At 43.7% G+C, this 71,745-nt stretch overlaps 3 protein-coding genes and 1 pseudogene across 6 annotated transcripts; 2 read left to right on the forward strand and 2 right to left on the reverse strand.

Annotated features, from left to right (window-relative positions):
• Positions 1 to 3,587: 3,587 nt before the first annotated feature.
• LOC120684390 (L-type lectin-domain containing receptor kinase IX.1-like) lies at positions 3,588 to 6,556 on the reverse strand. The gene is made up of 3 exons (XM_039966259.1): positions 6,317 to 6,556; positions 5,066 to 5,934; positions 3,588 to 4,962 (listed from the first exon to the last, which is right to left on the reverse strand). The coding sequence occupies exons 2-3, from the start codon at positions 5,865 to 5,867 to the stop codon at positions 3,746 to 3,748; spliced, it is 2,019 nt and encodes a 672-aa protein (XP_039822193.1). The 5' UTR covers positions 5,868 to 5,934; positions 6,317 to 6,556; the 3' UTR covers positions 3,588 to 3,745.
• Positions 6,557 to 9,551: 2,995 nt separating this feature from the next.
• On the forward strand, positions 9,552 to 12,509 carry LOC120686819. Of its 3 annotated transcripts, none has more exons than XR_005680389.1 (4): positions 9,552 to 9,873; positions 10,717 to 10,852; positions 11,582 to 11,671; positions 12,261 to 12,293. XR_005680389.1 is itself a non-coding variant. In XM_039969026.1 (4 exons), exons 1-4 carry the CDS (start codon positions 9,695 to 9,697, stop codon positions 12,473 to 12,475), a joined length of 567 nt encoding a protein of 188 aa, XP_039824960.1. In that variant the 5' UTR covers positions 9,552 to 9,694; the 3' UTR covers positions 12,476 to 12,509. The 3 variants fall into 3 exon arrangements, 2 of the variants coding, with proteins under 2 accessions (XP_039824960.1, XP_039824961.1); XM_039969026.1 differs by having other exon boundaries at positions 10,770 to 10,852; positions 12,261 to 12,509; XM_039969027.1 differs by lacking the exon at positions 12,261 to 12,293 and adding an exon at positions 11,787 to 12,029 and having other exon boundaries at positions 10,770 to 10,852.
• An 8,568-nt stretch (positions 12,510 to 21,077) lies between these two features.
• LOC120684720 lies at positions 21,078 to 44,937 on the forward strand (annotated as a pseudogene).
• An 8,838-nt stretch (positions 44,938 to 53,775) lies between these two features.
• Positions 53,776 to 59,646, reverse strand: LOC120685709 (F-box/WD-40 repeat-containing protein At3g52030-like). Of its 2 annotated transcripts, none has more exons than XM_039967782.1 (9): positions 59,331 to 59,646; positions 58,287 to 58,472; positions 58,024 to 58,078; positions 57,522 to 57,620; positions 56,871 to 56,974; positions 56,545 to 56,634; positions 56,123 to 56,265; positions 55,320 to 55,404; positions 53,776 to 54,479 (listed from the first exon to the last, which is right to left on the reverse strand). In XM_039967782.1, exons 1-9 carry the CDS (start codon positions 59,519 to 59,521, stop codon positions 54,107 to 54,109), a joined length of 1,326 nt encoding a protein of 441 aa, XP_039823716.1. In that variant the 5' UTR covers positions 59,522 to 59,646; the 3' UTR covers positions 53,776 to 54,106. The 2 variants fall into 2 exon arrangements, with proteins under 2 accessions (XP_039823716.1, XP_039823717.1); XM_039967783.1 differs by having other exon boundaries at positions 56,165 to 56,265; positions 59,331 to 59,600.
• Positions 59,647 to 71,745: the final 12,099 nt, after the last annotated feature.

Below are 71,745 nucleotides of genomic sequence, written 5' to 3' on the forward strand. Positions count from 1 at the left end.
GGGGCCGTTGGCCTGGTGAGGGAAAAAGCCTGGCCTGTGGGGCCTGGCTACTCCGTCTCTCCCGCGCAGCTACGGATAACTACGCGGGTCCTGCTTCCCTGCAGTAAGAGTGGGTATCCCTGCTGCAGGGTACCGACAAACTACAATACTATGACATAAAATACAGGCCTTGCAAGGCAAAAGCCATTTAAGTATACTGCTAGAGATGAGATGTGGAATTAGAGGAAATGCTGAATCAAATTAAGCTAGAACTAAGAATCGATATCATCGCCTTTCTGCCGCCACTCTTCACATGTACTCACTCCGTCTTGAAATGTAAGGCATTTTGCTTTGTTTTAAGTCAAAATAGTTTAAGTTTGACAAACTTTATAGAGAAGAGTATTATCATCTAGCACATCAAATAAGTAAATTATGAAAATATATTTCATAATAGATCTAAATTATTCTCATTTGACATTCAAAATATTATCTCTTTTTTATAAATTTGGTCAAACTTATAACAGTTTGACTTGATAAACTAAAATGCTTTCCATTTCAGGAGGGAGTAGAATGCTAAAACTCACTATAAGGAGGAGAGGAAAAAAAAAGCTAAGCACATCATTAAGTGTGCTGAATGACTGTTGTAATTCATATAATCGATATAGATGATGGCTTACCACGAGTCAGTTGTTACGGGCTTGGTTATCTCCATGTAAATCCTACATTTGCCAGGCGATGTGGTACTATTTTTTTGTTTCATTTTTTTTGGCACAGAGGGGAAGGCGTCGTATACTTTAAACAGGCTCGTGGGCCAACAGTGTTGGAATTGTCCCACGGCTTGCTTTAGGCCCAGATTTAAATATTCCGATCTCCTGCAATTTTGTGATCACGAACTGAATTCATGCCAATCACTCGGGTAATTTTTATTTTCCTCGTTGATCTTCTTTAAGGGTAATATTCTGAAAATATTAGGAGTTATACGTGTAACCACTACACCAAACTGGAATTACCTTGGCGGCCACAAATTTTCTTGGCGGCCGAAATTGAACCGCCAAGAAAAATATAGTTTCCTTGGCGGTGCTAGTTAACAGCCAAGGATTCTATATTTCTTGGCAGCTGATGATGTCCGCCAAGAAAAATAAGCACTTCCTTGGTGGATTGTCTGGCCCGCCAAGGAAATGTTGCATTTTCTTGGCGGCTAACAGCCAAGGAAATGCTTGTTATGGGCATGTTATGTTTTTTTCATTTAAATATATATAACACATATGACAATCAAAGTATACAAGGCATGAAAAACATCGTTATGACATACCAAAAAGGTTTCAACATGAAAATCGACTAATGGATTGTTTCATTTGATATTCATTTCAGAGCACTTGTATGGTGTCTGAACTCTCTCCTGTCTAACTAGATTCAAGGCGATTAGTAGCAAATTTTATCATTTTTGCATTTAAATTTCATACAAGCTAGATTAGTATTTTTTTTTGATGAAAATATTTTAATGCAAGTTTTATGCAATGATAAACCTTTTGAAGATTTAAGTCTATTTATGGCTAATTATTTAAAACATTTCACGTATCAACCACATGTGGTGTAAAAATAACGTTTAAATTACCAATAAAAATAGTTGCTAGGGTACTCATATATTTCAGTACCACATGACAATTTCTAAACAAAAAACTTAACTATTTGTACACTTTACACTATAGTTTTCTTACTCAATTAATAGTTTCTAAAATTTAATAATTCCTTATTTTCTTAGAAAATCATAAAATTTGGCTTGGGGCCAAATTACATCCTTCTAACATCCATAGAAAAATTCCACCAAGAAATTAAAATTGAGGTAAAAGTTTTCTTCATTTGGTGTTCATTTCAAAGCAAATATTTATAGTCAACCCTCTACTATTTAGTAAGATTCAACATGTTCAATAGTTAACTTTCTCTTTTAAACAAAATTTAATGTAAACTTGATTTATTATATTTTTTCATGAAAATAAATTTATTATTATTCAATAATATACATTTTTGAGAAATTTAAATGTAAATTTAGCTATTTAATCGAATTAATTTGCATCTCACTATCCTGAGAAAATCTTCCAAATTGGGCTGAATGTTTGGCAGAGCCCATTACAGCTCCCCTGCATGCACCTGCAGGAAATTTGATTGCTCTGCTCATGCAGCAGAGACCCAGAAGAGCATGGGTTGGAGTGTGGGAGCATGCAGGGCTGCAGAGATTAGATTAGATTAGATTACCCGTGCGACGACGGACTCGAGCGCGGCCTCGAGCCTGGTCTGCATGGACTGCACGCAGGTGGCGGCGAGCTCCTGCAGGTGCCGGCACCCCCTGAAATTAAAAAAGGCCCTCAAGGATTTTGTGGAGCGGAGGCTCGTCGGCATGCTCTGATGGTGCTAGAGAGATAGGATGTGCTGGGCCCGCGGTAATGGATTTAAGGGTGCATATTTGGTAAGGAACAGACTACGCATATTTCTCCCAATTTTTCTATTGTTTAGAAAACCTATTTTGCTATTTTTCCGGTGCACTTCAAGTGCTTGGCCTATTCTTCTAGCACTATTCAATTCTGTTCGACCACCACATCAACTTAAATTTTCACCGCAAAAATATTCAATATTTTATTATACAATTTCAAATTCAAAATTAATTGTTCTTCTAATTAAATGCAATTTTTACAAAACGTGACAACAAGAATATTAAGACGCTCTTTTACAAAAGAAGCCCTCCCTTTCTCTTTTTCTGGAAACTAATCCTCCCACCATACAGAAGTAATTTCAAAATATACCCCTGCCCTTTCTAGAGTGACCCAACTATTTCAAAAAATTACAACCAAGTCCCTTCCTATATAACAGAATTTACAAAAAGGCCCTCAAGGATTTTGTGGAGCGGAGGCTCGTCGGCATCGCTCTGATGGTCCTAGAGAGATAGGACATGCTGGGCCCGCGGCGGGTACGCGTACAAGGACGGCGGCAGTGGGCAGTTGGTGGTCACGGCGGGCGCCGTGGGCGGCGGGAGGCACAAATAGGAGGAGCAGGAGCAGCGTGGAGGAGATGAGGGCGGCGAGGAGCCTGCTGCTGCTGCGCACGGCCGTCGCCATGAAGGAATCGATCTGCAAGGGCTGGGCGGCGGTTGCTGCGTGGCCTATATGAATTGTTGTGATTGAAATGATGAAATCTGATGAATGGAAGTATGGAACTACATGCTTTTTCTCTTTCCATGCCCAAGTGATCAGCTCTCTCACTCATGTGTCTAACTACGCTTTGACAGTGTTGTTCGTCATTTGGCTCCACACCAAATACATCCCTCCCTGTCTAATATTGATTTAAATGTTGTCATAATGGTGAGAAATTGAGCAAAATTTTGCAGCTGCTGATTTTCCACAAACTTAGAAATATTGCATGAAGTCCCCAGTGAAGATGAGAGATATATGAATTCTTGAGGTAGCATTGCTTATGATGGGAAATATTCATATCCAACCATACAACCCAGAATATATAGGAGTTTTACACATATTTGGTGATTTTAGGGTCGACAAATTTCCCTTCCCATTAATTGCATATTTGCATGTTGATACACTGCACATCGAGAAAAGAAATAAACGAAAGAGATCATTCTGCAATACAAGACAGTCCATCTATTCTATCATCCAAGTTGTTAGCTGCATGCGAGCTCAAAGATGGCGCAGCAACGCTGCGCCCAGGTTTTCTAGTTCACATCAAAGTGCTGTCGTCCTCGTGCTGGACGGAGCTGGAATTAATGCTCGATATCGAGTGATGCCGCCGTGGTTGGCGTCTGGACGCCGCCGCCGCCTAGCCCTTGGGTCGTCGTCCTCCCCGCTTCAGTAGACGACGTCGTTGAGCTTGAGCCAGCCGGCGGGGGCCCATCCGTTGCGACGGGCATCTTGGCGGGCAGCCTCGGCGGCGGCGCCTCGAAGCGCAGCGCGTTGAAGGCCTGCCTGATGTTGGGCCGGCGGCTGCGGTCCGGGTGCGCGCACCAGAGCCCGACGATCATCGCGCAGGCCATCTCCCGGCCGTCGAACTCCCCTCCCAGCCGCGTGTCGGCCGCGTCAAGGATGCTCCCGCCGCCGTACGAGTCCCACACCCACTGCACCAGGTGGACGTGGACCAAGTGCCCGTCTTCCTCCTCCCCCACGAGCACTGCCGGCCGCCGACCACAGGCGACCTCGAGGAGGAGGACGCCGAAGCTGTACACGTCCGACTCCACGCTGGCCTTCCCGGCGAGCACGCACTTCGGGTCCATGTACCCGAACGTGCCGGCGACGCCCGTGGTGTGCGACCGCCGGCCGTCGCCGATGAGCCGCGCGAGCCCGAAGTCGCCAAGCTTGGCGTTGAACGACGCGTCCAGCATGACGTTGCTGGGCTTCACGTCCCGGTGCACTACGCGCTGCTCGGCGGCGTCCTCGTGCAGGTACAGCAGCGCGGCGCCGACGCCGAGCGCGACGCGGTACCTGACCGGCCATGTCAGCACTCTGTCCGGACTGTGGAGGTGGCAGTCGAGGCTGCCGTTGGGCATCATCTCGTAGACGAGGAGGAGCTCATCATCGCCACTACCGTGGCACCAGCCGATGAGCTGCACCAGGTTGCGGTGCCTCAGCCGGCTGATGATCCTCACCTCCGAGGCGTACTCCTTCCTCCCCTGCTTGGAACCCTTGGACACCCTCTTGATGGCGACGTGAAGGTCCATCTCCTTGAGGTAGCCTCTGTACACTGACCCGAACCCTCCCTCTCCCAGCTTCTGCTGGTCCGAGAAGTTGTTGGTGGCGACGGCGAGCTCGCCGTAGCGAAACCGCTTTGGCCCTGTGCCTTTCTCGAATTCGTCAAGGATTTTAGCCGGTATCCTCCGTCGCCGGAGACTATGGATCCATATCAGGGAGGCCAGGACGATCAGAGACGCAGCAGCTCCAACAGACAAGCCGATCACGAGCGCTTTCTTGGAAGACGATGAAGATCCTGTAAAGTCGCAAAAAATTCCGCACGTTGCCGCACAGCTTGCACTACATATTCAATATAGGAGCATATCCAGTAAGGTGCCGGTGCCGCAAGAAATACTTACCTGGAGGTGGAGGTGCCGGCATGGTAGACGAGGTTGCAGCTGGTAGACGAGGTATGGGCGGCAGGGTGATGTTGATCGGAAAGCCCACCTGGTAGACGAGGTTGCAGCTGGACCCCTTGATGCAGCCGCCGGTGTTGTTGGGGAACGTTGACCCCAGCTGGGCGATGTAGATGTTGACGCAGCGCGTGCACTCGGTGGGGTTGAGATCCCTCGTGCACTGCGCCAGCCCGTACATCTCCTGCGTGCTCGAGTACGGCGTGGTGTCGTTGGCGATCAGCAGGGGCGAGAGCGCGACGCCGGCGACGAGGTAGCTCATCAGGGGCACCCAGGCCGCGAGCACGGCGTCCGAGGTGACGGGCATCCCGGTGACGCTCACGACTAACGCGGCGTCGAGGTCCGCGGTGGCCGGGATCGGCGCGGCAGAGTACCGGAGCACGCACGCCTCGTACGCCGTGGTCACGTTCCGGCTGCCCGGGCACAGCGTCCTGATCCAAGCGGGCGCGTCGGCGAGGCAGTCGCTGCACTCCGTCGCGCTGCGGTCAGCGAAGCACATGATGAGGCCGAACACCTCGTCGGCGCCCGTCCCGGCGCTGCTCCTGTAGAACCAGCCGTTGTCGCCGGCCGCCGCGGGGAGGGCGGCGAGGAGGCTGTCCAGGTTCTTCTTGTACTGGCTGCTGTCGGTGTAGTTGTCCGTCGTCGAGCAAGATAGCGTACAGAGCTGAGAGATGTTGTCGGACTGCCCAGATGCCATGACGGAGAGCATGGTGACGGCGGCGGCGAGGAGGAGGTGGCCGGAACCCATAGCCGGCAGCTCTCTCTCAGTGGCGCGCCCTGGGACGCCGTTATTCAAACATGCCTTAAGTAAATATCTGCAAAGATTATAAGGTTAAGATTAAGATTCTTAGGAAATCAAATATATGTAAAATTTGACAAACAATTTAATTAGCGGTAAAACTTGGTAATTTATAAGTGTAAATAGGTTTGGTTTTGGTTATTTAATATGTTTCATAATAGTATATGTTTGTAATTTAGACGTCGGTTCTGATGATAATAAATTTGCGCAATCTAAATATAAATTAGAGAGGTTATTTTATATTACCTATCATCATGAGTAACTACTCAAATAAAAAAGTTACAAACACAAATCTAGGAAAGTTCCTTTGAACTCCCAAGCCCGTACCCATTCGATTAGTCGGACGAACTGAGACATATTACAGCACAAGCAGATCTTGATAGATCAGAGATGCATACCTCTCCAAGAATTAAGCAGCCACCAGCGCACGGCCGCCGCGGCTACCAGCAGCTAGAAGAACAGCTAGCTAGCCGACGGCGCGCGGCGGAAAGGATAGATGCGGAAACTGACTGACGAGGGATGTTCACCGAGAGCGAGAGAGGCAGCGGATCTGGTATTCTGGTAGATTATCTACTAACCTCCATAATCACCATAAGTGCACCGCACTGGTGCTTCCTCCTATATTTATACCCGGCTACGGGCCAAGGAAAAATTTTTCGGACGGAAAACACCGGTTTCCGGTAAAATTTTCCGTTTCCGGTTGGCTCCGGAAAACGTTTTCCGGTCAAATTTCGGATTTTCCGTTTTCAAAATTTGAAATTTAAAAAAAATTATAAAAAATATGATAAAAAACTAGAGATTTTTATGAGTTATTTGCACCAGTTGTCATTGAAATCTAACATCAAATAACTCACGAAAAAATTAATAAACGCCTGACCCATTAGTTAATGAGTAAACCCGTTAAGCCTGTTAAGATTTTGGGTCACCCGTTAACCCGTTAAGAGTTTTTAACCCCCACCCATTCCCCCACCGGTCTGGACACGCCGTCGCCGTCTTATCCACTCACACCGAGCACTCTCAGCTCCTCCCCCCACGCAGCTCACCTTGGAAGGTCTTCGCGCAGGAGATTTCGGCCTGTTTGCGCCGGAATCCGGTCAGCACACGCCGAGTTCCGACCGGGAGGAGCAGATTCCGCCTCCCCACGCGCGCCAAGGCTGCGGCCCGTGCGGATTCCGGTGTTTTCCACCCAGTTTCCGGAGCTTTTCGAGCGCGAAACTGTGTTTCCCGAGTGGAAGCCGCTGCTGCGGGCCGACCGGAACTGTGGGTTTGGTGAGTTGATTTTGTGTTTAGATGATTGTTCTTGTGGATCCAAGTAGTTAATGACCTGTAGTGTTTATTTGATACGTACTCAGTTCATATTTGTTCATAGTTTATGAGATATATTATTTTTCCCATGTATTTGGTATGAGTGGAAACATGCATAGGTAAATCTCATGTGCCGAATGCTTCTGACAATACCACCTTGGAAAAAGGAAGACCAAAATTCCTCCAAGTCGGTCTAAAGGAAAAAAAAACAAAGAAGGGGTGATGATGAGGAGGAAATTCTTGGGAGTGAGGATAGCACACCAGAGCCTAGTGATGATACACATGGTGGTGGTGATGATGATGATGACGACGACGACGACGATGGCAATGATGGTGGTGATGACAATGATGATGACGATGATGGTGGTGGAGGTGCTGTTGGGGGTGGGGGTGCTTCTAGTAGTGGTGCTGCTACCGGTGGTATGAGATTTACGGGAGAGACTGACTTCACCCATGCCACACAAGATCGAGATCATGGAGCACCCTCCTCACAACGACGTCCATTAGGTCCATACGATGCTGAGGATGATGGTAGCTCTACCTCTGTCAATTCCACCTACAGCTACCCGTCGGCACCATCGTATGTGTGGCCACTACAACCACATCCGAAGGCTGTCCCTCCGCGTCCTCTATATGGATATCCCCATATGTACTATGAAGGATATATCCCATATGGATCTCCTCACATGTACTATCAGCAATATCCCCCAGGACAAGATCACATCGATGAGGAATGACTACTCATGTATGTGAAATAGAAATGTAAACCCTTAATAAGCCTTTTATTTTATCCAATGTTTATGCTAAAGGGTTCATGCTACTTAGATTTAATTAGTTGTATTTATGTTGTGTTTATTTAGCAAAAGATGTCCTATATATGATCAGTTTGTGCATGCCAATATCGTTGCTATCAATATTTGAATATTAATTTTAGAGTATAGTTTGTGTTAAAGATTTGAGACTTGTATTATTTACATTGAACCTATATTTTATTGCATTTGGATTGTGTTTTGTATTGACATACATATGTTTTATGTCAATTCTATTAATATTTGGTGTGTAAAATATTCATTATGCATTGTGAACTATTATATATAGAGAATTAGATAAAATGTTCTCAAAATATTCAACTATCCTTAACATAATTTGTATTTTCCAAACATTATCATTATTTCCCGGTTGCTTTTCATCATTTTCCGGTCGGAAAGCACCGGTTTCCGGTCGGAAAACACCGAAATCCGGTCGGAAAACATCGAAAAATCAAAATTTGAATTTGAAATCATTTTTCGGTCGGAAAATCCGGAAAAAACCGGAAAACCGGAAATTTTCCGTTTCCGGGAAGGTCCGGAAAACCAGTTTCCGTCGGAAATGTAAACCCTGCTACGGGCTACCGCTTACTTACACCGGTCCTTTTCTGGGTCATTGCTAGTGCCCGCTGGGTCGTTGGCTTATTCGCTTGACTCGAGATGTTAAAGTTGCAGAGGTCTTTGGTTTGGTCTGACTCAATCCACGCGTGGAAACAGGTGTGTGATTTCATAAGTATAAGGCCCTGTTTAATTTTCACCCCCATAAACCCCGTAAAGACAAAATCGCGAGACGAATTTAATGAGCCTACTTAATCTATGATTTGCAACAGTGATGCTACAGCAACTATCCGCTAATTATAAATTAATCATAGATTAATTAGTATCATTAAATTTGTCTCGCGATTTACAACTCATCTGTGCAAAAAGTTTTGTAAACAGACTTCATTTAGTACTTCAAATTAGCAAGATTTTTTCGTAAAAAAATTTTGCGTTTCAACTAAACAGGGCCGCACAAAGTACTCCGTATTTATCTTTATCTACGTTTCTATATACCACATTGAATCCCTCGCGTGGCCACGCCATCGCTTATTCCAGGCCGCACGATCTGCATCATGTAGCCACAATCATTACGTCAAAACGGCTCATTAGTGACGCAGAAACTAACAGCGTCACTAATCAAAAATTTAGTGACACTATGTATTCAGCCGCGTCACAGCCGATTCTTCACGGGTCCGGGGGCGCAGATATTAGTGATGCGTCTTGTTGACACGCGTCACAACTGGTACTCTGTGACGGCTCCTTTCTATGCGCGTCACAAAGGTAATTGCACTAGCGACGGCTCCTCATAAACCGTGTCGCTGGCATAGATTTACATTAGTGACACTGTTTGTCTATGCGCGTCACTAGTACCAGGAACTGTAGATCAGTGACGTGTCTACTCTATCTACATCACTAATGAGTGAGTGGCTTCTATTAGTTCAGAGGCTCCGCTTAGTGACGTGCATGCAGTAAACGCGTCACTGACCCGAAATATTTCTCAAATCCGGTGGAAACCAGTGGCTCGCGTCCGCGCCCCTCCGTCCCTTCTCTTCTTTGCACCCGTCTATGTCCCGAGGTTTCTCAGATCCGGCAGCGTAGATCTCCGATGAAGCTACGAGACGCAGTATGCAGTCGCCGGGCGACGGACACCAGGTGACCAAGTCAATGGCTCCCTTCCTCCCTAGTTCGTGGGACTCGCTCGGGCACCCCTCCCACCCAAATTGCCGTCCCAATCTCTCTCAGATCCTGTCTCCTCTGTCTCAATCTCTCTCAGATCCGGTCGCTCCCAGGGGCCGCAAATCCAGGTGTGTCTTCACCTCCTCACCTCTCCTTCCCTTCCTCCGGTTCTCTTTGCTGGGTCCCCTTCTTCCCGTGGATGGATGCATCTCTCCACCATCCTGCCCCTTCCCCTCCATGGATCTGCTAGCTGATTGAACCAACCATTCAAGATGGTTTTGGATCTTGATTCCTTCATATTCGATGTGCTGCGCCCTAGTTTCATATGCCGGGAGCTGTACTCGGAGGCCAACTTGGACTTGTCCGCGCCCACGAGATTAATTAGGCTGCTATGCTATTATTTGTTCGTTGGGAACATCCTAGAAATCCATCGTTATTGGTTGTGTGGTAAAAAGCCAGTGAAAAGAACAGAATCGCTGAGCTGCTCATATATACTAGTAAACTAAACTAATTAATCATAGTTCTTTGTGTAATTGACTAATTAAACTAATGTTGTCTTACTTTCTTTAATTTTTCCTCTCTGCCTACACGAATTCCATGTGATTAGTAGTTGTTAAATACTAGTGCTCATAGCCTTGTACTAAATAATTTTACCTTGCCATGAATAGTTAGTAAATCAGTCCTTGTAGTATCTATAGGTTGCAAGGTGTATGATGTTGACCGGAGTATACTAGGTCTCTCGCAGGGCCTGTCAACAGAATGTCTAGAACAATATGCAATTTGTTTGTGCATGTTGGCCATTAGTTCATTACTATATACAATATGAGAAAATAATTAACGTTTGGAGAAAATTCATCTTTTTCTTTGCCATTGAGCAGGTCTGTATTTGTTTTGTATAACTTGGCTATGCCGACTTCCTATTGATTGCTGAGAGTGAAAGCTCCTGAAACTGAAACATAATTTTATTTTAGGTGATTGGTGCTTTAGACCCGGTAATAAGCACTAGTGTGTTCCACGGTCACAGGTTTGGAGTTATGCGTCGCCACACCAGTTCTGGCTCTTTCTGTTCATTTGCTGGATGGAAAGAGCAGTTGCGATTCTGTCAAGGTGAGATGTCCAAGGAGATCATTTCTGCTTTTCTTTTCTAATGATTTACCTCATGGATCAGCTAGGACCTAATGAAGTGCTATTAATTGCCTTATGTGATCTTTAGTGTAGAACCTGATTATGGAGTTGGTAGTCTTCACCATGTTGCAGCCAATTGATGAATATAATATTATATTGTTTTTGTCCTCTGTCCTAAGTATGGAGTCTTTGGGTTCACCCTGCAACTCTCCTATAGTATCCTCTACATGAAAAAATTTGCAAGACAGCTTTATATATTTTCTTCCCTAATAAATTTTCCAAGGCTCACAGCCAAGCTTAAAAATCCTCCTGAATAAAAAAAAACGAGCCCCGCGGGGAACAGCCCCCGGGTTTTCATTAAGAGGAAGAACCACATTACGGGGCTCGGAAAACCCCCCCGAACCCTAGCAAAGCTAGCGAGGGGGATTTTTATTTTAATTCGTCCCAACGAGGGATCGAACTCGCGACCTCTTGGTGCCAAAGAGACTTGCCTTCCATTGGACTACAAGCTCCTTGGCTAAATCCTCCTGAATACCTGAACTATTACATTGGATAGCTGCATCTGGTTGTGAAATAACTAGATTTTAATAATCAGTTTGCAATAGATAATGCACATTCTCTAAACTGTTGAATCAGAAAGGTTCTTCTTCAATGTACGAACCATAAAGATATAGACCTGCTCTGATGATCCATTTGTTTCTTGATTTTCAGGGCAATGGTGTAGAACTGTACATAATAACAGAGCATGGCTATTGATGTTATTGATATTTGGCATGATATACGATCAAATTGCTAACCAAGGTCTTGTTGCCCTTCTTTTCTTTGCGAATCTTAGATTTTGGAGATTTTATACAGTCCATATGCTAGATTTCTCATTTTTCAGATGGTTGACTCTGGTTTATCTCTGTTTTTATAGTAGTCTTAAACTACAGGTTGTAGAAATAGTTTCATTCACGTTTAAATGTGAAGTGTGTTTTCAAATACTTTCACACCCTCACATAATTTTTTAGGAAAATTAAGTTGTTCCTTGTTCTAATGAGCATCACACTGCCAATGTATATGGTCTCTCTAATGAGCATCACGCAAATATTGGCTTAGAACAAAGAACAAGTGCATGATTTGTTTTTCATAGCTATAATTAAGTACATGAAAACATATACCATGTTGATATGAATCGGGTTCAATTTTGAGTTGCCATTATGTATATCCCTTGAAATATTAAATTTGGTTATTTATCTTGTATTTTGTTTTACAAGATTAAGTTGCGCTGAATTTCACTTCACTTCTCAGTAGATTGTACACAGTCCATATGTTAGATTTATATTTTCTTATAAGGTTGACTCTGATTCATATTTATAATCAATATACTTATTGTTTCCTTCCCTTGCAGGTTTGAAGTTTGGGGGTCTATATAATCAATATGTAGTAAAAAACCATGCGTGCTTGTTACGACAAGTTCTGTGCAGTTGTCTTAGAACTATAGTTGGTCACATTTCAAAAACCATAGTTGAAGGTAGCACTTCTGTGTGTGTAGTCTTAGAAAAGTTGATGTTAAATGGATCTGAGAGCTACTTTGATGATTCAGATGTAAACCTGTATCTATAATTGATCAGACGTGTATGTGTAATTGTTATGTTTACAAAATCTGTGTAAACCTCCCACTTGAAGCACGAGTCGTCGATAGCCGCCGCCATTGCTCTCTCTCTCTCTCTCTCTCTAACACTACTTCTGATCAATGGATCAATGCCTGCAATTTATAGTGGCTCCGGGCACTGTGCCGAGCGATGATTCAGGAGTGATTGGAGGGGATGGATTGGACCAGAAACGGAGATGGTCGTCAGTCAGGTAGTGGCGGGTTATCCGAACTTTTTCTAGTGCGGTGGTCACGCCAGCGTAGAGATCGGGCGGCACCGCACCGGCCGGCGGTTTGGCACCGAGCGCGGCCACAGAGTGGCAGAGGTTTTTTTTATTTTTATATTTTTTATTTTCGTTTTTTACAAAAATATATTTTCGATTTGAAAATTTACATGAATATACCCTGGCCGCCCCGCTGCCGGGCGGCTGGGACCTGGCCGCCCGGCAGCCGGGCGGCAGGGGCTTATCTATAAAAAAAATAGACAAAAATTTGTGCCGAGGTCCCTGGAGGACCGGCCGCCCGGCAGCGGGGCGGCCAGCCCTCCAAGCCGCCCGGCGGCGGGCCCTGGCCGCCCGCCTGCGGGGCGACCGGCCCCCCAACCCTATATAAGGTGTTGGCTGCCCCTCACCCCCTCATTTGCCTCACTAAAAATCCAGAAAAAAAGAAAAGAGAGGGAGGGAGGGAGAGAAGGGGTGAGGGAGAGGCAAAGCGGCGAAGTCCTGCCGGATTTTCAAGCCGGCGACTGTAGGTAATTAAAATTTTCTACATTTTATAAATAGATTATGTTGTAATTATTTTTTTGAAACAGTAGATTAGCAATCAGTTTAATTATTGTTAAGAGTGATTAGTGGTACATTTAGGTGCAGTTACTTATAGTGATTAGCGTTGATATAGTACATTTAGTGTTAGATTTAGTATTAGAAAATACTAGAAAATTGTTAGAGAAGTATTAGAAAATCAAAAAAATTGCAAGATAATATTAGAAAATTATAGAAAATGTTAGAAAATTATAGAAAATGTTAGAAAATTGTAGAGAATGTTAGAAAATTGTAGAAAATGTTAGAAAATTGTAGAAAATTATAGAAACTATTTTGTTGAAACAGTAGATTAGCAATAAGTTTAATTATTATTAGAACTGATTAGTGGTACATTTAGGTGTAGTTAGTTATAGTGATTAGCGTTGATATAGTACATTGGCAATCTAATTAATTAATCTTAAAAATTGCAAGATAATATTAGAAAATTTATAAAATGTTAGAAAATATTATAAATTATTATAAATCGTTAGAAAATCTTAGAAATTATTTAGGAAATATAAGGAACTATTAGAAATATTTAGATGTGTGTGATTGTATTGTATTGTTTTGATCTTACGTGGTAGGTATGGCCGGGGTTACTCCTGCGTTGATGGACCCAACAATAGACTCGGGTCACCGGTCCTTCCTTGCGAAGATTCAGCACCAAGAACTAAACGTGCTGCGTCGACGTCCACCTGCAGAGTTGGTTGCTGTAGACCCACGATGGGTGCCCAGGTGATATGTCGTCTATTTTCTGTTTTTATCCGTTATACATTTCGTTATATAATATATTAACATTTGTGCACTGTATGATGCAGGCTGAGTGAGGCAGGTCTTCTCATTGTGGCTCGTCTTGCTGAGAGTGCTTTGGTGAAGCTAGACAGGTCTCTACTTTCAGCTCTCGTTGACAGATGGAGACCTGAGACACACACGTTACACCTCCCTTGTGGGGAGGTGGCACCGACCCTGCAGGATGTTGCGATGCTGCTTGGTCTTTCTATCACCGGAGACGTTGTCGGGCTCCGTGTGGTACCTTCTACGTGGCTGGATGATCTTGTGGAACGTTTTGCAGGTGTTGCCACCACGATTGATCCTGAAGATTTCAATGAGCACCCACAGTCGAAAGGCCCTTCCAAGTCATGGCTCCTACAGTTTCAGGTACAATTTCGTACAAAACGATGTGTTGATGTATTTTATGGCTTTGAAATAACTCATGTGTTTCTTATTCTCAATGTTCGTACTTTATTACAGCCGGATCTGTTGGCAGCCGATGCTGATGAGTACAGCGTGACTAGATCACTCGAGGCATACCTGTTGTGGTTGTTTGGGTACATCATGTTCAACAACTCACACGGCCACTGTGTGGATAGGGTGCTTCTGCCCTACGCACAGGAGATCGCCGATGCAGATGAGGATGCCATACCCTTATATAGTTGGGGTTCATCGGTTCTTGCATGCACATATCGTGGACTCTGCAAGGCATCACGGCAGAATGATAGGAATGCTGTCCTAATGGGGTGCCCAATTCTGCTACAACTTTGGTCTTACGAGAGGATTGCTATCGGTCGTCCCATGATTGACCAGTCACCGTACACGCCGGATATGTACGGTGACACGGAGGATGACAGACCCACCATAGGGACTCTTTGGTACTCTCGACAGGTATGGACCCGATAAAATTTATATTCTATGCATACTATGGTCATACATTATTCCCTCAATATTTTTCTTATAGACACATAATTTTTATTATTGCAGAAAACATGGGCACATGTACAGATCTGGCAGTCTTATCCTGAGTTTGTTGCCGAATTTGATCGATTGACCCCAGAAGACATTGTGTGGGAGCCATACTGTCCTTCGGCTATAGCCGCACGTGCACTGCTTGGGATATCTTCGGTGTGCACACAGGACCAGGGCCTATGGATGACTACTGCAGTTTTGGTGTACGACATTACACTTGAGGCCCACTGCCCGGATAGAGTCATGAGGCAGTTCGGTCGACGCCAGTCTTTCCCTGTGTCTTCAGCGTTGGATCGTGTTCAGCGCCACAATCATAGGTAACAAAAATGTATGAGCACCCATGTACTAAAAACGTGAAACTAATTTCTATTTAACGTGCAGTTTATCAAGGGCCGGACATCCTTTCTCGACAATGTGGGTCACTAGATTACAACCATTAGTGGCTGCGCAGGATGATGCAAGCGAGCAGTTGGCTGAGGATACCGGTCCACACACTGAGCCTTCGTTTCGGGCGTACATAACCTGGTACGAACCGAAGACTCGTTGTCGTTTGACGTATGTTGAAATGCATCCACAGCCGCATGTTGCGACTTAGCAGGATCGCTATGCACGACACAGGGATGAGGCATTAGCTAGGGCGGTGAGTAAATGTTGACGGCATTTTCGATCTTTTAAGATTTCTATACCCAGTTTACCTCTATGCCACATGCTGGAGGGACTTTAGGTAAATATGTGGTGCATAATTTTATTTGCTTATGTTTTATGGTCGAAGGCTCATACGTTATTATTTATACTCAGGATCACAACAGTTCACCGGAGCGGGGCCGTCTTCGTATCACCCTATGCCGCCACTAGGAGGATATGAAGGAGTTTCTTCCTATCCACCACCACCACCTCCAACACAGGGTACGTACAATAATTTGTACGGAATTGCATTCACCTATTGAATACTGCTTAATTTTTTTTTGTGATCTGTAGGGTGGTCTGAAGACAACGACGCGGCCTCCTTGGACGACTTTACACGGTTGTTTTCTATGCCTGCCCAGGACGATGATCCCAGCTTGCATACACCTGTGGCTCTGTTACGCCGTCCTGCCAGAGACGTGAGGCCACGGGAACGTCATAGCTACCCTACAGATCACGTACACGCACAACGTAAGAGAGGTCGGAATGGTAGGGGTGGTTAGTTGTTGGCACTTATTTCTCTAATGTTATTATGGACTGTTTCGACTGTTCGGATTATGCTTGTTTATGATTGTGGTAGTTTACTTGTCATTTGTTTCTATAGATATTATTGATGTGAACTTGTTATGTTTGTGGGTTCCATAATGCTCGTGAAATAAGAGAAGTTCTTGCGAATTTTTTCCGTGATTTAATGAAGGACAAGTTAGGTGCGGGAGGAGTTAGCGGCCGAGATCCCCCTGACGATGATGACGACTACCGCATACAGAGTAAACTTCGTGACACGCTCGTATAGCTCAAAATAGGGACCATAGTGTATCTAGCTACGAGTACGAGATCACAGGTTGCCACTGCTCAGCACGGCGATCACGGGTTTCCCATATGTCGCATTGTTTGCCCAGACAAACGTGACAAAAGACGACAGCCCAATAGCAATGCCCTTTCACCATTTCAAAAAGATGTGACAACACGGCAACCACACCAGCTCACCTTCAAAGCAGTCTCTCGGGCGAGGACGACGGAACTGTCATTCTACAGCGAAGGTCTGTGGCGTGTAGTGGGGAAGGCGGCATCTAGGCACGATCGACCGAGCGGCAGCGATGCAGTGCTGTGAGTCTGCATGCACTCCGGGTATCAGACCTTTGTGCGCCTATAAATACTCCGAAGTTTGTGAACTCCCAGCAGCACTCAAACACCAAAGCTCAATGTATACCCAATATCTGGAGGTGGGTCTAGCGGGAAGAATTACTACGGTTTTGGGAAAGGAAAAGGGGGAAGAAAGGGAGACCCCATAATAAGGGAGGGGCCTCTTGGACCTGATTACTTTCCGGAACCAGTGTTTGAGTTTCCGCCACAGCACAAGAGTGAATTTACCAATGAAACTCCTCTTCGACAATACGATAACCGTAGAGAACCGTGGCCAAAATACAGACATGGTGAGGACTGCTTAGTGCTGATGTGCACCGACGGGATGGATGTCAGTCGGCGTTTCTTCAAATGCCCACACGCATGGGTAATACTCGGTTATTTTATTTCTTTATCTTCATTGAGACACCTTGCATGAAATTTATTTTGTAGTCTTCAGATGCTCCAGAAAACTGTGGTTTTACCAGGTGGGTCGATCCTGCACCAATTGATTCAGTTCAGGAGTTCATCGAGTACCTCCAGATAAAGATCTTTGATCTGGAATGCAAGGTGAACCATTACGAGGAAGTGAACGAGAGTAACAAAGACGACGAAGATAATGATACCAGCAATGCTACCGCTTCACAGGATGAACCATGCACTATTCCTTACTGCAACTGCCCTTGTCACAAGAAGAAGGGCCTTGCCCCTACGGCACCACCGCCTGCACCACCTGCAATGGGTGGATACTGCGGAGAAGGCTCAACGCAGTTTGCTACGTGGGGGTACGGCTACTAGGACTACCTAGTGCTAGTGACATGCTGCATCGTTGTGTTTGTTATATTTTTTTAAATTACCAAGGCATGTTAGCTTAGTTCAGAATCTGTTTACCGTAGTTGCAACGGGTTCTGCAATGCCACTGCATGTCTGATGTGTATTTCATTAACGTTGTATTATGATGTAATTCCTATGATTTACATTGTGTAATGCAGTTTTTAGTTCTTAATTCTTACCGTTATATTTGATGTGTGGTTCACAGTATTCTAGTCTCCTGAAAAGGTCTGAAAATATTAAAGGCAAGTTCGAAGATACACTAGATTGCTTGTGCGTGCGTGGCACCTCGGCGCCGTGATTTGTGGCGCCAAGACGGGATATCTCGGCGCCGACCCTCAGGGTCTATTTCTGCAAAAAAATATAAAAAAGGCACATACGTGAAATTCTTTCGCGAAAAAGGCTAAATTTCAAAAATTATGGCCGGCCGGCCCCCAGAGACCTGCGCGCAATTTTCTCCGCAAAATTTTTTTCAGAAATACCCCTGCCGCCCGGCTGCCGGGCGGCCGGGGTATATTCCTGTAAATTTGCAAATCGAAAATATATTTTTGTAAAAAACGAAAATAAAAAATAAAAAAATAAAAAAACCGCCCGAGTGGCAGGCTAGCTGAATTTCTGGGCGTCCACGTTCTGCTTCACTTGGTGCCCCGGCGCCGGACATTCGGACAAGGCTTGATTTTTCAGCGGCAGGTCGACACGTTCGGTTAGGCCGGGGATTGGGGCGGCGGCGGCGTGCGTTGACGAACTGATGAAAGGTGCCAGGCGGGCACGTCGAAGTGGAGTGCTCTTAGTGCAAGGGCGATTGGTCGCTGGATTCGGTAGTGGGGGTGGCGTTTGTTCACACTTGACGCTGGTGTGTGGCTGCGGCTTTGTTCGTCGCCGGTTATTGGCTGGTGTACGTGGTGAGAAGGGGTTTTTTCTGAACGTTTCTTAGACTATGTCGAGGTCGGAAACCACTTGTCTGCGTGACGACAGGTGTAAATCTGTTATTGTGCGAATGGGCACGTTTATGATCCAGAATGAATGTCGAAGGAAGAAAAAAAAAATACAAACTTAGTTTGACGTGTAGTTATCGATTTACTCTTCCTGCACTTGGATAAAAACTCAAAATTTGATTTTTTTTTTCTATACAATTATTCTAATTAAATCCTATTATTTACTTGTTTGCGACAAATGTCCAAATGGACCACAAAAATGGCTTCATTTCATTTTTTCAAATTTGAAATTTGGAAAGCCACATTTTTGTTTCCTTTGAAATACGATGACACAAATAAATAAAGTTAGTACCTTGTATCGCGCGTATGTAGGAATGCAAGTTAGATAATTTTTAGGTCATTGGGTCGATCCAAAAAAATTAATAAAATGAACTAGAATGGCATTATGTATAAATAATTTGAGAGGAGAAATGAACTAGAGTGTCATACCATTATAATTAATTAACTAATCCAAAGTATCATTGGTTACCCACTTGCATCCTTAATCGTATGTATTTCTTAGAACAACTAGGAAAGTAGCAAGGATTAGCAATAGAAAAATATTTTTTTGAAAGAACAATAGAAAAATATTCACTGGAATAAACACATACAAACTTAATAAGAAATGCAACAATGAAGAAGAGCACCTAAATCTACTCCCTTTCTTTTCATAACAGAATCTTGGGATATGGTCGTATGTCAAAAACAAAGGCTGCACACATCATATAGTGTGCGCTCGAATTCAATCATAATCATTCGTCCTTTTGGATGATTGCTTACCAGCTTCCTTGTGGTGAGCCAAGCATCAGGATGGTTGCATATCCCCACACAAATCCTAGCTTTGCCAAGCGGTGTGGTACTAATTAATCAAATGAACGCCCAGGCTCGGGGCCCAACAGGCAAGAACTGTTCCACGGGTTATAGTAGGCCTAACGGCCCAAAGCTAACTAAACCCGTATCTTGATCCGTCTAAGGGCCTGTTGGCTTTAGCTGCAGTTTTTGAGTTTTTGTGACAGGGAACATGTCCAGTGGAAACCACAATTTTTATGAAAAATTCGTGCAAATCACGATAAAAAAATTGTCTAAATTCACCAAAAAAATCACACATATAGATGATATGATGATACACAACCTTGTAAAATATCTTGTCCAAACTCGACTTCGTTGTTAGAAATTTGTTATTTTTATATCTCACAAATGAATTCAAGTTTGGACAAGATATTTAACAAAATTGTGTATTATCATATCATCTACATATGTGATTTTTTTGATGAATTTAAATGACTTTTTTGCCGTGGTTTGTACGGGTTTTCACAAAGGGTGCGGTTTCCACAAGATATGTTCCCTTTCTGACAAGCTGTTGCTGCTGCCTTTTTGTTATGAAAATCTACTACTAACTTTTAAAAGATGTGTTTTGCTTTCTGGGTTCAAAAATCTAAAAAATTGAGCTTTCCAGCTTTCCATATAAATTCAGTTTTTCTTGACTTCCAGCTTTGCAGAGCTGCATGAGACATTCACAGTTTGTTTCAGCTTCTGGCTTTTCACGCTGAGAAGTTTGTAGGAACCTGAAACAAACCGGATCTAAATATACTGACATGATGTTTATAGTCATTTTCATACTAAGCCAAATAATTTTGAGATGATTCAAGAGACAACTCTTATAGTGTATTAAGATATTATTCAAAGTGTCCCGACTTTTCTAGATTATATCCAAACCATTGGCTAGCAAATTGACACCATTATTCATTTGCCAAATTAATTTTGCAAATGGGGAATAGTGTCAAATTGAAGCACAGTGCATCCCTGCCGAATTGCAGGAAACACCCTAGTGTTGATAGCTAAAATTGGCACCAACCGGTCTGACCGAGCGGTCTGACCGGTCGAGGCACTGTGGCCTGTCCCGTAGGGACCGACCGGTCTGACCGATAAGTCCGACCAGTCTGACCGGTCTAGGAGGAGTCCGAGTCAATTAAGGATTTTGGTAGATCTAGATCTGTAATGGGGATTTCTTGCGGGATAAATCCACCCCACCCTATAAATATAAAGGGTCACGGCCGATTGAGGTTATCTAATTGAACAAAATCAATACAAACTCTACTTTTGATCTTTTTTCCAAACTCTAGCTTTTCCAACCTCCGTTTGTTGTTCTTCCTTCGTCTTCATGACGTCTGAAGGCGTTCTAGTTGGCCTGCCGATCTTAGAACAATCTTACGTGCGCCTACCCTGACGGGGTCCCTCCCGGGTTAGCGTTCGTCGGCCGTCGCCGATTCTCACCGGTGACCGGTCTGACCAGTCCCCTAGACCGGTCTGACCGCTCCACGCAGGAAGAGCTGCATCGAGCTCTTTCTCACGCCGCACGATCTAGTGCGTTTGTGTGTTTATCCTGGTTAGCAAAACCGATCTAATCTACTCCGAATAAGATGAGCTCTAATGCCGAGATTGACAAGGACAACATCATCCCGGCGACATACGAGCATCTTGTTGAAGATGTCCGCCTGGTGCTGGAGGAGCTCAAGAAGAAGCGTGATGAAGAAGATCTACTAGCGGCGCTTGCAAGCATCAATGTCGATCGACGCGGCAAAGTCACCAAGATCAAGGAGATCGACTTCGCTTCTACCTCCACATATGCATCTACTGAGGTAACACCTGCTGCAACTGCTCCACCTTCTGGTGTTACTATAGAACAAATTCAGAAATTGCTAGCTGAGGGTGATGTTTATTGTGTTAATTGGCTTAGCTCTAAGGAAAGAGAATCGACTGGTAAGAAACCAGAGACAGCCGATGAACCTTCATCTGTTTCTACTTCTGAATTTTATGTTCCTCAACTATCGGCAGCATCTCCTACGAGTCAACCTCAATATGGGATGCCGATGAATTATTTCAGTGGTCAAACTGTGACACCTACGTACACTGATCCCATTATGAGTATTTCTGGTTTGGCCAACATTAGCCGAACAAACGAAATTGTTTCATACATACCACTAGAACTTCTCAGGAACTCAGTGCCACACATCGGTCCTATCTCCGATGAGATGTTCGACCGATATGTGCAGCGTTGGCAAAACCGCCAGAGACTAGTCAGACCGGTTTACCAGTCCGGTCAGACCGGTTCCCCCCCACCGGTTCGACCCGTCGTACCGACCAGTCCATCCGGTCAGTTTGTCCCCAACCAGTGTGAAGTATCTACATCCGCGCAGCCAAATTCCTCTAGTAATTTTGACAAAGCGCTTGCTGATTATAAGAATGATTTGGCTAATTTACTTAGAGACAGTTTTGGAGTGGATGTTAGAAGCAAAACTCGCACATATCAAAAGCCGTATCCTACTTCGTTTGACTCGGTTGCATATCTCGCTGGTTTTAGGTTGCATGAATTTGTTAAATTCAGTGGAGAAGATACTAGGAGTACTTTTGAGCATATTAGTCAGTATCTTGCCCAATTAGGAGAAGCTGGTTCAATAAACGAGTTAAAAGTGCGCTTGTTAAAAGTGCACTTTTTCTGTGGGCATGATGAGCTTAAATTGTCTCACTTGACATCGGTTAGACAATCGCGTGATGAATCTGTCAATGATTACATAAGACGATTTCACGATACAAAAAACTGATGCTTTAGTGTGTATATTGCAGAAAAAGATCTAGCTGATTTGGCTTTTAATAGGCCTGCTAATGGGGTTGAACCCACCCCAAATCCGCCCCTATCCATATTTCAAGAGCACTAACTACCACCCGCCCCGACCCACCCCGTCGGCCCAAAGCCCCAACCCGCCCCAACCCGAAGTCACGATGGAAGATGATATGCGACTTACGTGCCGATCTACTACCATAGCGCCCCAACCCGTCCCAACCCGTCTATGTCGTCAACCCAACCCGCCCCAACCCATTTCATAGTGTCACCCGTTTCCACCCATCCAATAGTACCCGTATTAAAACCCACCCAAAAAACCCATCAAACCCCGCCCCATTAGCAGGAGTAGCTTTTAATGGCTTGCACTCTCATATTAAAGAAAGATTAGAGGGCTATGATTTCTTTACTGTTACTCAGGTGCATCAAAGAGCTTTGGCTATAGAAAGCCGAAGCAAAGAATCTCAAGAATCACATAGGCATCATCGTTCTAGTGTACATGCTTTAGATTGTACTTCAGATTATTCGGACGATGAGTCTAATGATGTATATGCTGTTGAGTTTGTTTGGCCATCTCAAGCCAAACCGTTTACTTGTTCTGTTCTTAAGCCGATTCACAAAAATCGGCAAGACGAAAAATTTACTTTTGATGTAGCCAAGTGCGAAAGAATATTTGATGAATTATAGAGGCTAGATGTCACAAACTGTACCGCCGCTTGAAGAGTTGAAGCGGTGAGCATATTGCAAGCTCCATAATACTTTTTCACATGCTACTAATGATTGCAATGTGTTACGTAGACAAATTCAATCGGCCATTAATGAAGAACGATTGGTTATTCCTAATATGCAAGTTGATCAGAATTCTTTTCCAGTGCATATGTTGGAATTGAATAATCCTAAAGTGCTAGTTCGGCCGAGTCAAGCCGAATCAACCAAGGAGAAAAATGTAGTCATTGGTGATGAAAGACCTGAAAAGAAGCTGGCATTGAAAACCCTTCAAGACGCAAAAACACTCGGGGGGCAAGACAAGAAGAAGAAGGCCGACAACAAGTCGACCGATCTGACCGGCCACAACGACGGTCTGACCGGTTTGACTGGTCTGACCGGACATGGGACCGGTCTGACCGGTGCGTCCAGTAAATCTGGGAACTCCTCCAAAATCAAGACAAGGACGAGTTTTAAGGAACTCTTGGCCAAATATGAGAAGGAATGGAGTGCTCAGAGACAGAAGGGGCGATCAAACGAAGTCAAGGGTACATAATCATCGTCAAAACATCAAAAGCAATCGAGTCAAGGTAACTATACTTCATCTAGTAGACCGATTGCTCCATGGTATTGCTGGTATCCTTACTTTTACACACCCATGGATTATAGTAGGATGCATATGCATTCATATTATATTCAATATCCTCCTATGTATCCAAATCATGCATTACTACAAAGACCGATTGTTGCTAGCAATAATCTGGTCAAGCAAAATGTTGATTGCAGCAAGGAGGATGAGAAGAGCAAGAAGCAAGATTCAAAGTATTTACAAGGAGGATGAGAAGAGCAAGAAGCAAGATTCACAGTATTTACAGTCGAGGTGCTGTCCCTCAGGTTTGTCTTATACTCAGAAGCGAAGGCTGCAACGTATGCGCAAGAAGGAGGCAATGGAACAACAGGTGGAAGCCGTGCCAAAGATGTCACAACAATGAAGATGGTGTGGCGGCCCAAACAAGTTGTTTCAACATCGACTTGATTAGAGTAAGTTATAGCCGATAATTACTTATCGCCCTTAGCACAAATAATGACCGATATAATGATAATCATCGCCCTTAGACAATTTTAACTCAGAAGAATGTTTTTTGGCAAGCAAGCTTTACCAAAAAACAGTGGTGCATATGTTGGCAGCCAAAATTGGCACCAACCGGTCTGACCGATCGAGGCACTGTAGCCTGTCTGGCAGGGACCGACCGATCTGACCGGTCTAGGAGGAGTCCGAGTCAATTATGGATTTTTATAGATCTAGATCTATAATAGGGATTCCTTGCGGGATAAGTCCACTCCACCCTATAAATATAAAGGGTCACGACCGATTGAGGATATCCAATCGAACAAAATCAAAACAAACTCTACTTTTTACCTTTTCTCCAAACTCTAGCTTTTCCAACCTCCATCTGCTGTTCTTCTTTTGTTTCCGCGACGTCTGAAGGCGTTCTAGGTGGCCTGCCGATCCTAGAACAACCCTACGTGCGCCTACCCTGACGGGGTCCCTCCCGGGTTAGCGTTCGTCGGCCGTCGCCGATTCTCATCGGTGACCGGTCTGACTGATCCCCTAGACTGGTATGACCGCTCCACACAGCAAGAGCTACATCGAGCTCTTTCTCGCGCCGCATGATCTAGTGCGTTCGTGTATTGATCCGTAAAAGACGTCAACACCTATCTAGTACAAAAGATTTCTACGCTGGCACCCATGGATGCTCCCATTCACCATCTTCATTGCTGGCAACTCCACTCATCATCAGTCGCCGGAGCCCGGTTGAATCCACCTTGCCTCGCCAAGGCACCTTAGATTATGTCGAAGGAACATCGATGTCCTATTGATGGGGAAGGGAGAAGAAGAATTCATCCATCGCCACACAGCCAACATGTTGTCTCCTCCCCTCCAAAGCCGATGAGGCTGCCGAAGTGGAGAAATTGCAGAGTCAAAGCCGTTCTATATGCCATATCAACATTTTTGATGACTTGACATGATCATTATGAGGAGAGAGGAAAGAGAGTTTCATGAGATGAGAGGAGACCCTCCAAAGCCGATGAGGCTACCGAAGTGGAGAAATTGCAGAGTCAAAACCGTTCAATATGCCATATCAACATTTTTGATGACTTGACATGATCATTATGAGGAGAGAGGAAAGAGAGTTTCATGAGATGAGATGAGAGTTTCATCCCAAAAAAACCCATGTTTTTGAAAACTGGTCTAAGGTAAGGAAAAAAAAGCTAAGCACATCATTTAGTGTGCTCCATGACCATCGTAATCATATAATCAATATTGATGATTGCTTACCACAGTTACCTCGTGGTGAGTCAGCTGTTACGGCCTTGCTTATGTCCATATAAATCCTACCTTTGCCGGGCGATTTGGTACTATCGTTTTTGTTCCATTTTTTTTTGGTACAAAGGAAACGGCGTCGTTTATACTAAACTAAGCAGGCTCGTGGCCCAACAGTGCAGCATATTGTCCCACGGCCTGTTGTAGGCCAGGTTTAAATAATCCAATTTCATGATCCATTAACTTGTTATATACGTGTACTAAAGTGCCAAGATTTGGGGAGTTCCAGTGAGTTGTGGCCCCACGTGGGACCCACGCACTGTTTATGCGGGTCCCATGTGCTATTTAGGCGGGCCCACGTACTATTTAGGCGGGACCCACATGGGACTCAAGTACTATTTAGGCAGGACCCACGTGGGACCCACGTACTATTCAGGTGGGATCCACCTAGGACCCACGTACTATTAAGGTGGGATCTGCGCACATTGTTTGGTGGAGCCTACGATTCTATTAAGTGGGTCTATCTTTCAAAAAAAATATCTTCTTTCCATTATTTGACAATATAAAATATATTTAACTATTTTCTACATATAAAAATAATAATTAGACTTCGTATACTACTTTATATGTGACAGTCCTACTATTTTTTGGGTTTCGCTTTCACTTCGTAGTGGGACCCACGTGCTGTTTATGCAGGTCCCACATACTATACAAGTGGGACCCATGTACTATTTAGGCGGGACCCACGAGGACCATGTACTATTCAAGTGGGACTTGCGCACATTGTTTGGTGGAGCCTACGGTTCTATTAAGTATTATTTGACAATATAAAATATATTTAACTATTTTCTACATATAAAAATAATAACTAGACTTTGTATACTACATTCATATGTGACAGTCCTATTTTTGGGTTTCACTTTCACTTCGTAAACTCACAAAATATAATTGAACTATTCATTCATTAGTAATCTTACTTTTTTCCCTACAAAAAATAATAATTAATATAACCCAATCCATCAACTATACCTATTAATGCAAAAAAACAATTTCTAAGGAAAAAATATCTGTACCTCTACATTAAAATGCTTGAGATTAGCGCGCTCTCAGACTCTGAGCTACTATATCGCTTCACTAAAACTTATAAATTTGATTTAATACATCGATGGTACTATACATATACTAAAGCTCCAAGATTTGGAGCAACCGCATGAGCCGTGGCCCCACGCGGGACCCACAAACTGTTCATGTGGGACCCATGTGGGATCCACACACTATTCATGTGGGGACCATGTACTATTCATATGGGACCTGCGCACATTGGTTGGTGGGACCCACAATTCTATTAAGTGGGCCCCTTATCCTTTTTAAAAAATATTGTGCTTCTTCCATTATTTTAAAATACAAAATATATTTAATTATTCTTTGTATATGAAAATAATAACTAGATTTTGTATACCACATTCACATGTGGTAGACCTACTATTTTATACTTTGTTTTCACTTCTCAAACTCACAAAATATAATTGAAATGTTCATTCATTGCTAATCTATAAACTACACTAAAAAAGTAGTAAATTTCTAAAAAAAATTATATGTACTTCTGTACTAAAAGTTTGGAATTGGAGCGCTCTCAGACTCTAAACTACTATATCTATTTATTGTAACTTTTAGATTTGATTCAATAGATCAATGTGATGTTGCTTTGAAGGAATAGTAATTTCCTGTTATTACTTTAGATCAAAATTTTTTTAGTATAGACACGCATAGGGCGCCAGTTTTCTCAATTTTGTGGCCACGAACTGAAATCCTGCCTGTCACTCGGGTGAGTTTTTATTTTCCTAGTCAATCGATTATTTTATTTATCTATCTGGGCCATGCACGCTTGCCACCCAAGCCCAGCAGGGGAGAGACTGCTGCCGGCCTGCACGAATAAAAAGCCTGGCGGGCTAGACGTGGATGTGGGCCATTAGCGTGATAGATACGCCCCATAACAGAGAGGGTAAGTGGTATGGTTTGGGAAAAAAAAATTATTCCCTCACCGGTCGGTCCGGTCAAGCTCCCATTCTCTAGCGGTTTCGCATTTCGAAAAGAAACTACTATTTCAAAGCCGTGGCGGAGAGAGACCCGTGGCAACGCGGCAGCGGTCGGTGCGGCGGACCCGCAGTGGAGGAGCGGTGGCGCGGCGGATGCACGGAAGAGGGGCGGCGGGCATATCGAAGTGGATCGGAGTGCTCTTTGTGTCAGGGTGATTGGTCACTGACGCGTGAGGCTGCGGCTTCGTCGCCGGTTATTGGCTGATGGTGTACGGGGTGAAAAGGGGATTTTTCCTGAACGTTTCATGGATCGTGTCGATGTTGAAAACCACTTGTGTGCAGTAACGAAAGGTGTAAATGTGTGATTGTGCGAATGGGCTCGTTTATGGTGCAGAATGAGTGTCAAAAGGGGGAAAAATGTAAACATAGTTTATTTGACGTGTAGCTATCGATTTACTTTGCCTATTCTTCAAGGAAAAACTCAACTTTTGATTTTTTTTCTTATATACAGTTATTCTAATTAACTCCTATTATTTACTTGGTTACGACAAAGGTCCGAATGGACCAAAGAATGGCTTCATTTGATTTTCCAATTTGGAATCTCGAAAGCTACATTTTTGTTTGCTTAGCGTATAAATAGAAAAGTATGATGTCACAAATAAATCAAATAAAGCTACTGCATGCCACGAACTTTGTACTGTATGTATCCTTAGAACATCTAGGAAAGTAGCTAGGATTAGCAAGAATAGAAAAATATTCACTGGAATAGACACATACAAACTTAATAAAAAAAATGCAAAAATGAAGAAAGGGCAACTAATCTACTCTGTCTTCTGTATACTAGAATCTTGGGACATGAATAAGTATGTCGCTATACGTGTGAAAATTGACATGATACTTGTGGGGAAAAAAGGCTAAACACATTAGAATTTCAAGTATAATCATTAATCCTTTAAGGTGATTGCTTACCACAGCTTCCTTTGCCAAACGGTGTGGTACTAAACTAATCAAATATGAACGCCCAGGCTCGTGGCACAACAGGCAATAACTGTTCCACGGGTTACAGTAGGCCCAACAACCCAGCATCATTATATCCGAATTCTGCACCAAAAGATGACCAGCGAGTGTGATGTGGCAGGCCATTTCTGGCCGTCAGATCAGTCGGGCGGATAGCATAAATCATGTGAATTTCAAATATTTGAAAAAATATTATATTTATTGAAAAATGAACCAATCTAGTGAAGTTTCACAATCCACAGCCCCCCCCCCCCCTCCCCTCCGAGCTTAACTGAAAGCAACATGCAGTCTGAGACAGTTTTTTTGTAGAACCTCCTCAAATTTTGCTGAAATTAACCTGTAGTCCATCTTCGGCCACTTCACAAAGAAACCTCAAATTTTCATAAAATGAACCCACAAACCAACCCTTCTCTATGTCAACTTACATAATAGACCTCATTTGCTCACGAAATTAATCTCCAGCCTATTTTTGTTCGTTGCTTCACAAAAGGAACCTTATTTGCCCATAAAATTACTCCACGCTCCACCCATACCCAATGACACGTTATTCTGAAAAAAGAACCTCCACATTTTATACAACTAGCCCACACAATCTGAGACCCTATCTTTTAAAGAAAAAACATGCGAACCTAATACACCATTTCTACTACTTTATAAATGAAGTAACACCGCAACATAAGATCCTATTTTGCTAAACAAATCATATCTTACGACTCTTTTTCTATAGCCTCTCATGGTACCTCCATATATAACAACATGTCGTTCTATATAACCCCTACTTCTTTAAAGAAAATATCATCCTATCTATTAATTGGCAAATATCATATCTCAAAACCGAATTCTCCTCCTTTTGAAATTGCATTAAGTTATCGGCGAATTATGCTCCGTCTTTCCTAATAAATAACTTTACACTTTTTCCACCATAATAAATATAACAAAACAATGTCATAGTTCCATTTCGATATCTAAAAGAGTACATTACTTAATCAATAGCGTGGGCACAGTAGGGTGCCCAAAATATATACCAAATGCAACAATAGACCGCAGATCATGATACCTATGTGGAAATGGCGAAGCGACACATTTGTCTTGACTATGTTGCTACAAAAGTTGTACATTTGCTATATACAAAAACTGTTACTCTACGCATGAACTGAAGTCTATATCAACTGCAATACTATGACATAAAATACAGGCCTTGCGCGGCAAAAGCCATTTAAGTATACTGCTAGAGATGAGATGTGGAATTAGAGGAAATGCTGAATCAAATTAAGCTAGAACTAAGAATCGATATCATCGCCTTTCTGCCGCCACTCTTCACATGTACTCACTCCGTCTTGAAATGTAAAGCATTTTGCTTTGTTTTAAGTCAAAATAGTTTAAGTTTGACAAACTTTATAGAGAAGAGTATTAGCATCTAGCACATCAAATAAGTAAATTATAAAAATATATTTCATATTAGATCTAAATTATTCTCATTTGACATTCAAAATATTATCTCTTTTTTATAAATTTGGTCAAACTTATAACAGTTTGACTTGATAAACTAAAATGCTTTCCATTTCAGGAGGAGGGAGTAGCGTGCTAAAGCTCACAGTAAGGAGAAGAGGAAAAAAAGCTAAGCACATCATTAATCATTAAGTGTGCTGAATGATCGTTGTAATTCATATAATCAATATAGATGATGGCTTACCACGGTTACCTCGTGGTGAGTCAGTTGTTACGGGCTTGGTTATCTCCATGTAAATCCTACATTTGCCAGGCGATGTGGTACTATTTTTTGTTTCATTTTTTCTTTTTTCTTTCTTTTTTCTGGTACAGAGGGAAAAGGCGTCGTATACTTTAAATAGGCTCGTGGGCCAACAGTGTAGGAATTGTCCCACGGCTTGCTTTAGGCCCAGATTTAAATATTCCGATCTCCTGCAATTTTGTGGTCACGAATGAATTCGTGCCAATCACTTGGGTAATTTTTATTTTCCTCGTTAATCTTTTTAAGGGTATTATTCCACGTTTAAAAAGTGTTTCACACAAAAAACATCCAAGTATGATTTTGTTTTGAAGATTTAATTGCAAGTAACACAGTGGTGTAGTCGGATTTTGATTTGGACATACGATTTTTGAAAATATAAGTGGGTGACACCTTGACTGCTAGTCACACGTGTAACTCCTAATAGACCACCAAGAATCTAGTGCTGCACCTTGCCTGAGGGTTGAGGCTAGACGTAATCATCCATCAGTCGGATCGGGTCAAAAAAATCCGATGATTTTTCCTTCGGCCTGTGCCGGACCTGACCATCGGGCTAAACTTTTTAGCCCGAGCCTGACCTTGGACGTGGTCGGGTCGGGTAAAATCCAATTTATCATGTATAATTGTAGGTTTGGGTCGGATTTTTTTTATTTCAGATTAAAAATTTCAGCCCATATCGAGCCTGACTTTTATGGTGGGTTAAAATTTTCGGCCCGAGCCCAGCCTATACATTCATTAGGTCAGATCGGGTTTTTTCGGATGAGTTGGGTTGGGTTTGTCGGGTTAGACGGCCCATGATCATGTCTAGTTGAAGTGTGCTTCGATGGAGCTGCAGTGAGCTTGCTCTTCATCAGCGGCGGAAAAGCGACGGTGTCGCCGATTGATGGGAGCTACCGTATTATCCATAAGTTATCTTGTGTTTGGTTTTTTTTTGACAAGCATACCGAGCTTTATTAGTTCAGAATCGATATATCGTTTATTACAGACTCACGAATGAAACTAGGGGGCTCATCGTCCCAGATACAATTTGTCTTTTATTGCAGAGCTCTTTTTGCCAGCTAATGTGCAACGCCATTTGAATCTCTACAGCAATGCTCTATAGAAATCTCCTGAAACCAGCACCAGAGAGTAATACATTCATCATAGATGGATGATAATTCTATTACCTCGGATGCTCTGTGCCAACAAGAGACCTTCAATGCATATGCTTCAGCCATAGGCGCATCTATCACATGGGAAATAAAGCTATGTGCAACAGCGATCACTCCCCCCGAGTGATCTCGAATTACAACCCTTGTGCTTCCATACCCCACATCATCATCAAAAGATGCATCAACATTTACCTTAATTATGCCTTCTGGAGGTTTTTGCCATCCCGTTCGCACCTTTGCTTCCTTCTTGGATGCTAGCTTATAGTTTCTGGTTAGTGCAGCAATTGAGAGGGCCGATCTAGAGGGTCTCTGAATATTTTCACCATGAACAAATTGCCGTCGCTCCCACCAGATGTACCAGGCCCCACTTAAGATGATTTCTGGTAGGCCAACATCCATCAAACAGACTTGCTCACCTTTCCGAATTATCTCCTCTAGGACGACCGAACCCGATCTGTCGACGTCAATAGACTGGGCAACCAAATCCAGACGCCCAAAGCCTTCCAAACCTCCCTTGCTTTGTCACACGTAAAGAGTATATGTTTGATATCTTCAGCTCCATTGGGGCATAAAGGGCAGCCCCCTGTGTTTCCTATATGTCGGTTTGCAAGGATAGCCCGGCCTGGGATCATTCCATGAAGAGCTCGCCATCCAAAAATCTTAATCTTCCCCGGAATCTACAGCTTCCATAGTTTCTTCCACACCTGGTTTCTCCCCAGACCGCCAGCTTGCAGGGCATGGTGTCTCTGCCCAAAATTTTCCTCCCATTGACAGTGATATGCTGATCGGACTGAAAATAATCCATTCCGGTTGTGATGCCACGCTACAACATCCTCTCTCCCACTAGTTATAGGGATTTGTAAAATCCGTGATGCATCAACTGACCAGAAAATGGATCTCACCAAATCTTCATCCCACGTCATGTTTACTGGATTTATAAGCTCATCAACAGTTCTGATAATATTATTCCCTCTCGGTGTTAAAACCTTTAAGTTGTGTCTCCCTGGTATCCAATGATCATTCCAAATATTTATCTGGGTGCCATCTCCTACTCTCCATATATAACCTTTCTTGAAACATTGGAGCCCAGCCATCACACTTTTCCATGTATATGAACTTCCATTTTTGAGCTGTGCATTAAGCAATTTTCCGTCAGGATAATATCTTACTCTAAGTACTCTTGCACACAAGGAATCTGGTTCACTGAGTAATCTCCAAACCTTCTTTGCAAGCATTGCCAGGTTGAAAGAATGCAAATCCCTGAAACCCATACCTCCTTTCCCCTTCGTCATACATAATTTCCACCACTCCTGCCAATGAATCCTTCGTCGTTCATCGTCATCACCCCACCAGTATTGGGATATGGCCGTTGTTATTCCTTTACAAATTTCCTTAGGAATTTTAAAGACCATCATCACATACACTGGTACAGCTTGAGCAATGGACTTTATTAAGATCTCCTTTCCTCCCATGCTTAGTAGCTTTTATTTCCACCCATTAATTCTGGAAATCACTCTATCAATTAGGTGCTGAAAGCAATCACTTCGATCTGCCCCTACTAAAGTTGGCAGTCCCAAATACTTATCATTCAAAGCTTTTGTCATGATATTAAGGCTTTCACATACCTCCCTCTTTTCATTAATATCTGTATTCCCAGACAAAAAGATGCTAGATTTTGCCTCACTAACTTTCTGCCCTGAGCTGTCACAATATCTAGCCAATATATCTGCTAAGCAGTCTGCATTCTTCTTGTCTGCTTTCATGAGTATTAATGAATCATCTGCAAATAATAGATGTGACACCATAGGAGCCTCTCGACCAACTTTTACTCCCTCCAAATCCCCTCTCTCCTCAGCTCGCATTAATATACAGGACAAGCCTTATGCAACAATTAAAAACAGATATGGAGACAATGGGTCTCCCTGCCTAAGACCCCTTGTAGGAGTAAAAGCATCAGTCTCCATGGAATTAAATCTGACATTATAACGAACTGAGGTAACACATGCCATGATTAGCTTTATCCACCTATTATCAAAGCCAAACTTCGCCATAAATTTTTCCAAGAAACCCCACTCCACCCTGTCATAAGCTTTGTGCATATCAAGCTTCACCGCACATAAACCTTTCTTCCCCTTCTTCTTGTCTAAAGTATGAATACACTCATAAGCAAGCAAAATGTTGTCTGTAATTAGTCTACCGGGAACAAAAGCACTTTGATGGTCGCTAATTATTTCCAGTAGAATTATTTTCAGTCTACTAGCCAACATCTTGGATATTACCTTATAAACCACATTGCACAAAGAAATAGGTCGAAATTGAGCTACCTTATCAGGGTTATCAACCTTTGGGATCATGACAATAGTAGTATCGTTCCACCCACGTGGGATAGTAGCATTGTTCACTGCATCCAGGACCTCCTGCACCAAATCATCTCGCAACATGTTCCAGAAACGCTTGAAGAAAATAGCGTGTAGGCCATCAGGTCCTGGCGCTTTCAGATCCCCAATACTAAAAAGAGCCTTCTGCACTTCTTCTCTCAAAAAAGGAGCGTTGAGAAGCAATTCATAGCTGGTGTGACTTTCCTTCTTACATCTCCTAAAACTGCCTCATCAATAACAGGTATGTCTGATGTGAATAGTAAAATAATCCTTCACCATTTGATTCATAATACCTTGATCCTCATGCCTGATCCCTTGGTCATCCACAAGACCTCGAATCATATTTTTTCTCTTTCGGTTGGAAGCAAAGTGATGGAAAAAATTAGTATTCGATCACCGTGCTTTAGCCAGTTTGCTCTCGCTCTTTGGACCTAGAATATCTCCTCCTGTTCCAGCATTAACTCAAGTCTAAGGAGCACCTCCTTGCAGCAATAAACTCATCCGTCATCGGTCCTCTCCTCAGTTTTTCAAGCTCCCATTTCAGATTTTTAATTCGGTGAACTAGCTGCTTAAGAACATCATGATCCCACTTATGCAAGTATTCGTGGACTTTGTTTGCCTTCATCATAAAATTGGGTGCTTGTCCTTGCGCACGAGCTCGTGCCCATGCTGTCTGCACCACTGAAAGCATCTAGGCCCCTAATTCGAGTTTTGGTAATTAATGACAACGGTTTGTGGATTAACGATTTCAGTTGAGATAATGAGTATAGGTTGATCCACGGATGAAAGAGATTTGATTGTGAGCGTATGGAGTTTTGGAGATGATGAGCAAAGCTCAGGCTCAAGGCAAAGGTATAAAATAGGGCTTTTGTATTTTACCGGTCACAAGGCGTTTAGTGGATGAAAAGTGACCGAATTTGTTGGATAGATAGCCGTACTATCAAGAGGGGTTGTGTACTCATGCTTGACGGGTCTTTAGTGTCATTTTGCTCAAAATGTCTAGTTGCATGCATGAGGGCTAACGGCGTTTTGAAAAGATTTGAAAAAGACTAGTTTGAAAGGTGACTGAGTAACGGCGGACAGTCCGCACCAGAGGGGCGGACAGTCCGCGACCATTCCAGAGAGCTTGCAGAGTCTCTGGTGGGCTCGCGGACGGTCCGGCCCAGGTGGGCTGACGGTCCGCCACTGTTTTTCAAATGTGTACCAGAAAGGGTGTCTGTCTGGTGTGAGCTTCAAAGTTGAACGGCGGACAGTCCACCCATGGGGCGCGGACGGTCCGCCGGCTAATCTCAGGTTTGTACCAGAGAGGATGTTTCTCTGGTTTGGGCTCAAAAGTTAAACTGCGGACGGTCCGCTCCTGAGGCGCGGACGGTCCGCAGGCTAATCTCAAAATTGTTCTAGAGACGATGTTAGTCTCTGGGGGGTTGGAACTCTTAACTGGGGACGGTCCGCCACTGGGGCGCGGATGGTCCGCCAGGGCTTAACGGCTAGTTCTGACATGCATTTATTGCACTCTGACTCACTGGTTTATAACTGCGGACAGTCCGGTTTTTGAAATGCGGACGGTCCGCGACTTCGCAGAAAAGAGTGTAACGGCTAGTTTTTTGAGGGGTGTCTATATATACGCAATGCCCGGCCATTGGGAGGCGCTCTTGGCCATTTGGACAGCATTCTTGACACATTAGAGCTAAGGCATCCCTCTCTCACACACACTTGCTTAGAGATTGCATTCTTGAGAGTGTGAGAGCTTCCTAGTACATTGCATCAAGAGTTTGAGCTTTGTGGCATTAGGGAAACTTCAAGCAAGCGTCATCAACTTGTTACTCTTGGGAGTTGCCGCTCCCTAGACGGCTTGGAGAAGAGGATTTCGTGGAGCACCTCCAAGGAGATTGTTGAGGAGCCCCGATTTCGGTTGTGAGAGGTTTTGTGCTCACCTCACCGGAGTGGTGAAGAGCAACTCTAGTGGAATCGAGGTGTGGAGCGGTTTCTTGATTCAAGCCGGCTCAAGATCAAGAGGTTCTTGATAGAGGAGCGGTTGATTCTTGGAATCCACCTCAACGTGGATTAGGGGTGACCGGCAAGTCATCGACACCACGGGATAATTTCTTGTGTCAAGCTTGGTTACTTCTCTTGCTCACTTTAATACTTGCTTTTACTTTGAGCAATTTACTTTACTAGAGCTTGACTTGTCTCTTGTCACCTTAGATTGCAAACCCATCTAGAGATAGTAATAGCATGACATAGGGCTTTTCCTTTGTTTCTATTAAATTTCTCTAGTGTTGTTGGATTTAGATTTTAAACCGCCTATTCACCCTCCCCTCTAGTCGGTGTTCTTGATCCTACAACCACCTCTTCCACTGTTTCCTCTTTCAGCCACCTTGCTTCAAATCTCCTCGGTCCATGATAACCTGGCCTCGAATAATCCTTCAGATACTCTGTACTCATAACAATCGGTCGATGATCCGATTTTATAGTTTCAGCTTTCACCAATTTGGCATTTGGGAATTTGATGCTCCATTGAACATTTGCTATGCCTTGATCAAGACGTTCTATAATCCTCCCTCTTTGCCAAGTAAATAAGTCACCAATATAGCCAATGTCTGCCAAGCCGCACTCCTCTAAACAATCATGGAATGCTTGCAACTGCCGCTGTGTTTTTGTTCTAGGTGATATGAGGTTGAACAGGCTTTAGAAAAAATGCAAAAAAGGGTACATAAGGGTGGAATAAAAACAAAAAGATGACCCCCGACCCCCTTCTTTTTCATAGTGAAAAAGAATTTTATTAAAATCACCCAATGCCAGCCAAGGAAGAGACTCCCCATTATGTAGTGATCGGAGAGCTTTCCATGTTCTCTCCTTTCGATCCCAATTTGGTTCCCCATAAATCCCCGTCAATCTCCACTCCTCCACATCTTGAATCACAACATCAATATAGTATTGTGATATACCTTTGCATTGGATTGCTACCTCCTTTTTCCACATCAAAATCAACCCTCCACTGCGGCCATCACTTTCATGAATCAGGTAATGGTCGCACCCCAAGCGCTTCTTTAATTTTTCTGCCTTTGCTTTTGCCGAATGTGTTTCAGACAGAAACAACACATTTGTTTTTCCCACTTCTGGACTTCCAGGAGCAAGCGAACTGCCCGGGAACTTGCCAGCCCCCGATAGTTCCATGCCAAGATTTTCACTGTGCCCGGTCGCTCTCCTTGAAGGAAAGTGCCGATCTTGCATTATGGATTGTCTTCTCATTATTATCTCCACCACTCCTCCGAGGCCTGTTCTTTTCCTGTTCCTTCAGAGGACTTATGATTTCCCCATTAGTTGATAGATTTTCTAGTAGGTTTACTCGTGCTGCCACCTGTCCACGAGTATCATCCTCAACCCGCACATCCTCCTTGTCCGCCTCCTCTATCATTGCCACATCCATCTCATCCACCTCCCCAAAACTTCTTCCTCCTCTCCCAGCTCCTCTCCCACGCCCTCTATTACTTCCTCTTCCTCTACCTCCACGATCCTCTCTTCCAGTTGAGACTATCGTTGAGAAAGAGATTTTCAACCAGTCACCCCAACCACAGCTTTCCTTTGCATGAACGCCATCACCACACTCTGTTACATCATGCCCCATGCATCCACAGAAAAAACAGAAACTTGGAAGCTTTTCATATTGCACAAGATATTTCATTTTCTCTTTTAGTGTGATTGGAACCACACGCACTAGGGGCTTCCCCAGATCAAGCATCACCCTAGCCCACAGATATGGCGTAGGGTTAATCTTCCCTTCATTCACCACCACCGTGATTAAATCCCCAACTTTCCATGCTACTTTTTTCGCTAACTCCTTCATCAGCCCCACCGAGACCCCTTGAATTCTTGTCTATACTGGGATTTTGTCTAATTTATAAGATGTCACATTTGAGAAACCATCATATTCTTCCATGACAATCGCTGCGCCTCTGAATAACCATGACCTTCCTTCCATTACCCTCGACCAATCTCCTAGGCAGTTGAGTTGAACCAGAAACAGGTTCGGCTCCAAGACCTTGAAAGTTACCTCTTTTGCTAGAGCCCATGTGTTTCTCAGCGCGCTAAAAAAGCGCAGCGTGGCTGAACGGCTTAGTAGTGTGAACCCTAAAACCATTGGATCTCCTTCACAAGCTCCTCAAATTCCCCAGAAAAATCAAGGTCCTCCTCCTCTTCCCCTTGCAGTTTCATGTTCTCCTAAAACGTCTCCAGATTCTCCATGCTTCCCTCTTCCTCTCTTGCTATCCCCTTGCCCTTCTCCTCGCCGCTCCGGCTTGCCATCCTCAAATCTTCTAAAAACGAAGGTATTATTAGACTCCGGCAAAATTGGCACCGGAGGAAATCAGAACCCTCAATTGCGTTAGGGGAAGGAAACCCCAAACCCACAATTAACGTGTGGGATGAAAGAACGGAACTCAAACCCTAAGAGGCGCAGTCCCCTAATGGGAAGAGAGATTGGTCGATGGCACTGAAGCGGCTAACCGTCTATATGCGGTGTCCACCGCCGACTGGGAGTTGGTGGGCGGGGCGTGAGCGCCGGGATCGGAGTGATCATCGGTGTTGCAGGTCCCGGGTTGCCGGAGTGGCAGCCTAGGATGGACACGGGATCACGATCGCCATGATCGCCTTGCTAATGCCAGACCAGCGCCAAAACCTTGACTTGTCCTATTATCTTGTGTCTGTTTGTTGCCATGGCTCCAGACACTGACGGAACGCCAAAACAATCTCTTCACATGTTCTCCCTCCGTCCGGTAGTGTAGGGCGTTCTAGTATTTTGTGCACAGACTAAGGAGATAGTCAAATGACTAGAATTACCCTAAGTATTGCCTGTTGGGTTGATTAATTCCTCGCAAGCTGTTGAGCACCCGCACCAAAATCAAAGGAGATTTGCATGCCTTTTATTACTTCCTCATCCCACAGAAAACAATATTGGAACTAAAGTAGAATATATTATCTCACATGCGTAACAATTATAGTAAAATAATAATAGAAAATAACCGGGTTTCCTAACTAAATTATTACCTTATGCTTAATAATTTATATAATAATATCAACTAAATCATGTCGTACCTACATCTAAAAAAATTTATCACATGTATGTATAGCAAATAATATAACAACTATATATAAACTAAATGGGTTATTTGGATTGGTACCATTACAAATTTCACAAGTTGGAAATATACTGCTACAATTCATCAAATTGGAGATATACCTGTAGGATACCTCTTTCCCCTCTTTAGTCCCACCCGCAGCGTATTTATTGCATGTATTTTCCCGTATAGTATTTTCCCGTATAGACATTTGTACCCCTCTCTCAATCCACCGAACCCTCTCCCAAGGCAGGGGCGCAGGCTGCCCTCTCTGCTGCCGCCGTCGCCCGACTCCCTGCCGACCGCCGCCGCCCAAATTCCCTGCCGACTCCCTGCCGAGCGCTTTCACAAAGGATGGCTTGCGCCGTGTTTGGTTGAAAAAACCAAAATTCCAAAAAAAAATTCCGGCACCTGTATAGAGACTTAAATCTAGACGAAATAAAAAACACATTGTGACTATTGTCTGTAAATGGCGAGACGAATCTAATGAACCTAATTAGGCTGTAATTATATTTTTTGTTATCGAACACCACAACATTTCTGCATAGCCAAACAGGCCAACACAAGACTGCCGCTCCCAGAAGTACTAGTGGCTTATATTCTTTAGGAATTCCATTGAGCCAGCTCCCAAACATTCTTTGCATATTACAAGGTTTTGGTATACCCCAGGCCGCATAGACCGTAGCCCATACCATTCTCGCGAAACGAAAGTAAAAAAACAGATATTGTATCATTTCATTTTCATGATAGAAACAATACTGTTGGTTCCTCTACCAATTATGTTTTGCAAGATTATCCTTTGTAAAAATAACGTCTCGTCTAAGATACTAGAGGAAAATTTTTATCTTGAGTGGGGCTTTTAATTTCTATATTCTCTTATTGAGGTTAGAAATGTTTTGATTGATTAAACCCAGATAATGTGATTTTACCGAAAAAACACATGTCTGGTCCAAATTCCATTTAAAGTCATCTCTTTCTTGGCTGAGAACGATAGTTGATAGCCGTGAGACAAGATTGTTCCACATCACCAGCTTATTGCCAATTAGATCTCTACGCCAGGAGACGTTAGGTATCTGTGTACTTAGTACATCAGCCACCGTATCAAACGTTGATCACTACTCCATGTGCTCGCCGGGTTCATCTGTGACTCGGCATACCAGGTCACCTACATCGTGCGCGGCAGTCATCGGTGTCCACGACACGCGCGTGCTCCAGACCCACGCCGAGGGAGGGTGCCTCTTGGTCGTGCCCAGGTTCTTCATCGTCTCCAAGATCGCCGAGACCGGAATGGAGTGGTTCTCCATCCTTAAGTCAGTCTCAGTGGGAGTTTTATGGGCACAATTATTTAGACTAGGAATTAGGTAACTGTGCCAGATGGGTTTCATGGTGATGAAACTCTCCTCACATCCCATAAAACACCATCTTTCTCTCTCCTTGACATGTTAGTAAAATTGATGATATTTAATGCATGGTATGAAACTCTCCATAAAACTCCTATTAAAACTGACCTTAGTCATCAAGAACGTGGAACGGGGGTGTGTTATGAACGATGATGGGAGAGAGTGCTGAGGGAAGCGGCGGCGGCGCTACAGTACCCGCGGCGCTACAGTACCGCGGTACTGTTCACGAGATGGCGGCTGCGAGGCGGGAGCAGCGGCTAGGGTTTTGGGTGTTGGGAACGCCGGCCGCGGGGCTTCGCCCACGGCCGGCAAGAGGGAAGGGGTTTCCTTCTAATCTCTTGTTTGATTAGATTGATACATCTCATCTCCTTATATAGAGAGGTTTACTTAACCCCTAATGGGCTAAGGCCCAATAGGCCCTTGACACCTCTAACACTACACCCCAGCTGGACATGCAGCTTGTCCTCAAGCTGCAATCTAACGATGACGCTAACAATGACTCTAGACGCAAACCGAACTCCTAAGAACAAGCCTATTACATCTCGGCTTATTTTAAATAGACTGTGACTCTTTATTTTTGACGACTCCTGAAGATACGGCGAACACCGTCCGCGTGCTGGATCTATACGTATGTCGCCGCCTGGATCCCATGGAGACCATCGGAACGAGAGAGGAGGACAGGTATCGCCACTGGAAATTAGTCGCAACAGCGACCAGCGGAGACGTCCTCGTGGCGGTCGGTGACAGAACGTGATGGCGCTAGGCGATGTGCCTCCACCGATGACAAGGAGGAAAGCGCCTCCCCTATCACTGCGGTAGAATTGGAGTTCGCTACCCAGCGCGCGCTTGAAGACAATGGCGAGTTGGCGCGAGTGCTAGCGGCCTTCCGACGGGACAAGGTCGCGCCCCCATTTGCCGAGGTCGCCCCCCCCCCCATTGCCGAGGTCGATCACTGTCAAAGCCGCCTCTTGCATCTCCAAGCGCATCTTCTGCAGCCGTCGCCGTGCTAGAAGGCCGCGAGCTGCAGCCTGCAGCCGCACCGCCGCCTGGATGAATGAAGCCGCTTGGTCATGTTGCTCCTTGCGCATCACGTGGACGAGCCGTCGCGCCAAGAACTTGCGCGTTGCCGCTTGTAGGTGCACGACCGCCTCTCTCTTTCGCTCAAGTTGTATCATCTCCTGGAGAGCGGCTTGTATCTGGACTATTGTAATCCTTACATCGGCGCACAGATCCTTGGTGCTCGGCAGGGTCGGCGAAGACGTTGGGGGTGCCGTGGACAGCGTGGCGGCGGTCGTCGATGAAGAACTCGCCAGGGTTGTAGATCCGTACCCTGGCATCCCATAGGCCATGGACGCCGCAGGGGCCGACGTCGGCGGCGGTTGAAGGCGCGACTCCATAGCGGTGATGCGTGCCTCCATGCGCGTCTCCATGACGCCCAGCTTCGCCTCCATGTGCGTCTCCATGTCTCTCATGCTGCTCAGCAGCTTGGTCATCTGGGCGGCCAGACCCTCCATGGTTGGCGGCGGCGGTGGTGGCTCGGACTTCGTCGCCTGGCATAGCTGATACCAGATTGTTATGAACGCTGATGGGATCGAGAGGAGAGAGTGCTGAGGGAAGCGGCGGAGGCGCTACAGTACCCGTGGCGCTACAGTGCCGCTGGTACTGTTCACGAGATGGCGGCTGTGAGGGCAGGTGCGGCGGCTAGGGTTTTGGGCGCTGGGAACGCCGGCCGCGGGGCTTCGCCCACGGCCGGCAAGAGGGAAGGGATTTCCTTCTAATCTCTTGCTTGATTAGATTGATACATTTCCTCTCCTTATATAGAAAGGTTTACTTAACTCCTAATGGACTAAGGCCCAATAGGCCCTTGACACCTCTAACAGGGTGCGTTCCACGTTCCTAGAATGTTGTTCCAAGGACAGGAACGGAAATATTTTTGTTCTCGCAGTGTAAAAATCCATCACAAATGCCGTTCTTCCTCGTCTCTCGTTCCTCGATCCGTTGTTTCGGAAACTTCCATGACTATGTCTCCATCATTACAGCTCCCAAGTAATTTTTTGCTTCTTCCTTAATTATCTAGTGCAGGTTCGGTGAAAAGGGCATTGTGGATTGAAATAATCTCTAGACCTTGTCTTGTATGCAGCCCGATCTTTAGCCACTCGGCGGGGAGGACTTCGGTGTGGAAGGCGATCTCGCAGGCGGCGCTGGAGGCGTCGTTCAACACCACGCCGGAGATGGAGAAGCTGTTCCGCTCCAAGAGGCTCGACTCGGAGATCTTCTTTGCTCCCCCCACAAAGTGATGAAGCAGCAGGACGTGCTCTGCTGATAGCAAGGCTGCCCATCCATCTCCAAGAGTAGTACGTGCTCCCTCTTCCATGACTTTATGTCATTTGATTAAGAACGACATTAGATCCTTTAGTTTGTTGGGGTGTGCGTTGATGATAATATATTCAGTGAAGAGAAATATAATGATCAAGAAGACGATAAATTGGCACTCATTTGCTACTTCACTTAGGATATAGGGTTATATTGATCCATGGTTACAAAAACGTTTTTTGTAAACTATACCCGAGCATTTTCTTTGCCCTCTACACCAGAATTTTTACAACCGGAACAGGATCCTTAAAATTTCTAGGCTAAATATCTAGGCCCTTTACCGCAGCTAGATATCAAGTATACAACAAAATAAAGGGAATGACTCAAAGTCAAAGCACAAAAGTGAGACTAGTCATGATCAATCACCGATATACCGGTGAACACGAAGACTAGTCACGATGGACGACTTTTTTTTAGATCAATCACCGATTTACCGGTGAACACGAAGACTAGTCACGATGGACGTTTTTTTTAAAAAAAAAGAGTAAATTGCAGCCATCATACAACAACTTGGCAGATGGGTGTAAATTGGTCCAACAACTTGTAAAGTGCTCAATTTAGTACAATAACTTGATAGCTAGGTGCGGATTGACCCAACAACTTAAAAAAATATTTAATTTAGTGCAATAACTTAGTAAATTGGTACATTCACAGTCCAAATATTACACGATAATATATTTGCCAACATCAAGTCCCAATAAAAAGTATATTCACGTCGGAACGTATTATTGGACCGTAGATTTTTGTGTCGCAATAGACACTAATAATTTTATTGTTAGAATAAATTGTTATATTAAAAATAATATATTATTTAACCACCATTACAACAGCAACATATTAAACAAAGTAGATGACCATCAATAATTCTTAAATTTAATAAATGGAAATTATTGATGGTGATCCGGAAGTTCCTTTTCAACTATGTACAATTTCTATTAGTTCAAATGCAAACAAATTTTAGAATTACACCATTAGCATCACTCAAATACTGAAGTCGATAAGAGAGACCCTGAAACCTTAGGTTTCTTCTGCGCTTCTGCTCATGTATTCAACAATGCTCATGTTTGTTTCTATTTATTTAGCTCATTTTTCCTTTCTAACGAATATATGAGGCTTTAAAAATATATGTTCCATGCTCCTAAAAGGTACCAATAGTTTGTATCAACGTATTGGTTTTTTAGTTCAACAGTGCATATAATCAAACATATCGGAAATAGTGTTGATGATTTTTTTAATATTGAATATCAAATTAAATAGTTTTAATTAAATCACTATAAAAATAATTAATGTAAAGACATAACATTAATTTCTAAATAGTGAGAGTTTTTATCCTGGCCAAATACATTGCCACGCAGGCGCAACACAAAAATAAATGGTCAAATAATATTTAATAATTCGTCCTAACATGAATATACTCTTTATTGAGACTTTGCGTTAGTTACATTGCTGTGTAATGTTTGTACTGTGAATGCACCTATTTGCCAAGTTATTGCATTAAGTTGGAAATTTTACAAGTTGTTGGACCGATCTGCACACATCTGTCAAGTTATTGCACTAAATTGAGCATTTTACAAGTTGTTGGACTAATTTACACCCACTTGATAAATTGTTGTATGGTGAGTGCAATTTACTCTTAAAAAAAAGGCTTAGGGCACATCATGTAGTGTGCTCGGAGGTAGGAATTCCTACAACTAGTAGAACGAGTGAACGACACTAGTGTGTTTGTAGGAAGACCAAATTTTCATAATCGTTGCGATGATTGTTGATTGCTAAACCACGGTTGCCTCGCGGTGACACCACCACCCAGGTGAAAGCTTATGAACCTGCGACCGTCGGCTTCGGATTGCGATGTGGCATTAAAAAAAAGTCTAAAACGAAGCGTGTTGCCTTGACTTGACTAGGCCCAACTGAAAATGTTACTATAGCGCCCCAGGTCTTGGCAGCCTAGTCATGGGCCCCAACACCTCGCCACGGTGTTGGTTGGGGTGTGTATTTGGCAAAGGCCGGAACTGAAAAAGGTATTGTGGATCGAAACTCTAGATCGTGTCTTGTGCAGCCTGATCTTTAGCCACTTGGCAGGGAGGACTTTGGTGTGGAAGGCGATCTCGCCGGCGGTGCTGGAGGCGACGTTCAACACCACGCCGGAGATGGAGAAGCTGTTCCGCTCCAAGAGGCTCGACTCGGAGATCTTCTTTGCTCCCCCCACCAAGTGATGAATCGAAGCAGCAGTGCTCTGCTGATAGCAAGGCCGCCCATCCATCTCCGGCACCCTGATTTAGACGATGATTAGAGGATTTAGAGTCTTTTTGCGTCAGGTTATTAATTAGATCCTTCATATGCTGATCGAGGTATAATTAGTGTTCCCATATATTTCAATTTAATTTGCTGCTCGATGCAATAAAAAGCTTGAGATGGAGGAAGTTTCTGAAGTTATAATGGTTGGTGTCTTGGATGCCTCTTGCTCCTGATTGTTCATCAAAGACACACCATCCACATTAATTTACTTGCCTTCTAACACCAATTAAAGTACAGACAAAGTGTTTTCCTTTCGGATCAAGGAGCCTGTTGTGCCTGACAGTGCATAGCTCCTCTTAATATCTGCATAGTAACTTATAGCCATTCGATCGATGATTGAGTTGTGTGAAGCATGCAAACTAATTGTTTCTAATCTCATGATAAAACTTGCATATTATTAGTAATAAAGGTATGTTTTGAGAAAAGAAACTAATATTGTAGGTCAAACAATGCAGTGCTTACTGAGGTTTGAATGTTTGGTTGAGTCAACATATCTAGTTATGCATGTAAAAAAACCAAAACGCTTTGAAAAATGGTTTCGAAGTTTTTGCTGCAGCCTATTCAGCTGATATCCTTCTTAAAATTTTCTTATGAGTAGGTTTCTATAAATAAACAAACAAACAAAAATTAAAATCAGCATCAAATTGATTCTGCGAACTTTTAAGTTGTTTGGTTAAGGGCCATTCTCCATGCAAGTGTCGTATAAGTTCAATTGCATTAAATGATATGCCACATGGGCAAAAGTGATGACATGACATTTAATTTAATAAGAATAGAGTTTTATGGTGATGAAATTTGATGTACATAGTACCAAGAGCCATGAAACAAACTAGAATGAAACTATAATGCTCGCTTCACAATTCAATTCAGCTCTTAATCATTCTTAGTCCAAAAAGTATATAAATATGAGCTCGGTCCTTTTAGAACCGGATCTTTAAATTTTCAATTTTCTAGACTAAATATTTACACCCTTCACCGTGGCTAGATACCAAGTATATAACAAAATAAAGGGAATTAAAATTTGTAGACTAAATATTTACACCCTTCACCGCAGCTAGATATCAAGTTATATAACAAAATAATAAAGGGAATGACTCGAAGCACAAAAGTGAGATTAGTCAAGATCAATCACCGGTGAACAGACTGCAGATGATTCAAAAATAATAAAAAATAGCTTAGGGCACATCATGTAGTGTGCTAAGGATGTAGGAACACCCTACAACTAGTAGAACGAGTGAACGGCACTAGTATGTAGGAAGACCAAATTTTCAGAATCGCTGATTGTTGATTGCTAACCACGGTTGCCTCGTGGCGAAACCACCTCCCCGGTGAAACTGAAAGCTTATGAACCTGCGACCGTCGGGTTTGGATTGCTCGCTGGGCCTGCACCTGCGGCACGCCGCTGCTCGCTGGGCCTACGCCGGCGCCGCGCGGTGGCTGCTGGCGCTTTGCCGGCGGCGGCGGCGTGGGGTTCCGGCTCCCCTGGCGGCGCTGGCGCGTTGGACTTCATCGGGCACGCGTCGGGGCGGCCGCCCTTGCCGTGCCTCGCTCTGGTGGGTGTGCGGCTGGCTTTGGTGGCTGCTTGCCTCCGGCGGCTCTTGCAGCCATTGCCGGTGGTCCCTCCGCTACCACCGCCGCCCGACCCGGGGCTGGCCGTCGCCTCGCACGTGCCTTCCTGTCTGCTGCTCCTGGTGGCCGTGGGCGGACTCCCCTATGTTGTGGCGGCGTTGTTCAGCCCTCGGCTTTGGAGAGGGTTTGAGGTGGAGGCGAAAGCCTCACTGTTGGAGAAAGGCTTATTAGTGCCGGTCACAGGACGTGTTAGTGCCGGTCTCTGTGACCGGCACTAAATGGCCGGCACTAACGTGACAACACGTTAGTGCCGGCTACTTTGACCGGCACCAACGTGCGCGGCCACGAGCGGTCTCAGGCATCCACTTTAGTGCTGGCTGGTATTACTGGCCGGCACTAAATGTTTTTCTCTTTTTTTGTTTTGTTTTTATACATATTGCTATGCGTATTTGTATCATATTAGGACCGTATTGTAGACTAATACTAGGACCGTATTAGTACAGTATTGCACAATAATATTAGAACCGTATTATTAACTTATTGCACACTAATATTAGGATCGCATCACACTAATATAATATTACATATATATATAATATATGTACATACATATAGACTTCATATATGGAACACTTAGAAGTTCAAAAGTACTTGAAATATTACAAATTATTAAGCATCAACTGTAGTAACGTATCAGCTTCCTCGTCGTCGGATCTTCTTTGGCGACTCTTGTACGGAGATCGCCATGAAATTCCCCCTTAGGATTTATGACTTCATCGAGCAGAAATCCGCACATAGCTTCTTGAATTGCCTTGACCCGAGCCATTTCAATGAGTTCTTCTTTCATCCTCCAACACTGTCATATTTTCAGATAAAAACATTAGAATAAAAAATAATGAATTAAAATAATGAGCAGATATGATTGTGCTCACGTACATTGAATGACTCCTGTGTCATTTGCCCTTTTTCACTCGCATAGGTGTTGATCCACTCGCATACGTAGTATCCACATAAGTTGTTTCCTAGCTCCTGTCTCCAACACTATGGGCAAATGTGGGTTACAATATAAAATTTTCCTGATGTTTATTACGAATGACACTAGTAGCGAGAATATATTCATACCGAAAAATCGGTCAGCCAACGAAGAGGCTCGATTTCACCTTTCAAGCCTATGTGTTTACGGAGGTAGCGACTCCATGCAGTATTTATCACCTCGATGAGATCTTGGTACTTTGATTTATCTTGCCTTAACGAGTCGTACACCTAGATCTTGGTACCTGTGAGAAGAATGCATCTATTTTTTACACTTTCATTTGCCTATCGACTTATTTTAGGAGCTTAAGCTATCACCAGTATATACTTTAGCAATCCTTGTCTTCAAAATGCAAGCTTTAGGTAGTGTTTAATCTTTAGATAAAATATATCCAGAAAATGTCATAAAGTATAGCAAATATTTATTTAAAAAGAAATAAATTAGGTGAGAGATATTAACATCCTATATTGCACTTCTATCATAAAGTATAACTCAAAACCTTAAGAAGGGTTAAGTGTGAGTGTACTCAAAACAGGATATTAACATCCTATATTGCACTTCTATCAAGTTAATACATAAATGGGAATGTCTGCATAAGTAGCTATATTGGTATGGCAGTGGTAATACTAATTCGATGGAAGTGCCAAGTGTTAGCCTGATAAAAAATAATTGGTCAAACTGGCCTTGCAAATATAAGGAAGCTAAGAATTTCTTAGCAGCAACTTTGCCTTGGCACACACTAAGGCATTTTCCTTAGCAGCTAGAAACCAACATGACTATCTGCAGTCTAGCACATGAACTGGCATGTTATAAACTGCAGTGATGGAAGCCAGTACTAAAGGTCTAAAATTACAGTAGCTGTATGGTACAATAAGGTAATATAAATCAATTGATAAAATTCAGAAGCAGATGGCACACTGCTGAACACATCAAAGTAAATTCAGGTTATCTTGCATCTAGAAATTTGATTGCAAGCTCAGTTAAAGCTCGAAGGCTACATCTGCCACAGATAGAAAGATAAGGAACCACCTGAATGTAATCGCAATGGAACACTTCATCAATATTACTTGCTTCTATTTCCTCTACACTGAAAAAGAAAACTAAAAACTGCATAAACACGAATATGGGGGAAAATAGGAATCTGAATCCTAAAGCAAAGGAATTGGTTTGACAAGAACACAGCAAAAGAATTTGTCTCGCGAGTGTTCTAAGGGTTGTGATGGCTTCCTCGGTGTCCTCCCTCTAATGGGAGAAGATCGAACAGTAAGATTAGCTTCTCGGCTACCCGTACCGGTGCTAATTGCTAAGGGTTAAGCATGGCGTGCTGCCGACAGTGGGCAGCAAAAGCCTGGGCGAGGAAGCAGGGGGAGACAACGGTGCAGTGAGAGGAAGTGAAGCAAGCAAAGGACCGGAAGATCGGCCTTACCAAGAGTGCACCCGTGGTGGTCGTGGCCGGTGTAGGGCGACGTCGGGGCGCAGCGCCGGGGATGAGGTCGTGGCGGCGGCGCACGGGGCCGGCGCAGGGCAGCGTCGGGGTGCCGAGGATGACGAGGTCGGGGCGCGGACTTCAAGGATGAGGTTGGGGCGGCGGCGTCGGGGCGGCATCGGCGCGGCGGCCGGGGGACGCGTAGGGCTGCGCGGCCGGCACGGCATGCCGGGCCGAGGAGGTCGATGGCGAGCCGCAGCGGTGCATGTGGGCAAGGGCTGGCTGGGGATCCACGCGCGGCCGGGAGCTGGGGCGGCGGCGCATGCGCGCGGGCGAGCGAGCGAGCAGGACGCGCGGCCGGGATGACGATGTCGATCTGAAAATTGTGATTTATGGGAGAGAAGGGAAGGGGATTTGTTGGGGAGTGTTTGGTTAGTGTCGGCTGGTATTATCAGCCGGCACTAACGTGCCCCTGTGACATCATCGGGACAAGTTAGTGCCGGCTGGTAATCCTAGCCGGCACTAACATACGAACGTTAGTGCTGGCTAGTATTACCAACCGGCACTAATCTGTCTAAACTGGCGGGAAAGAAAATTTGGCAGCGCCAAATCTCTTTTCCACAAAATTTTTAATACTAGTAAATTTATTCATAATAGGCTTAATAATTAGATTAATAAAAAATTGATATATTTATTTTTAAGCATATTATTAATTATATCTATACAATAATAATAGTAATTGAAGTAAATTAACTAATATGCTTCCATTATCAATTATGTGTAGCTTATAGGATTTAAAGTATATTTGAGGAGTACTCAGACGGGACCTTGATACTATTCAAGCAATCGAACATATTTTGCGGGAACTCTCTTCTTTACCGGCTGCCCATCAACATCACCTAGATCATCTCGCCTGATCTTATACCGCAAAGCGCTGCAAACAGGACAAGCTTCCAAGTTCTCGTATTCGCCTCGATACAGGATGCAGTCGTTAGGACAAGCGTGAATCTTCTGCACGTCCAATCCAAGAGGGCAAACCATCTTTTTAGCTTCGTATATTGTTGACGACAGTTCATTATCCTCAGGAAGTATGTTCTTTACAATCTTTAATAGCTCACCAAATCCCTTATCGGTGACACCATTAGTTGCCTTCCATTTCAGCATCTCCAGCGTGGTACAGTTTGCAACTAGGGAACAACGGCCTTTTGTGATCCTCCAACATCCTCTCGAACTTTAATGCCTCCTTCACAATCTCACTGTCTTTTTGTGCATCAAGCAATGCCTGACCTAGCTCGTCAGGTGGCTCCTCTTGTGCAACATTTACTTCACCCTCGTCCATTGGTTCATCTTGAAAGCCACCTGCTTCATGAACCCATGCCCAATCTGGAAGGTTGTTATCATCATCGGCATCTTCTTCATTATCTTCCATCAAACTCCAACTTCGCCGTGCTTGGTCCAAATGGTATAGTTACTCATGAAACCATTCAAGGCCAGGTGATTCAATAGAGTATCTCTTTTCCGGAATTTCTTTTTATTTTCGCAAACACTACATGGACGACACATTAAACCCTTTGGCGACCTATTTGCCATTGCCGCCTTGAGAAAAGAATCTAAACCTTGAATCCACGCCGAGGTTTTCCGACTGTCGTGTATCCATTGGCGGTCCATCTGTAATTAATTACCGTATAAAAACAAAAATCAATTCTACATATCTCAAATTGGCATAATTGTCGCTAAAAGAACGTACACAAATAAATGTCTCAACATCCAACACAAACTATCCAAAGAAATTAGAATATGCAAACTATCGGCAAAACTTATTTCTTGTGGAACTTATGTACAAATTAAAAAAATCATGCTCATTATCCCTAAAAACAAGTTACTATTAAGTAATTCGAAAAAAAATTGTAAATGTGTCATAGGCCACCTATCTAGTAAATCTAAAGTAAATAGCAAAATAAATTGGCACAATAACATATACACATGTCACCATGAAATAATTCGAAAAAAATCATTCTAAATGTGTGATAGTCTAGTAAACCTTCTCTAAAAAATAACAAATAATTCTACCTTGCTCAAATTAATGAACAAATTGATAAATCATGCTCATTTTCCCTCATCCTTAAAATCCTTAAAATTTTGCATAATAACATATACACATGTCCCCATGAAATAATTCAAAAAAATTACTCTAAATGTGTCATAGTCAAACTATCTAGTAAACCTTCTCTAAAAATTAACTAATCAATCCTATTTTGCTCAAATTAATGAACAAATTGAAAAATTATGCTCATTTTTCCTCAACCTAAAATCACTATTTTCTTTATCTAGAAAGCATGAAACAAAGAATAAACACCGTGAAAGAAGAGTGAAAGAAGCTACTAAACTTTGGTGCACTTGGATGGATGAAATCCTCACAAATTTTAGAGAAAATGGGCAGCACCGTGAAAGAAGAGTGAAAGGAGGGGATGGTTTATACGGGGCAAGTTTGTGCCAGCTAGTGGATTTAGCCGGCACTAAACATCGACGTTTAGTGCCGGCTAGAACTACTAGCTGGCACTAACTTGCCCGTGCCAAGTTAGTGCCGGCTAGGCTCCCCAGCCGGCACTAAGATGGCTTCTGACCGTTGTGGCTGCGCTGCTGACCATTGGGGGATGGCACGTTAGTGCCGGCTCCTGGTTGACCGGCACTAATGTGCTGGTACCAATATCCACTTCTCCAGTAGTGCCTTGGGTCTCCAAGCGGACCAATGACGACGACGCTTGCGGGCGCCGTTCACCTTCTTGAAGGCGTCATCCTTTCCACCTCTCCCCTCTCCTCTGTTGAGCTTTCCGGGCGAAAGCCTTGACCTTGTTGGTCGGACGACGACGACGCTTATGGCGTCGCTCCCTCCCTGGATGCGTCGTTTTGGATGCTCAGCTAGCGGTGGTCGTTTGCTGGTGGTGGTCGCTGGCTCTCTTTGGAGGGTTTCTGTATCTGTGCTTGCCTTTGCCTTCATCGTTTGGGTTGCATTGGTCGTTATCTGGCGGATGCTTTGCCGCTCTGTTCTGGTGGATGCTTTGCCACCGTTGTCATCTTGGTGATCGTTTCAAGCGGATGCTTTGCCGCTTTGGTGGCTTGGGTGGATGCTTTGCCACCCTTATTGTGTTGCCGATCCTTGTACCCTTGGCGTTGTAATTTTCTGTTGCAGGTTTCAGTTGCTGTCTTGTCTAGGTTTGCGGGATTGCTAATGTCTTCCCCGCTTTTCTTGTTGTACTTGTTATTAGGTTGCCTGCCATCTGTTTGGTGGTGGCTCTATTTCCGCCTTAATAGCCTCTGCCTATTAAAGTTTGTTCAAGTCGTATTGCTTTTCTCTTAATGAAATATGTGCTCAGGCACGTCGGCGAAAAAAAAAATCTAAAACGAGATACGTTGCCTGACTTAAGTAGGCCCAACTCAAAATGTTACTGGCGGCCCAGGTCTTAGCAACCTCGTCATGGGCCCCAACACCTCGCCACGGTTGTTTCCATGCAATTTGGCAATGCCGCAAGTGTCGTTCTATGGCAAAGAAGCAAACCGCAAACACCAAACACTGCGCATGCTATATCCTCTGGTTTGTTTGTTTTCCGAAACGCGGTGGCATTTGGCAAACACCAAACACGCATTTGGCAAATGCTCACAAAGGCACATGTGTACTCGCTCCTATAAATATTTATGAGCATGTCCGAGAGATTGCACTGGCGAATTCTTGAGATTGACAAATTCACTAAGCGTCTCACTATCGATGGGCACATTAGCTACCACTGAAAGAACACTGCCGGTTAAACGCTAAAATAAATTTAGAAAATACGAGCACCCGTGCCGAATCGAGGACTTTAACTGGAATGGACATCAGGGTCTACCGCAACAAACTTTACCAACTGAGTTAGATTACGTTTGGCTAGAAGAGTAGTAGAGTACCTCCAGACCCCAGTTCCAAACACAGTCATTACTAACCCAACTCATGACCACTTGTCATCCTCTCGATCCGCACCATCTTTCCGGTTGGAGCGCCTCGACCTACTGCTCTTCCTCTTCCTAGTCGGCCTCGAGCTCAATTTCCATGAGTTTTAGGTACTCATTTGCCATTTCGGTACTGAAAGTAACAAATAGAACCAGAGTATGTTTTTTTTAAAAAGAACCGACAAGCAAACTTATATGAGAGCTATGATCATTCGGTAGATTTCACAATAATATTGTTATACAATCTCACGAAACTACAGATTAATTCATGCTCAATTTGTATTGGTTCTTGGTTTGACACAATAACTTTGGTTGCCTATGTGTGCTCTTCTCCACTGGCCTCTTACATGCATGGAAAAAAAAACAAAAAAGCTTAAAGCACAGCATGTAGTGTGCCAGCAAGCAACTCTATGAATTCAATTCTCAATCATATGATGATTGCTGGCCACGGTTACCTCGTGGTGACAAAACCATCCGGGCGACAGCATATGAACCTGCGAGTTCCATCTTTCAGAGGCGATATGGTATAACTGAAAGTTTAAAACGAATGAGGAGCGAATGCACGGTCTCATTGGGCCCAATCCAGTAGCAGGCCTTGTTTTGTTCAGGCTAACGATCCACGTTTCTGGGTCTCGGGGGCCTCGAAATTTTGCAACAAATTTCTGATCACGACACAGCACATATCCTTTTCAACGGAAATTTTTGAAATAAAATTTGTGCTATTTAATGAACTGCATTTAAAACCAATGATTATGTCATCGACTCTACAAGAGTATACCTGTTTGTAACCATCATTATGTTTGAAAACCATCACCAGGGTCCAGGGGCACACGAGTCAATTTTGCACAAATCTAAACACCAGCAAACTTGGCAACACCCGCCGCCCGTGCCAGCTAGAATATAATGCTCAAAGTAGGTTCAGCAACAGTAGTTTAACAGGCCATGTATCATAAACTGAAGACGCCATTTGTTTTCTATTCATAGAAATATAGAATAAACATTCTTGTCTTTCACAAAAAGAAATAAAACATTCTTTTCTACAAACACTTATCACAGACTGACTACAAACAGTTTTTTTTTCTACAATCATATATGTCCAACTCTTGACCCGCAGACATTAGTCCTGATTCAGACATCTTAAGAGCAACAGTACATCAACCTATGTTTCAGCTTTTCAAGCTATTCATACAGTTACATAGCACATACTATTCAGAGAGCGTACAGGTTACAAATAGTGGGCTAACAGGATAGCTAGGTCACACTTATAATGACAGTTTTATGATCTTTTTGGGCGAAACTTCAAGACCCTAATGTAGTTTTCGCCATGGGTGGTCACGATTTTCTTCATGCCAACTGACAGGCTGGTAATCTGAGGGCGCAAGCGTGTGGAGATGTTGTCCAGTTGGGCATCCGGGGCAACCTCGCGAACACGCTTCTTCTCAGTTTGATGCCTGGATCTCGATGTGGATTCTGCTGGGCGGTCTGTGTCCACGATAATGCTTCGAATGATATCACCAGTTCTTTGGCATATCAACCGAAGCACACCGTCAATGCCACCGACTGCCAGTGTTGCTGTGTCACCTGGCAAGTGATGTACACTGTAGATGACGTTTGGGCTGACTCTTGGTTCCCAAAGAGGCTTCAGAGTCCTGAAGCAACAACAGAGAATAAAAAGAACCCTGATGAGATCACAGTTATGATTTGCTAACTCTGGCATTAGCAGTTCACCACAGGGGATGTGTTGCAAACACTCTTGTTGGCAGCATTTGGAACTCTCTAACTATTATCTCAAATACTTGTGAAAGTAATAAGAAAAGGCAAAGCACCTTGAAAATGTGGTTGATCAAATGAATCTTAGAATGAGCAGATTGCTAACATGAATTGCGGTTGTCCAATTAGAGTTCGCATCTAGATAGTATTCACAAGACTTAATAAGTCAGGGCAAAGCTTTAGAGGTATAAACTTAGTAACACACCAAGAAATCTGAGTTCCCAACTAGCATATGTGATGTGATAAAACATGACAGGTAAATTCCTCAAAATTTATAGGTCCAAAGCTTAGAGTGCTTTCTTAGGGTGGGTGTGTTACAGCCCCTTCAACCCTGTAACAGTTTTTTTTTTGGGGCTCTTTACCCCCCTTTTTACTCTTCTTAATATTGACGTGCAGTTGTCCTGTGCGTTCGAGAAAAAAAATGAAAAAAGTTTCATAATGACCTTTTCATATAACACAAAAGTACAACACAACAAATTAGCTCCTTTATATTAAACGCTGCAATAACAATTTACGCCATGATATTCGCAACTGTTTATCCATCTATTCAAACATCAAAGGAAAAAATAATTCCTTTGATCAGATAATGAGATAAACATATATGCAATTCCTTTCTTTTGGGATATCTGCAGAAACCATGCTAAAATTCTCATGATTTGTGGTTGATACAGCCTCAGATATTTAGCAAACCAGACAGCTGTGCATTATTGTTTACTGACCTTAAGTCCCAGCAATGTGCATAACCAGCAGATGAGCCAGCGAATACCATGTGTGAATTTGTGTTGAAAGATAAGGATCTTATTGCTGAAATGGTGAAAAAGAAAACAGAGGTCAATTAAGTTACTGAACTCACACCACAATGTTTCAAACAAGATTTGATTAATTACACTAACCTTAAAATATCCAATAAGTATAAACTTAATACAGTTTGATCTATCGACCAAGGATACATTATCCCAAAAAAATTGAACTGTACATTATCCAAAATTTTGCAGGTAATTAACATTTAAAAACAATATAAGTAATAGAAGAAATTGTTAACCTTATATAAAACATCAGATAAAAAAGAACATTTATGTATGCACACATCACTGCTGGAAGTAATTTTTCTACCTATCTGCTTCGGCTGTTGGGACAGTAGTGATGTCATATAGGAAGGCAAGAGAAAAATGATATAAGTTATATTTGTGCTTTTGAATAATATATTCAATGTCTAGCTACAAAAATAACTTTTAAATCTTAACCAATTGCATCCTGTGATAGAAAATCTTGACATTCTATTAATGACCAACAAGCGCAAAAGTTCTGCCGTTATCTTGAAATGGGAAAAAATGAAGAAGGAATGACAAGCTAATAAGACCAGCCAGCAATAAAAAGTCAGGAACTGGGCTAGCTAGGACCACCTTAAATGTTTCCTCTCTAAAAGGTTACGTCTTATTTGGGAAAATTGTAGTCATCCTCATTGATCACCAACAAATGGAAGTTGACCATGCTTATCATTGGCAATTAGTCGAATGCTCACCTAATGGTGCATAAGCTGATTTCAGAACACCTAACTTCTGACCTGAGGTTTGATCCGCAATAGCTACATTTCCAAATGTAGAACCACCAAGAATCAGCTGATCATCGGTTATTGTCAAGCATGTTACAGGAGAAGAATGAAGCCTGTATTGCACATTTTAAACAGGGATCAATTCCAGAACACATTAAGTTACAATAAGAACTACAAATTAACCTCACGGAACAATATCTTTCTATATGCATGACTCATAATTCCTTTTGTTTTCATTATTCTTACAACTACTTTTCTACTTCAATGATGTTGCAAATAAAGTTTGCAGATGAAAGCTGTGAAATTGATCAAGCAATTGCAGTGAACTAGAGCTTGTAGCTGCAAAAAATGCCAACATATTAAAATGAAGAAAAATTCAGTAAGGCACTTACCGATAAATACTTGAACAACTCCTACTGTACATATCATATACAAAGGCTCGGCCATCCTCACAGCCAATTACAACCTCTGGGTCAGCAAAACTACACAAGTAAATGAACATTAGGTAAAAATCCTAAGCAAAAATAAAATTAACACTTTCTAGGCTAATCATAATGGTGGAACATTCACAAACTTATTCATGACCCCTCCAGTCCAATTTCATGCTCAAACACAACTTCAAAATATTAGTAACTGGTGGCTAGCAGCTAATGCTAGTATTGTAATTAGCCTGAAAAAAAGGCATGGCATATCAAGGAGTGAAACCCAGCCTCCTCACCTCATGCATAACCCATGATTGAACGAGGCTCCACCAGATTGAAATATGCTTCTTGGTTCACTCCGTCTCCATATGCAAATTTGGGAGCTAGTCAAACCTACAATCTTCACAGAGCACTGGAATAAATTTTCTGGTAGAATAAATAGTAAAACAAAGCTATTTCAACTATAACAACTTGATTTCGGTTCAGTACATGTACATCTTCCATGAATAAAACAAACTAGTTTGGATGATATGATATAACGATCGGAAACTCCAACTCAGTCAGTGTGTTACAATGTTGATGCGTTGGAAGAACAGCTTAAGTTTATGTCACATAAATAGGTGATACACGCCCTCTACACTACAACCTGCTACAAAGAAGCATGTTCGAACAAGAAAGCATATTTTAAACTTTCTGTGTGCCCTTAACTCAAGCAATATTGCCTCCAATGTTCTTACGGCGTTAAGGCGAGTTGTGGCGAGTCACCACCGCCTAGGTGGGCTAAGGCGACGCCTAGGCGGGCTAAAACGCCTAGGCGGGCCAAAATAGGGGAGCGCCTTGTCGCCTAGGCGACGCCATAAGAACATTGATTGCCTCTTTCAGTCAAACACAAAGACCACACAAGTGATACCCAAATAAGAAATTAGAAATGCACTGATATTGATTACCTTATTTTCATCAAAATCGAAGTCGACCAATGCTTTAGCATTCGGCACATGGTACTCATTCATGAATTTGCAGGTTTCAGCAGACCAAAGCCGGAGAAACTGTCAAAAAAAATGTCAAAACTACGAACTATTCGTAGATGTGCAACAGATTAGGGACAATAGTGAGATAAAACAGATCGAGCACTAGAAACAACAGCATAATCATGCTAAGTCATTCAACAATCAGAAACTATGGATGATTGATCAATGAGACAAGTCAACCATCTGAAACAACAGCATAATCATGTTACGCCACATTTTACACCATTATTTCGACAATAAACCCGCCAGGCATACTACATGTAAGGGTTCCAAATATAGATGGTGTTTTGCAACATCTAAACCATATAGCTCAATAATACTAATAGAATAGCGACTATGGTTGACTTATTATAACTCCAAATTAAATTTGATATTTATGCTGATTAAACATATCAAGGAAATTATATGATGCAACACCCACCTTATCTCCAACTCCAGTTAAAATCGAACCACCCCTCATACGGCACAAAGTAGCCCTGGGACAAAAAAAAATTAAGAAACTGAAAGGGGAAATATATGAATATTGACTATTCAGCCACTACTCATACAATGTACAGTAGCTCAAAAATAAGTATATTGGTTTGTAAAACCAGAAAATATAAAGTATACGATTTTTTGTGACCTAGCAAACAAGAATCCCTGTCATTATGCACAATATATAGGAGGTATAACAGGAGTACTTACCTCATTGGGTGGCCAATCCACTGATAGGCATCAGCTTGCCCACTAGACAAAGAGGATGCATGCTCATCCATTGCAAGCGCCTCAAAGTAACTTTTCACTGAAATGTTAGAGCTTGAACCTCTTGCTGGTGGATTCCTCTTGTAATACAGATCCCTCATGAGATGGGCTGTTACAATTATCCTATTCCTATAAACCGAGGAGAAAATCATATTGCACGTGTTAATCAACAAAGGTACCAGAGATGTCACAAGGAAAAAAACACACCCAACAAACCAAACGAGTGAAAGAAGAAATGTCAAACAGAAAAGCATCACTACTGTAGGAATTTATGGCACAACATTTGGTATGGAACCATTAATAACACTGGCTTAAAAGGGTTGTAGACGTGCACAGTCATTGTTAATACATAACATTAGTTATTAGGATCCTAAAGGTTTCATGATTCAGACAAATATCGCAAATAAACGGTGAGAACAAAATGCATCTCAGATAGCCACAAGTCCATGGCTTCACCTACTCCATTGATGACCCAGTGCCTCAAAATCAGGCACTCCTAGTTGCCAGATCTACTTCCTAGTGAAACAGGTCCAAAATGTTCAGGTGCTCTCTCGCAGCCAATAGGGTGCATCATAATATCACACAGAACACAACGCAGCAAAAATTCTAACTTGCAGAGGCCCAGTTCTTACAAGATGAAAATTTCCGTTTATGAGGAGCAGCATCCTGATGAAATCAGTACCTTCCTACCACCAAAAGCTAAAGTTTTTTCCCGTCTCCCAAGAAGAACGAGCTAGCGCAGAAACCACTGGACGCTGGTTCCTACTTTTCACTCTGAACTTGAATTAAACTGAACCCATCATGGATGAACGGGAAAGCAACGCAAGATGCACAAATTGGCTGTCCGCGAAAGGCGAAACCATGGATTGACTAAGATAAGCCACGGAAGCGAAAGATGGTACCATAAAACTAAGGGACTAAGGGAGCGGCTGCTGATTCGAGCAACCAGGCGGATAACTGGAAGGGGTAAAGTGGGCAGCGGCGTACCAGGAGCTGCAGACGGCGGAGCATCGGGCGAGGTCGAAGTGGTCGTCCAGGCGGGAGAAGACGGAGCGGAGGATGTCGTCGTTCAGCAACTGCGCCGTCGACCCGGAGCCGGGGCTGGCGCCGGCGCCGGCGCCTCTGCGGCGCTTGAGAGCCGAGCTCCCGCTCCGGCCCCGGCCGCTGCTCGCCTCCATGCTGGCGTGCTGCTCCCCCACCTGACCTCCCGACCGGTTCGAGACCAGGGCCGAGACAGAGGAGCCAGATGGGCCTTCCTCGTGGACGACGCGAAGCGACGGCGGTGGCCGGAGCCGCCGCTTAACTCCACAACTGTCAATCCTGGGCCGCTACTGGGCTTATAGAAACAAATATCTTTAGAAAAAAAAATGGAACAAAAGATAGCTTCTCTGCATCACTAATTCACGGCTATCGCTGTCAGCGGTATGAGAGTCTTCTAGCAAGAAGATGGTTTTATTTTATTGTTAGACTTTTCTAAATAGTGTAGGCAAGATTTTTAGAAGACCACGTCGAGACCACGTCTATATATCATCCACCTCCCATGTAGTTTTCGCTTGTATGATAACTTCTCGGCACCAATAAAGATCGCCTCAATCATTCGTCCATGTCTCGGTAGCTCTCGATTTCAAGGAATTTTCGGATCCTCTCATGAGCACCTTGCCTTGTTCGGTTGTATAGATTGATTCTCGGGTGGAGCGACAAGAAATCTATAATAGATACAACAAGAGACCGTAATTTATTTCTAATCGAAAACTAATTGCAACATGATAGGTACAATAACAGATGGAGAATCAACCCATGAGTCGAGAGGTGTCGAATCAATTCTTATTTCTCGTTGCATCTATTTGTTGCAATTAGTTTCCAATCTGAAATAAATCCCGATCTCTTTGTTGTACCTATCATAGGTCTCTTGTGTTGTACCTATCATTCCTCTTCAAATAAATCCTTAAACAACTTCAACCTTAGCACCACGAACTTTGACCCTAAATCATAATGCGATTCTTTTATACCTTAAACTCATTTTGCCTAATGCTATTGGATGCTATATCATTCTAAATAGCTGTGTTAATTTGTTTATGCTACGTTCAAAAAAATTTTAGCATGATTGTTGATGATGACATGATCTATAATTTTATATCGTTTTTAGATAATTTTCGATGCCATTATGTGTTGGTGACGCCTTAAAGTGCGGACGTGCGCTAGCCGCTGAGATGCTCCCACTAAATATTGCCTGTTTGCAGAATTCAAAGAGAGTTGTAGCTAAAATTTAAGTCTCACATGTGAACTAGCACATATCAAAATACAATTAAAATGTGATTTGACTATAATAACTCATATGTAGGGACTAGTCTATACAACAAAGGATGCAACTATAGAGTTTCACAATAGTTGAAAGTTTTTATTTTAGAGATACACCATTTCAAATACATCATGAACAAAGCACATAACAATCATTTGAACTTATTAGAGTTGACTAGATTTTGATGCATTTCATTAGTGTTAGAACTATGATTCCCCTTTATCACTTGATTTTAGGCCAAAATATGACTATGAGATTAGGTCACGAAATCTACAAACCATAGAACCACAAAATCATACTGATAAATTGAGTAACCTCTCAGTAATATTATGTTATCCGAAAAACGTTATGATGCCATCCGGCACCCCACAAAACTTGTACTTAAATTCACAAGTGCAAAAAATGATAAATTTCATTAAGGATAAACATGACAAATTTAGTGAACAAAGTTAGGGTAATGTTACAACTCCAATTATATGTATAAGCATGTGATATTTTGCATCGTCCCAATCATGACCTTAACATTATGAAGCCATTTGCTTCTTCGCGCCCAAGGGGAGCTAACATTATTATATTTTCCCAACCAAAGTTGGTGTGAAGATTTTGCCCGGGGGGTGTAATCCAATATTTGGACACCCTTTGTCTGGCTGCTAAAATTAATACATCCACAGTTTTATACGCACTCTTCCTGTTTTAAATTATAGGTCATTTCACCTTTCTTGGGTCTATATAATTTATATTATGCATTTGGATATAGTGTCTATTGAGGTGCATATGTAGCAAAATTTATATACTTAGAAAAGCCAAAATGATATATAATTTGGCATGAAGGGAGTACTGTACAATATAATTCATTAATATAGTTGTATAAACAGTTTGTTAAAATTAAGGGCCATGTGAAAAGACCGTTTTACCCCTATTTGTATTTGTATAACCTCATTGATGTTGGTACACATTTCTGAACATTTTGAAAAAGAGAATTACCTAGACATGTTGCGGTGCACCATTTTTGCATTATTTAATAAATTTTGGCATATGTTGACCTTATTTTTAACAAATAATTATGCATAGCAATTGATTTGATTATATTTTTTTGAATTCATGGACATCATCAATAAATGGCAGACAAATGAGCATGACAATTGAGCGCCATCAATAAATGGCCGACAATTGAGCATGACACTGGACCTCGGGATGTGACAGGGATACGTGCACCATTGCTTATGGTAATCGAAGAGAAAGCAGCTAGAAGGCGAGAGAGAAGTATACATTTGGAGGAGTGCATGTGCGTGGAGGCTCTAGTGTCTATTACCCATGCATTTCCCTCAAGCGCCATCTGCTGAAGAGCGGTGATCAGGCCAGCCTGATCCCACGAAGGAGATTGAACTGGCGCCTGGGGTGAGATGAGCGCCGCGTGAGCCTGAGGAGGGGCGCCAAGAACGCCCTGACCACCGTGCGGGAATTGGCCTCCTGCACCACCACTCCCGCCTTGCGCACCCTGGGGGCAGCCCACGGGTTGATGCAGATCCATGGGGCGCTAGGGTTAGGCGTGCGAGGTGGCTACTGCTGCTATTGGCCGCCGTTGGACCGCCTGCCCCTACGGCGACGTTGCTGCTGCTATCCGCCCTACTGTTGATGGGGCGGACGCTACTGCTGCTGGTTGGGGCGTGGCTGCATGACGGAGGTCGAAGACGATGCAAACTGGAAGGAAGAGCCGCACCCAGACGAAGAGGAGGCGACCAAAGCAGAGGAGGCGGACATCTTGGCCTGATTTGCCAGGCGCAGCTCTTGGAGGGCGAGGCGATCGACAGCACTGACGAAAGTCATGCCCCCCTCGCCTGCAATGATTTCTCCAGTGGTGCTATAGCGAGGATCAACGCCGGCGAGAAGGGCCAGCACCATCTCAGACTCGGCGATGGGCTTGTCGACGTCCCGAAGCGCATCAGCGGCCTTCTTCAGGGCTTGGGCGTACTCATGGATGGACATATCCCCTTGAGTTAGCGCATGGAATGCATGACTCAAGAAGATGGCGCGAGGGGCTTTGTTCTCCTTGAAGTGGTTGGCGATGGCGTCCCAAAGTTCCCGCGCAGTCTAGTTGGCCGTCATGGTGAAGTCGAGGACGTCCTCGGTGATGGAGCCGTAGAGCCAGCTGTGGATAGTGCAGTCTTCCTCATTCCAGGCATCTGTACATAGTTCAGGAGGAGCACTAGTGATGTGACGGAGGAGGCCGAACTTGCCGCACATGGCCTCGAAGAAGTTGCTCCACTTGGTGTAGTTGGAGGAGCGGAGTTCCAACTTGATGGGACCGTGCGTCTGCACAGAGACGGCAGCATACGCAGCCATGGAGATCGGCAGAGGCTGGATGTCATCGATGAAGAGGGAGGCAATGCCGTTGAGGAAAGAGTCACCGTCATCGAGGGTGTCGCCGGCGTTGGTGGAGGTGCTGGTGACACAGGACATCAACAGATGCAATCTGCTGGGTTGCAGCCAGCCAGGGGATGGGCGGCACAAGGAGGGGAGAGCAGCTGACCAGAGGAGGCGGTGCAAGGGAAGGGGGTGCAGCCAGCTAGGGAGGGGCGGCGCAGGGGAAGAGTTGTCGCGGCCTAGGGCAGACGACGGCTGGTGGTGGGTGGTCGCACAAGCAGGGGCTGCTGCGTGAGCTAGGGCGGCGGAGAGGAGAGGGCACATGGCTGGCCTAGGGTTTGGCCCGGACTCGTGATACCATGTAGAGAATTGGGAAACACCACACACCAAAAGGAGGGGGTGACCTCTATTATATATTGTCGTATATGCTTGGAGTACAAGTAAACTCAATACAAGGAAATACAACAATATATTTCTAATACTTAAATCTAAATAAATTATCAAAACTACTATCCCAATCACCATAAAGTGGCCTTAACGCTAGCTCTTTGTCCATATATACCCTCTTGTAGTGGATGCTCACCTTGTGGTGCTTTTTCAGTTTCTTTTGAAGTTCCCTTACTCCAAGAGTTGCATCAGCAATAAGCCAATCCTTCACCTTAGCATATGGTTCCGAGGGATGTGTTGACACCTTTTTTTGGCATGTGTCAATCTCTTGAGCTGGTGACCGATGAGAATGGGCTGACGATGGAAAGAAAGAGAAAGCTGAAGCAAGAATATGGCTTTGGGCCAAGGAGAAGCGTCGCGGCCCATGGAGCTAAGGAGCCAACATGATTATGTTGGCAAGTTATCGTTTAGATTTTGTTTCATTCTATTAGGCAAGTTTGTTTCTTATTTCGCAAGTTGTGATCTCGTCATATCGGCAAGGGAGGATAGGTTTAGGTTATAAATAGTAGACCTCTGTCATTTATAAAATTTGATCAACCACATCCAACCAAAACATTTTCCTTTCATCACATCTACTTTTCCATACGGTAGCTTCACCCTAGTTACAGTAGCTTTTTCTTTTTTTCGAGTTCTTCTCAGCAGGTATGTTCTTCACTTGCTGAAAAGTTCCGTGTCAAGTTGCATAAATAGGCCCAAGTTGACAATGCATCGCTTCTTCCTTTGTTTATAGCGCTCAAATTTACCAAACACGTTAAATCCGTCCGGCGGGGTTTAACTGTTCACAATTTATTGAGTAAGTTAGATCCATCCGGCGGGATTTACCTTATTCACCAGTTATCGAGCACTCTAGATCTGCCCGGCGGGGTCGGATTTGCTCACCATTTATCGACAAAAGTTATCAATCTGTTAGGTTAATTGATCCGTTAATCTAGATTTTTGTTGCTTTTATCACCAAGTTATCGACATCTGCTTAGATCTTGCTAGGTTAATATGTTTAATCTAGTTTGTTTTAAGTTTTTGTCATGATTTATCCAGTTTAGATCTATCTTGATCGGCTACCTCTCATGATCTGATCATGCAAGCCGATTTAGATCTCGTTGCTTTAAGCATAGCTTGCACCCCTGCAATCGACTGTACGATAGCCGATTGCTAGCATCGTCCACATTGGCTGGCTAGATGATAGACCCCTGCATCTAATGTTTTATCATCCTTATCAATTGCAAATCAAATTTTCTAGCACGCCTAGCGCACCACACGCACGTCTTTGGGTTCGGTCCATCAGAGCTAAGCAAATCTCCCCGGCCCTAGCATACGTGGAGTGCGAGAGTCTCCCCGTCCGGCGATGGGAGATTTTTGTGTCAATAGGATCATAATATACAATGAACATCTGCACAATCATGGACATAGAGTGTTTCTCAAACATATCCATCAATCCTTGGTCAGTTTTCACTTCTAGATAGGTTCATAGATTAGCATCATAGTATCGAACATGTGCAACTTCTAGATAACCGCGTGGATACTTCTCCACAATTGATTCAACTAACACCGCATAATTTGTCAAGTCTGAATAAATAATCTTCTCAAAATTGAAACATTGGACATCCTTTCTTGCCTTTTTCCGCTTCCCAATCAGTTTAATTAGTAGCAAGTAACAAGTAAGCTTACCCTTCCGGCCATTCGTGTCGCGCCTCCGCCGAACCTGTAGCTTTGCCTGACATTTGGGGCAAAGGTGCTGCAGTGCCAGTGCGGGCTGCTGCCTTGACTCTGCCCATGCCCATAGCGCCCGAGCCAGGGGTGGCCGCCGCCGCGCCCATGCCCGCAACGCAAGTACCGGCTGCTGCCTTGCCCCTGCCCGCAGCGCTCGCGCCTAGGGCTGTCGTCGCCTCGCCCTCACCTCTGCAGCGCCCGCACCAGGGGCGGCCGCCGCCGTGCCCCCGCCCACAGCCAAGGGCGGGCGTCGCCTCGCCCACACCGAGAGCGCCCCTGGCCGGGCCCCGCAATGCCCACACCCAGTGCGCCAGGTCTGGCCGCCGCGACCCCACCCGGAGTGCAACGGTCATGCCCCGCAGCGCCTCCGCCCGGAGCGCCACAGCTGGGTGAAGGATCTCAGATGTCGTCTAGAGGGGGGTGAATAGGTGTTTCGATAAATTTTGCAAATTACAGCACTTAAAACAAATGTCATCTTACTGACCGATCACACCGATCAGGCAGACCAGTCTAGGACTTAGAATGCTGAAAGCAACAAGCAACTAAACCAGTTGGGGTGACCGATCAGACTGGTCTAGTGCAGAACTTGCCCAATTATTAGAGTTTTTAGCAATGTGAATATCTAAATATAGACATCCTCTATTTAGAATTTCTCGCTAGCCAAAGATGGAGAGCAAGAATGACTCTTTAGACTACGCATAAGGTATAGAAAAGCTATTGGAAAGTGTAAAGATATTGTTGACGCTCCTTAGAGCGTCAATTTACGTACCGCAAGCGCACGGATCGTGTAGCTTTTCCATTAGAGTATTCCCCCAAGGTTTATCAATCCAAGGAACAAGTGTATTACTATGCTTAACTAAGCACTAATGATGTTGGTAAAAGATCTATATTGAGTGATTGAGTGTGAAATAGATCTAATCTAACCAATCTAATCTAATCTAGACTAGTGAGCAATGATAGGTGTGTGCACAAGATATGAAGAGCATTTGTCCATAGGGTCTAGGATCACTAGAGATGTAATCGCCAAGCAACAAAGAACGGATCTAATCTACCAAAGGTGTGTTCCAAGATCAAAACCTTTCCCTCCCGCATACTATCACTACACGACGATAATCGGTAACAAATCAACAAGAATACGATAGTTGATGTAATCTAAGTAAACCATGCAAGAGCAAAGCAAACCCAAAGCCAAGTCGCGAACTATTAAGCATCAAAGCATCATCAACGAGAATTGTGATAGGTCAATCTCATAAAGGATTCGGCAATTACAACTCAAGATCTCCTTACAACCCCATGAACAAACGAGGACTTTACCCCATGAAGCTAGGCGAAGCGTAGTCGATCATGGTGATGAAATCTCCGGCAAGGGATGGATCCCTTGCTGTCCTCCAACTTGCAGCGGCGTCGAGGGACAATGAGGCCTCCGATGTCGCCTTTCTCTTGTGTCTAACTCGAATGGATCTCTGGAAATCGTCTCTGCTCCTTGGCATCGTCTCCCCAATTGCTCTCCTCCGTGAGCCTGGGGGAGGGGTCTTTAAATAGCCTCAGGAAACCCTAGGTCGAAGGGGAGGCCGAGACTCCCTGAAAAGGGCCTGGGCCGGCCGGCTCAATGGGCCCAGGCCGGCCGGCCTGGCCCATTTTCTCGCCGCCTCGCGTCCTCCTTTCTCCCCAAGTCTTCTGGAGTCTTTTGGAGTTTATACCTTTCACTATTGCACCCCGTTGGACGTCGTTATCTTCGAGATTTCTTCGAGGGAAAGGATAGGATGGAGATTCCTTCCTTAAATCTCTATTTGCTTTGCTTATCCCTGAAGTATCTCGATCTCATCTTGTGGGCTTTGTCCTTTGGGCTTCATTGGAGGGTGGATGTGCATGAACGGGCTTCTAGTCGTCATGGCTTTTGGTCCTTTGCTTGGGCTTTGGCCTTCGTCTTTCTTCGTGTTATTGCGTGATCATGGGTCTCGTCGAAACATCTCCGAAAATGTCCAATTTCCTGCCAAAATATAACATGCTCCAAAATCCAAGACAAAATAAAAAACGGTCAAGTTCGGGTGCCAAGTGGCGGGTTAGTACATGAATCATCCCGAAGAATTTACCAAAACCTCTTCTAATTGTATAACAAAATGGGTACTTAAGGAGCGCCAACATTCCCCCCATGCTTAGCTTTTGCTCGTCCTCTAGCAAATCAAATCATCAAGTCCTTCCATGGGTTGCTTGAGAGTTCTCAAACTGCAAAATTTACTTATGCAAACAAGTCTAACAATATTTCTTCAAACAAAGGTCAGAGGAGCAGCGAGGATAATCATATCATGGGCGTTTAAAAACTCATCCAATATTACTCCACGACTCTTACCTTTAACCGGCAACTTGAATATCGACAACACTTGCTTTTCTTACCATCCTTGGAGGTTTTTTTTCTTTTTTTTAGTTTTTAGAAGCCAAATACCCTGCAACAAAGGTTAGACCAAAAATTCTTGCACAAGTCCTTTCATGTCTCTCGATATAAGTGGCTATCCTATTATTATTTGCAAACTCTCATCTCCCAAAAGTCTCTCAAGTATAAAGTGGGGCTATAGGTGAGGCTAGCAAAGTATATACATATATTGTCAAGTTAAGAAAACCTTCTAATGATTGCTTACCTTCCGAGCCAATGATCATGAGAGTTTCTCCATAATGTAAGGGGTTCAAGGGTAAGAAGATTTAGAATGGTGGACATGTGCAAAGGCATACAAAAAGATTGACTTCAAGGCACAAGCGTCGTCCTCGTTGTCGGATTGCACATGGTTGGAATTGAGGATATTGTTCAAACAACAAGGTGATATCTCTTCGCACTTCTCTAACCATAGAATCCCTTCATTTATTCTTTTCTTCTCTTCTTATTTTTTTTCTTTTCTTTCTTTCTCCCGAATTTTTCTTCTCTTTTCCGAACCTTTTCATAGGACACTTTCTATAAAACATAGATACGCAAATCTCCAAAGTGGCTCCCTAAATTTTTGGAGCCCGAGCCGAGGCCAGAGGGCCTAGGCCGGCCGGCTCAAGAGGTGTAGGCCGGCCGGCCTGGGGCTTTCCCAGGTCGGATTCGGTCCGTCTTTCCAGTACTCCTTCCTTTCTTCATCCCAAAATTATTTTTTATACAACTCATGCACAGGAACAGAACGTATTCTCATAATTGGGTCGTGGTCAAGGAAGATGATAATAAACAAGATAATCTCAGGTTCGGGTTTTGGAATCCGGTAGATTTCATGAGTTGTTCCAATGAGGAATTCTCATTACCGAATATTGACGGGGCTAGCAATTCAGAGATGAAAAATACGGACATGATCATTGCTCAAAATTAAAACTTCCAAGAGAAAGAAATCCTAACTCAACTCAATGTACATCCAATACTTATGGTGGAACGAATATTTCTTGTGGATGATAGGATTTTTACTCTCAACTTGCCAAGAACTTGATCAACCTTATGTTTGTAGGGGGGTTTTATTTTTTTATTTTTATGAAATTAAAGTCCTCCAAATCATGCCTTACTCGCAAGCGTAATCAAAACCAAGCGCTAGATCAAAGCTCAAGTGAGGGTATTAACATGGACGAATAATTTACTAAGCTCCACAGATAAGAATTAATTTTCATGACAACGCTCGTGAACAATTGCTTTAAAGAAAATAAAGTAAAACTGAATGCATAAATAAAATTGCACGATCCAACAAAAAACAAAGACTCTTTTTATTTTGTTTTCATGACTCAACACTAATTTAAGACTCACTCTCACACATGCGAAAAATAAAGCATACAATGCTAGACTATGATTCTCACACAAATGAAATTAAAGACATGCACACGACGAACTTTCGACTAAACAAAGACTAACAAAATTCAATCTATGAACCGTCACACCTCTCCCCCCATGCTTTGATTATGCGGCGTCCTCGTCGCAATGATATAAAAGACGGGTGTGACGCTTGTCGGTGTTCTCAACGGCACCTAGGGCAATTGCATCTAGGGCGCCCTCCTCCTCCTTGCTTTTGTAGATCTCCGACCATCCCGAATAACTTCCTTATGTTGCGGAGAAGGAAGTTGTAATCTCCTTCAACCAAGTGCTCGATGTTGTCCATCCTTCGATCCATTGCAATGATTCGATCGTGACACCTATCGATGGTGGCGTGGAGATCCGCGATTTCATTGCGGCACTTGAAACAGCACCCGAAGTGATGGCCGTTGCGGTTGGGGTCGTCGTCCTCGGGCTCGTCGTCGTCCTTCTTCTTCTCCTTGCCGTTGTCACCTCCGGAGGGGTCATCTTCCTCCCTTCTCTCCTCTTCGGCACATCCCGACCAATCATCATCGTAGCCACGACTGGTGGCGCCCCATGAACCGGGGCTCATGTAGCTCTCCCAATCGCTGTCCCCCGCATAGTCCTTCGGCTTCGGGGTGTGCTCGATGTAGTTTTTCCTTTTAACTCCGAGAAGGCGCAAGGAACGCCTAGGTGCGGGTGGCTCTTTGTCTTGTCGCTTCTCGCCCTCATCTTCGTCGCTGATGACGACGACCTCCCTTTGGGCTTGAGCTAGCTTCTTCTTGCACCACAGAAGGCCCTTCCCTCCGACGCTCATCCGTGCTTGGGTGTTAAATTTCTTCGGAGGGGCCTTCTCTTCACATCGCTTTGCTTCGACAAGGAGGGGCAGCACACCGGTTGCCGAGATAGGGCTAGGCATCTGCTGGTTTGGCGTGGGGGTGTCGGGTGCCATGCCCCTCTCTTTATCTCCATTGCTGCAATCATGGCTCTTGCGCTCTCTGGAACGGCCATTGTTGATGTCTCTCACGAGGTGGTGGTGTAGATTGAAAAGTATGAGAGAATAGATCTAAACCGCGCCTCTATTTAAGTCCTGAAAAGACTTGGATGAGAAGTCCAATATCTCTGCGTCTTTGGCATGCGAAATCTATAAGACACGGGTTTAAAATTTCCTTATCTCGTACCTAGCAAAAATGGAGACCGAGATGCGCACGAGGAGGCTCAGGCCGGCCGGCCTAGGGGTGTTGGGCCGGCCGGCCCAGGGGGTTTTTCGGCCCCCTCGACTCCAGCTTTTTCCGTGGTGCCCACCAACAAATTATAAGTCTATGTTTTACTAAAAGTTCGTCCAGAATAAAAATAAAACTACGAAAATAAAATCTAAAAGAGAATATTTACAAACTTACCTTGCTTAACGTCGTTAGGCTTGACGTTCCGGTTCCTCATCCATGGTATATATGTCGATGTAATGAAGGGGCATGACATCGGGCTCCAAGAATACCTTAAGTCACTGTCCGTTCACCACATATTGGTCGCCTTTCACATCCATGATTGTCACCGCTCCCGTGGGTGAAACCGAGTGTACGACGTATGGTCTATACCATTTGCTTTGCAATTTTCCTTTGCCAAAGAGTTTGAATCTTGAATTGTAGAGTAGGACCTTGTCTCCTTTGAATTCCTTGTTTTGTAATCGCTTGTCGTACCATCTCTTCATCCTTTCTTTGTAAATTGTTGCACTATTGTACGCTTTCAATCTTAACTCCTCCAATTCGCTTATTTGGATTCTCCTTTAAATTCTAGAGGCTTCCGCATCAAAGTTCATCTCCTTCATCGCCCAATACGCCTTATGTTCTAGCTCAACCGGCAAGTGGCATGTTTTTCCATAAACAAATTGATAAGGAGTCATACCAATCGGGGTTTTGTGTGCCGTACGATATGCCCATAGTGCATCATCTAGTCTCTTCGACCAATCTTTTCCTCCTTTTATCACGGTCTTCTTTAAAATATCCTTCAATTGCTTATTCGAAGTTTCCGCTTGTCCGTTTGTTTGGGGGTGATAAACCGTGGACACTCTATGTTCAATTCCCAATTTCTTCAAGCATTTACCAAAGTCTTTGCCCGTGAAGTGTGTTCCTCTATCGCTTATCAAGATTCTCGGGACGCCATATTGAGGGAAGATAACTGATTTAATCATGTGTGTGGACTCCTCCGTTGATGCCTTCCGACATGGCATAGCTTCAACCCACTTTGAAACATAGTCCACCATCACCAATATATACTCAAACCCATGTGAGTTCACAAATGGTCCCATAAAATCGATTCCCTAGACATCAAATAGATCTATTTGCAAGTTGTAGTTCAACGGCATGGCATTCCTTTGCGAGATATTCCCCGTCCTTTGGCATTCCGGACAAGTCGAAACAAATCTTTTCGCGTCTTCATGCATCTCGGGCCAATAGAATCCACTAGCCCATACCTTAGCTTGAGTTCTAAAGTGCCCATAATGTCCTTCATATCCCGACGAGTGACACTTACTTAGAACTTCTTCACGTTCCTCCCTCGGTATGCATCTTCTTAGGACTCCATCTTCTCCATATCTATATAAGTATGGTGGATCCCAATAGTATTTTCTTCTTTCCGTGCTCACTCTTTCCTTGCATTCTTATCCAAGTGATCCAAGGGCATCCCTTTTATTGCCCTTATTATATCATTCATCCAACTATCTTGGTCGAGAATTCTATATAGGTGATCATCTCTCATTTGGTCCTCGATAGGTTCTTTTCCATCATCTCCATGGTTCATCCTTGATA

The sequence above is a fragment of the Panicum virgatum genome, chromosome 8N (assembly GCF_016808335.1).
Source record: "Panicum virgatum strain AP13 chromosome 8N, P.virgatum_v5, whole genome shotgun sequence".
Classification (NCBI taxonomy): Eukaryota; Viridiplantae; Streptophyta; class Magnoliopsida; order Poales; family Poaceae; genus Panicum; species Panicum virgatum.

What these genes read in the sequence shown, in the direction of transcription:
- LOC120686819 (XM_039969026.1), top strand. Translation starts at nt 9,695, where the DNA reads ATGCAGTCGCCGGGCGACGGACACCAGGTGACCAAGTCAATGGCTCCC. An exon ending in CCCAGGGGCCGCAAATCCAG is followed by an intron (nt 9,874 to 10,769) that starts GTGTGTCTTCAC and finishes CCACGGTCACAG; the next exon opens with GTTTGGAGTTATGCGTCGCC. An exon ending in GCAGTTGCGATTCTGTCAAG is followed by an intron (nt 10,853 to 11,581) that starts GTGAGATGTCCA and finishes CTTGATTTTCAG; the next exon opens with GGCAATGGTGTAGAACTGTA.
- LOC120685709 (XM_039967782.1), bottom strand. Translation starts at nt 59,521, where the DNA reads ATGGAGGCGAGCAGCGGCCGGGGCCGGAGCGGGAGCTCGGCTCTCAAG. An exon ending in TCCGCCGTCTGCAGCTCCTG is followed by an intron (nt 58,473 to 59,330) that starts GTACGCCGCTGC and finishes CTCGGTTTATAG; the next exon opens with GAATAGGATAATTGTAACAG. An exon ending in ATCAGCTTATGCACCATTAG is followed by an intron (nt 55,405 to 56,122) that starts GTGAGCATTCGA and finishes TCACCATTTCAG; the next exon opens with CAATAAGATCCTTATCTTTC.
- LOC120684390 (XM_039966259.1), bottom strand. Translation starts at nt 5,867, where the DNA reads ATGGGTTCCGGCCACCTCCTCCTCGCCGCCGCCGTCACCATGCTCTCC. An exon ending in GCCGGCACCTCCACCTCCAG is followed by an intron (nt 4,963 to 5,065) that starts GTAAGTATTTCT and finishes GCGACTTTACAG; the next exon opens with GATCTTCATCGTCTTCCAAG.